The sequence below is a fragment of the Gymnogyps californianus genome, chromosome Z (genome assembly GCF_018139145.2).
Source record: "Gymnogyps californianus isolate 813 chromosome Z, ASM1813914v2, whole genome shotgun sequence".
In the NCBI taxonomy this organism is placed as follows: domain Eukaryota; kingdom Metazoa; phylum Chordata; class Aves; order Accipitriformes; family Cathartidae; genus Gymnogyps; species Gymnogyps californianus.
The window spans coordinates 15,935,964-16,002,673 of NC_059500.1; the positions used below are offsets into that span (position 1 = coordinate 15,935,964).

Genomic DNA, 66,710 nt, shown 5'->3' on the forward strand with positions numbered 1-66,710 from the left:
ACAAAACATGTCTAACAATGCTGCATTCCCTTTTTCTGGCTGGAAAGTTATCTTGGGTGGGGTCCCAAGAATTACACACTCCATCTCCACATCTGACAGGAGGATCAGCTGGGCTTCTGCAGATACATCCTACCTGTTTTGGCATTTATAATGAAACTGGAGTTCCAGTGAATTTCCAGGCTTTCCCCCTTCTCTTTAGAAAGATTGCCTAACACCTAACCTGAACCTACTTTTCTGCAGTTCAAGCCCTTATGTGTCCTATTTTCCCTACATATAAAAACAGATTCTTGATCAGTGAAAACTTTTCAAAGTGTTCCCCTCCTTAGCCTTCTCCTATCCAGACTAACTACAAATCCTTCTATTTAAGCCAGGTTTTCTAGACTTTCACTGTTCTCACTTTCATCTGGATTCTCTGTAATTAATCCACATCCTTCTTGTAGGACAGTGCCCAGAACTGCATGCAGGATTCCTGTGGAGGCCTTTCTAGTGGCCATCAGAATGGAAAGATCACATGAAACAGTAACTCCACCACCTGCTCGATTCAGACACATGCCGTGGAAGCACCCCTGATGAGGTGTCATGCATTCATGAAAGCAGGGAAACCGTTCACAACGACCCCCAAACACAGACTGCTGAAAAACTGAAGTTAAAAACCACACAGCATTCTGTGTGAATTAACAACTTACACACAGCAGGCAGGTCTAACGCCTCCTAGGGACAGCAAACTAACCACTAACTACTAATTATGCTAACTACTTCACGGATCAGGAACCTCAACAAACTCGAAGTGTTCAATATTGTGTACAGCCAACACCTTCTGCACGTTTTTCAAAGCCAGAGCACAAAATGTACTCAAATAGCACTAGCAGGTCAGTTAGCAAATGTATCAGAGAATCTTGCTGGCTGTTCACTGGGGTAAAAAAGTAACATTAAAAGCAGGTGTAAAATCATAGCTCTGCAACGGAAATCACAGACAGCGTAGGGAGCAGCAGGTAAGTAACTAAGTAACAGCAGAGTACATGTAGCATAATGGACTGGTAATGGAGCTACTTTAAGACGGGGCGGTACTGTATAGCGGGTATCAAGACAGGGAGACATCTCAGTTCAGCCTCTGGATACAGTGTATGAACTGAACACAGCATTGTGTTAATAACTTTGGGTTGGGTGTCTGCTCAATGCATGCAGAAAATGATTCACCACACGGAGAGTGGTGCTCTTGGGTTTGCTGAGCAGTTAGGCTGCACTCTGTTTCACCAACGTACAAAACAGCCTGTGTGAACTCCAGCACTGAGCTGTGCAAATGCGTGAGACTGTATGAATATTGTCCTTGCTTCTGATCTGGGCTTTTTAGACTCTGGAGCAGCCACCAAGGAGAGGGTGAGGCATACTCCAGAAGGAGCAGACAACAAGCTCAAAAAGCATCTTCAGTCTCTTGAACGTCTGCCAGGCTCTTTCTCCTAAAACTACAATTGTAGAGTCCCAAAGCCTGCTCCATCAATTCACAGGTGGAAACCAACTACTGGCCCACAGCAGATCCTCAGGCCTCAAAGGATGCAAACACAGCACGGGCATTTCTCACACAACCGAACTTCGAAACAGTTCCAGCAAAACGCCCTATACCATTACAATTATCAATTAACAAGCCATCAAATTTGGCAAGATTGCGGATGAAGGTGGCATAGGGCTTTTAGACACATAGGGAAACTCCCACTCTCTTCAGTAGCTCAGGAAAGTGCTTGTCTCATCCTAATGACCTGCACCATTCAGATTTTTAGGCTCAGCAGCAGTCCTATACAGAAGGAAACTTCTGCATGGAAGTTTATACTACAGCAGTTCATCATCACATTGATTCCTGCATTGTTCACCTTCTCTGCAGCGGCAGCTGAGGAAGGAGAAATTGATTAATATGGAAAAATATTAGTATCTCGGGCGTTAATTTCTCTCTCAATAAGTACACTTAAGAGTCTCACCTCAGCATACTTACATATGGACAGGACCATGTTAACGAGTAATTTGCATTAGATCAGCGGCTTGTTAGTTTATCACTGCCTGCTCTATTTGTGAGGACTCTGCTATACCCTGTGTACAGTCCAAGCAGAGAGACACTCACCAGACTTCCAAGAGGACTCCTTGCTGCTTAGCTCAGACCTTCGCCAGAACTACACCAGAATTAGACTAAGGGGGTGCAAATGTCTTACGTGCTTAAGCAGCTTGTTTACTCAGAATATTTGCATGCATTTTCTTTCTACCATCCTAATGTTACATACGCACGGCACCTTTCAAGTCATGGTTCCTTTTCTGTCCAGTCTCCTTTACCTGTGCAGACAGCATGCTGGCAGAATTTCTTAGCTCAGCTTGTGTATTACTAGAAAGATTATATAGTATGCACAGCAGAAAAATTCCTTCTGCTGGCATTCACTGTGTTAAACACAGTGTTAAAGCTTAACAATCTTAAGGGACTACGGCAAGCAAACTCAAATCTAGGCAGCAGACTATGAAATATAATCATGTCTACATCTCCTCTAAATATTTCTAAGGCCAAAAATAAAGTGGGCTCTAAAGTAGGCCAAAAATACTGTGTTCAGAGGACTTGAAGCACCGATCCACATGCTTATAGGACATTGCTTGCTCCTGTCTCCAGGGAGCAGCAGTCCTTGAAAGCTTCTCAGAAGCATACATGAAAATGAGCTATCAAAAAAGAGGGAAAGGAATGCCTTGAATTTAGCAACCGGTCGGGGGGGTGGGGTGAGGAGGGGACCAGAGAATTCAGAGAAGTGGTACCATTGCTAAAGAACAGCAAGCAGACTAGTAAGCACACAAAGTGCATACCCTTCTGTGAAAGTTAAGCCCCACAAACACAGTCTCCCAAACAAGGCACTTTCAACTATTCAACTCTTATGAAGTTAAGGAAGTGGGAAAAACACACCAATAATGCATGTCTCTGACACTAAATTCAGAACTATTGAGGACTGCTTCCATGTTTCCCAAGTAATAAAAATGCTAGTTAAAGAAAAAGGGAGTACCCAGTAATGGCTCTGAGTAATAGCTGTGAGATAAAAAGCCCCCCAAAATTAGGGAAAGATCACAAGAACAAAAGTCAACATTATTTTATTGATAAATAAACTTTTTAATATTTTCACCCAAACATTCTAGCATTACAATGGTAAACAAAGTGCAAATTTTCAGAAAGTCAAGTGAAGTCAACAGAACCCAAACTTGTTAAACAAACCCCTTTCACAGAACACAGATTTTTCAATTTTATCACCTTCATGTCTTCAAGGCCATGTAGTAGTTATATTTCTCTTCAAAGCCTGTTACTTATTTTATTGCTAAAGAATCTGAGCTGCTACATTTCAGAAGTGGTGATTAATCATCCTTTGAAAATTCCACAAGACTTTGAGACACAAAATCATGAATCCATATATCAGTATCTGGAAGAGATGTGTCCACGAGAAAAGTCACTATTTTTCGATCCCAAGAATTAGTGCTTTCATTAACTGCCTGTATCTGTGCCACCAAGGGTTTCTTCTCTACAAGGTTCCGAAACACTATTGATGCCTCTTCTGACCACTGCTGGCTTTTCACTCCTAGGACAAATGTAAAGCAAAACAGAAGGTCATTTATAGACTAGACCAATCTGAATGATTAAGTTTATAAAGAAGTGGAGGGAGTTTAAATACTTGAGAAAACAGATGTTGAAGTGCTACTGAATGCAGCTTAACTCTAGAAAAGAAACACAAGCTCACTCATCTCCCACACAAACAAGCTTAATTATTACAGAGACTAGGACATTTATTTTTTCTTGAAGTCCAAAGATATGGACAAATTTGCAGAAGTGAAAGGCAAATGCACTGACTCACCGAGTAATTCAAAGTATATCAGCTGCCATGCATGATCAAGGCATGTTAGGAAACATTACAAAAAGGAAACTAAAATCCTTTCAAAACAAACTATTTCTTTGTCTTCTGCCTGAGGTTGCTGAAATTATTTGTCCTGTTGGCATTGCTTTAGATTAAGTTTTCTTCATCTCAAAGCAGCATCAGCTACTAAAACATCTGCCAAACCTTCAAGTCCCAAACTAGATCTGCAGAGAGCAGAAACGAAGAGAAATGCTGCCTAAATGCCTCACAACTGCTGCTATTTTTTTGAGAGCAGCATCCCACAAAGTCAAGTCTGCTCAGGGATGTGATGCTAGAACCCAAACAGGTTTTTGAATATGGCTGCAATCCACTAAGAAAGAAGTGGCTCCTGCAGACTTGGAATGCAGTCTCCCCACACCACTGCTGGTGTACAGCACCTAGACACAAGGGGCTCAAATATCATGCATGAATACCCAAACAAAAACTTATGGATGAAAGAAGCAAAACAGCAAAGCAACAACACTTTGCTTTTACTATTAGCAGCAGCTTGCTGCTGATAGGACAGGACAACACAGGAACACAGCTCCTTGCAGGTTACAGAAAGAATGAGAAGTCAACAGTTCATCAACAGTTAAGAAAGGGTAATCGATGCTAGGAAAGGCTGGCAGGGAAGCAAATGGGGTTTTACAAGGAAATAGACCAGAGACTGAGAGGTAGCAGACATGAAAAAAGAGAGAAAAAAGTGGAAGAATAGCAAGACAATAGTTACCGGTCTTCCGGGCTCAGCTGGCCTGCTTTGACAATATGAAGCAGCTCAGAGGCCAACTTAACTAGCTACTTGGGATTCTGTGAAGCAGGAGAATTGGATGACTTGCAGGCTTGCTCAGCTGGATCCTGTACTACCTCAGTAGACAGGTACAGCTAGAAATCAGCTTCATTTCAGCACTGCACTCCTAGGACCCCAGCCTGTCGGTAACATATCCATCATCACTAGTTTAAAGCAACCCCCAAGGTCACACTGAGGCTATGCAGCAAAGCAGATCCACAGAACACAATCTAGGATCAGAGTACCAACTCTGTGGCCTGTCACTTCAGACAAGCATATTCTGTAACTGAAGTCTAGACTAGTGCTGACCAAACAGTGGCAGAAAGCAGGCACTGAATAAGACGAGACGCATACATCTGAAAGCAATGCAGAAATGAAAGAAAAATTTGGAAAAGGAAAGAAAAGACAGCAAGGACAGATCAAGTTTAATTTTTTTAATGCTATTCGATGTATACACGCTCTCTATGCCCCATATTCTCAAGGAAATTAATTTACTTAAGTCTGTTCAAAGCCCCCACCCCCCTTGTGGAGTTTTTTTGTTTGTTTGTTTGAGAACACCAATATATTTCAGGCAACTTTGGATTCCAAATATGCACTGGAAAACAGTAAATTACAATAGGGGCAAGATATATATGAAAAACTTCTCCAGAAACTCAGCATCTAGTTCCTAACTTTATGTAGATTAGGATAATCAGAACATAAGTTCTTATCAACAGATATATCATAACTTTCACATTTCATAATGGGTTATGTTTAAGGATCCAAAACCCATTTAGTTTTGATTTCCCTGTGTCCTTTGCATATTAGACATCACGCACATTAAATGATAAATATTTATGACAATGAAAAGTAGCCACTGGGAAAGTTTAAGCAATCTTCAGTTTTATACATGGTAACTAAAAATGCTGCATTAAAATAAACAAACAAATAATAAAACAAAACCGTCACCACCTACGTCAAGATGAAAAGCAGAGCTACTTTGATGACATAAACATGCATGCGTTAAGCATGTTTTTGCAAGCAGGTACATGCTCACTTTAGCAAAAAACAATTACATCACTAACCTTTGGCTTGTCCACTTTACATTTCTGTTCATTTTGTATCCCTACTGAAGTAAGACTTTAACAAAAAAAATTGTAAATGCTTACTACCTACCTGCAAGCTGAGCTGTTATAGCTTGGAAAGGTAGTTTTCTAAACGTATCCATGAGTGGCTGTACTTTCTCTATGCTGACAAACTCATGTTTACCATAGTCCAGCTCATATACCGACAAAAAACCATTTCTAAGAATTCCTTTTATTATGACCCTGTACCACCTAAAAAGGGGGAGAACAAGAACAGACAACTTGAACTCATATTCACACACTGTCAAGGCACCAGAAAAATAATACATGACCAAAAGATCTTAACCAACAAGTCTCAGGCTTCCCAGATCTGGTATTATCTGAATAGAACTCAACTCTTCCAACTACAATCTGGAAGCATGAAGAGACTGCAACCTCATTTACTCCCTTAATCTCTCAGATATCATTGGACATCTGCCACCTTGTTAACAATGCAGACAAAGCAGAGCTAGGCTTGCCTAGCTTAGCAGAGCTAAGCTTGCCTTCAAAGATTTTGTTTTTCGTTTAACTATCTACTTACTGATTTTCAATTTTAGCTGCATACAGCTTGTTTTTTTCAATGTTCACAGGTTTCTCTTCTGCCCTGCTGTAGTACAAGATCATTTCTTCCATTAGGGCTTCCAGATTATGTAGCTCTTTCCAAGGCTGGACAATAAAGTGACCTGGATGGCAGGCCACCGAGACATAGACATCCATGAGCTCACCAGTCTTTGACAAGGGCAGAGGTGGAGGCATGTCAATGGTAGACACTGCGCTGCTGGGTTCTCTGGCTGAATCAGAGAAACTCTTCTCTAGCCTTCCACTAGTTAACCGTAGAGCTGAAACAGCATCACTTGTCACTTTTGCGGAGCTAGTCCCACTGGGTGTAACACTCAAGAAAACATCTTTTTGATGCTTCCATAAGTCTGCATTTTTGATCTGTCGATTGACGCTATGATCCATGTCTGGGAAATTCTCTGGAGCAAACAAGTAAACGTGTGCAATTCCCTTTGAACCATCCTGTTTAACCACCTTGAAAAACAAAATACAGCTTAACTTTCAGTTAATAACTATAAAATGCACATCTGATTTTGTACAGAAGACTAAAGCCTTTAACGGAAAAGCAGCAACAGTTCATTGCATTCTATATGCACAGAAGTCTTTTCAAGGTTCTCTCAAGTGTGTTAACGAAGTTGTTGGATACTAAGCAACTCACAGCAGCTAAAAAGAGCATTTGCAGCTATTCCACTAATGTAAAGCAAATACAAAGCTTGAATTGAGTTTTGTTCTGCCCAGCAGGTTCAATCTCAGTACTGTGTGCACAATTCTAGTTTTCACGAGAACAGTAGCCAGTGTCCATACAGATCTAAACAACTAAGTAATGCTATTAAATATTAACACTTAATCCTTCAAAATCCTCTTCCTGTCATTATGGGAGATGAAGCCTAGTAAATTAAGGATGGGAAAAAAATAAAGATGAAAAAAGCTTCCAGGTTTGTACCATGCATAATTTTCAAGCACCGACATAAAAGTATTTCCTATTTAACATCAGATATGCTAGCATTATTGATAGTAAAGCACTGAAATTTTAATTTGACAAAGTATGTAACATTTCTTTACAGATTCTTCTGTTGATCTTCCTAGCCAGAAATAAAAATGTCACACATTTTTTCCACAACTAAAGCATACATCTGTCGTCTATTATTTAATCAAGCAAAAATTAGTACCAAACTCAAACTATCTTGGAAGAGGATGTTTAGAAAAGCCAGATGCAACAGTCCTAAGTCCCAGAGTAGAGGAGCTATGTTTTAACTATATGGTCTCCACTGTTAAAGCAAGCAAAAAGGTAAAGGAAAGCTACAAAACACTTTTTCAAAGTGCTGTGACAGTATCTGGAATCAGATTTTTAAGAGGAAATTAGTGTTGTTTAGTCTGTAGCTAGTAATAGATTTCCTTTAGAAGGGTGTTTTCAGTTAATTAAACTGGATAGGACACATGGCAAGTGGAAATAATTTTATCTCAAAGATAACAGAAATTCTAAGTATAGAATAGCATATACTAAATCACACTGGATTAGAAAAGGCAAACAAAAAATAAAGCTGCTTTCCAAGACCAGAAGGAGAAAAAGCTATGTTCACAAGAGGCATGAAAATAATTTAAGATTAACTCAACAGTTGTATCTTTTTATGTGGTGAAACATTAACAACTGTGTTTCTTTCTTATCAGCTGGTAAAATAACTCTAGTTGCATATTTGGACTGGGACAGCAAACTGTGAAAGGCTAATGTGACAGTTGCTAAATTCTTGAGGAGAAATGAGAAGATTCTAATAGGCTTAAGCAAGTAAGTTTTATGCCAAATGTCCTAAGAAAAGGACTTTTTATAGAACTTATGTCCAAAAGCTGACTACAAACTTTTAAACTTCTATAACAAAAATCAATTTGACGAGTGGTTAAGCTTCTGGAGTTGTTCTTTCAATGCTCTTTCCACATGCCTATGGATTTCAAGTCCCATAGATATTTTGACTATTTACCTTCATGCTAAATTCAGGACAATTCACTACAGTGTCTCTCAGCCACAGTACAGCATCTGGAGTCCACATGCCAGTGTTAGGAGGCAGATCTGCTAGGCAGCATTTTATAGCCTAAAAACAGAATTAAGTATACAAGGTATAATTTAGTAATACGGAAACTAGTCCACAAGTTCCTATTCACAGAAACTTCATTAATGCTGACATTCAATAATGTATCACAAACAGAAAGAGACAGAGGAACATGCAAAACCAGTACCATTACACATACACAACATCCTGTTGATACATAGGACTACGTTACGATTTATTTCAGGCAAAGATGGACAATGAAATACACTCCGATGTTGAATGCTATTAAACAAAACAAAATTTCATTACATAAACCTTGAAGTAGCAGCACTACAAACATTGTCAAGCTTTAACATGTCTTTATACCTGAGGAGGTATTGCAATTACTTCTCTCAGGAATTGCGGTGGGATTTCTCTAAGCTCTGATACTTTTACAGTTGCAACTGTTCCAGTATCTATGAACTGCACATCGAGTGCCCGTCTAGTGTGAATAATTCTTATCTGAAAGAAGAAAGCAAGAGCATCATTTTAAGGTTAAAAACACAACAGTGACACTACACTATAACAAGTCTCACAGAAACTAAGGATTCAGATTTAGCTAAACAAAAAGAGCCATTTGTATGTGGGAAAACTGTAGGTGTTCTTTGAATACTTACCTCTACACGTGCCCATTTTCCTTTCGAAGGAAACAAGCAGATTTTGCCACAGAAAGGTAGCAGTACATTAAACTCAGATGTCTGCTGCAAAGATAAAAACAGAAGTTAAAAAGCATGGAGCTATTACTATCTGGCACTCAACTAACCATTTCAAAAGCCACACGTGGAATAAACAGTTCTGAGAAGCAAAAACTCTCTTTCAAATATAAAGCCTCTTTCCAGCCTCAGAAGCATTTCTTATCACATTGTTTTAAGCTTCCCCAGTTGGTAAAGCTTTAATTCCAAGCTGTCTATCTTACAGGGAAACTGAGAGAATATAAAGTGCCAGGGGAAAAAAAGTCGTATTTGGAAACACAGAATATGAAATCACTGACCGTTACTTTAATGTTCTGAAAAGCAAGAGCAGTTCAGAGCTGTGACAGACAACTGAAGAAGCTCCTACCTTATATTCTAGAGCACGTCATTTGTTGAGATATTTAACAAACCAAATTTACTACTGTCTCAAATGAAAGTCTATGGGGTGACATTCACCATGATGATCCTAAATAACATAACAAGACAATAGCTACACTATCAAAAACATGAAGAAACTCCATTTGAAGACCCATCCAACACCTTTGTTTGTTTAAATTCTCAAGCAAAATAAAAACCCTCAAGATAAGCTGCAAAGTCAAGATTGCTTCTTTTACCCTCATATACAGATTGATATTAAAAGATTCTGAATGTCAAGGTCTCTCTTTGATAGCAACAAGAACCTAACATACACTATCCAGAAAATCTGAACTTTTGAAATGCCTGTCTGGCTGCCTGCCTTTGTGCTGCTAAACCTTTCAGGGTTCTATATGCTTTCCTTCAGTGTTTAGCTTGCTTAAAACTGTATCTTGACTGATTCTGCTTGAAACTGAACTCAGACATGTTCAATATAAAGTATTTCCAGATGGTGCGTGTTCCACAACAGGTCAAAAGCTCAACTTCTACACCTAAAAACACTTTGACAGAGCAGTTTCACAAGCAGCAGTTCTAACAGCATCTTCAACGATCTGCATTTCATGGTTTGATTCTCTAAGGCTCAGCTGAATACTGAACAAATTAGATTCTCTTAAGATGTCTTCTCTTTTGTATAAATTCTCTTGAGTCTAGTAAGGGTTGTTGCATGTGTCTGTAAATGGCTGATGAAATGTCAGACTTCTCCGCCACATCCTATTTTAAAGCAACTTAAGACTTTTGAAAACGCCTCCTATACATCAGTTCTAGTTGAAATTAGCCACAACATTCAACAGTTAAGGGTACAAGGACAAGATATGCAGCAGATCAGATCAAAGCCATTGAATACCCAAGGAAGCCAGGCTAAAAAGAACAGACCTTGGTTACACTGCTTTTATCATCTCTTTGTACCGTGTGCTGTGGGCCAGGCTATTTACACACCTCAACTACATCATGTAAGTAAAACTTCCAGAAAAAAAATATGGCAGTATCTCCACAGGCTTTATACCAATCTGATCCAGTTTCCATTGGAAGCTTCCCATTATGAGCCATATTGTTACTGTTCTAACCATTCAAGGAAAGTATAAGCAGTTACTGAAGGCTTAGAGACAGCTTGGGAACAAGAAAGCATCAAAAGACACTTTTCACGCTGAAGGATGCACCCCAAAAAAATAGGAAGAGAATTTATAGCCTTTTTGAATAGTCTATGGCTACCTCAGAAACTTGAACTTGTGTGCAAGGAAAATGATTGGTACACTCTGAAGAAAGGCTACATGACTTCACCACTTCTCTCACCATAGAACGTACCTTGTAATGGAAGTAGTCTTCTAGTTTCTGCAAGATTTCAGAAAGTCTAGACAAGCCTTTAGATGGCACTTGGCAATACAGACTCCCATCAGAGAAAACACTGGTTACTCTGACATTTGTATAGAGTGCATCTACCTGCAATGGTAAGATTTTGACATGAAAGGAGGGGAAAAAACACACACACAAACTTAGCAAATTTCTCAGTACTGTTTTTTGTCCATCCAAGACCTTAGCAGTCAATGATTTTTAATGAATTAAGAAGGAAACAGGAAAATGGTACCTGTAGGTGCAGTTCAAGGGACTTGTCATACAACGCCTTCAGACAAGTAGCATTGATGTTGATATCATCTTCTCCAGAAGTGTCATAGAGAACAACAAGAGGAATATCACTCTTTTCTAGTATTTCCACAGCAAATATCTTGGAGCATGTCTGCGATTCCACAGTCTTTATTAGCACAGGATCATCACAGAAGACTTCCAGTCCTGTAAGACACACATACTTTTTATGTAACACTGTATTTGAAGTGAAAAATAATAACCAGGTCTGTGTTTGCAACAGGAGTCTTTCCAAGAATCAGGATGTAGCAGGAAAGTTGTACTGCACCTCTACTTGCATTCTGCTTAATTTCCACCTTTTTAACACAGAAAGCCATCTTCGGGGTGGGGGGAGGGGAAGAAGAAGATCTTCTTCAGAAAGAGTCAAGGCAAACGTGTAGAGAAAAAAAGGAATGCATCCAAGTATTAAACAAACAAACAAACAAACAACCAAAAGCTAGTTCATGGCAATTTTATATATTTAAAATAAAATATTTTTTTAAAGTTACAAATGCCTACCAGTTTTAGGAAGATAAATAATTTCCAGCAGAGTTTAGGAAGTATGCAAGTATGCAAGTACTGAAAGGGGAAGGATCACTTTAAAATAGCAAAGTGGATCATATTTAGGAATATTGCTCGATCTGACCACAACAGATGTGCCTCATTTGTGGAAAAAGGAGTTGTGCTAGTACATTGCTTCACACAACAACAAACGTTTCCTTGTATTTCCTTCTTGTATTGCTCGCACATATTAAAGAGATAAAGACATCCACGCTAAGTGCAGAAACAACTAAGCTTCATTACAGAGATACTGGACATCAAGGTCTTTTAATATGAAGGTTTCTTTATAAAACTCTCCTTCACATCCTTCCTTCTCTCCTTCCTCTTCCTGCTTTCCATGCCTACCTGTGTCTGCTTAGACTAGCTGTCTTGGACAAAATCTAACATACACAGAGTTATTACAAACAATGATCAAAACTCCCAGACTGAGATGCTCCAATCCATAAATTGTGCAACAGCAAGCTGTATAGTCAACACTAGCTTTCTCTTACCTGCCAGTTTACATTTTGCAGCTTGAAATGGAAGCGAATTGAACTGTTTCTGTAGTTTGTACACACATTTGCTTTCAACAAACTCACTGAAGCCATGATCAACATAGCATACCTGATAATGGAAAAGGGAATAAAAGCATAAGATCATAAATATAATTGTAAATATGTTTTCTTGAGTCTAGGGAAAATGTATTCAGTTACCACATTCTCTGTGCAGCCACAGACAAATCACTTTTCACTAATTCAGTACTATATAACACCATTAATCTCACGTTTATTTCACTGTCTGAATGTTCAGAGTTTTCAGGGAAAGCCTTCTTCTCAAGATCTCTGTAAAACCATCCTCTCCAACTGTTCCACAGAATCTCAGCTTAACAGGCACAGTGCTGGAAGGACTCAGCACATGTTACCTCAAACCACATGAAGAAAGGTAATAAAGCAGCAATTTTTATTTGTAAAGTTCTGAAAGTGTTGAAAAGTCAAATACCACTTAAGTGCCATTCTATATTTTGCCTTTTGTTTTTACAGCATTAAGAGAAAAATTTTGATTTATGCTTATAGTAAATTTGATACAAATACCACAGTCAATGCAGGAAACCAGTAGGAAAACTGCTGATTGGCAGCAAATAATTGGAGCTAAAGTGAGAGGAAGAAGGCTTTGACATGGCTTTTTACAACTTTTTTCTAAACTCTATCATGCAAAATGTCTGCACACTAAACATTGAAAAGAGAGTCTGAACACTGTGTCAGAAGGTAATCAGCAAACACTGCAATAAAGTAGTAGCCTTCTTTTGGCTGACAGCTCTAGCTAGAGAAATTAGAGGCAAGCTTGCTATCAATGTCCTTGCCACCTGTCTAAACCCAACAGTCTTTCACAGAACCAAGTTCTGACACCCCCCTCCAAGTTCCAGCTGAAGGGTATCACACTAACTTTCAGAAAAACCTCAATTCTAATATATGTGCTATTTAAATATTTATGAAATGGATCAACTTTAGAAGTATGTTAAGCAGACCCAGGTAAAAACTCACCTAACTGGGTGAAGAAACAAAAAATAAAAAGGTTATGATTAATGTTTGACTAGGCAAGAAATAATTGAGTGAGCAGCTTGAAACTTTTTTTACAGTTCTATCATATGTTCTGGTTTCATTGCAGATGGCAAAAAGAGCCTGCTTGGCCCAGGAAAAGTTGAACAGAGGAGTTAAATAATCTCAAAGGGGTTTAACTGAAACGTACACTACATATAACTCCCAGAACACCAGATCTGCCTGGAAGAGAACACAAGTATATCCTTTTCATTGTCTTGCTATTTAGCGTATGTAGTAGATACTTCAGTACAAGACTTCAAACAAGATCTATCAGCAAGTGAATTTTGTTCTTCGTTTTCCCTTCCTCTGTCCCACTCCAAATAGTGCTACTACACCCGTTCCTCCTAAGACTATCAAAGGTACGTTTTCAGTACAATAGTGCTATAGGGCCCAGCCCCATATAAAACCCAAAACAAAACCCCAAAACTCAAACTATTTATGGAAAAAAACCTGAAAGACCATTTAATTTTGGCAATCACGTAACTTCAAAAAAGTCTTAATTTCTCATGTAGCTGAAAACAGAAGTACTTCAGGGCAAGAAAGGAGAAAATGCTAGTGCAGCATATTCAGGAATTGACTGTGTATCTAAAAATCAAGATTGTTTCAAGTCTCTCTCCAAGTGCCAGAAGAAGTAATTGCTTGCCTTTATTCTGTTGTCTTCTAGAGAAATTATCCGAGCACGCAACCAGGCATCTTCTTCAGCGTGTACTGCAACAAGTTGCCCAACGCTCAGAGATTGAGCTAGTGACGCTGTACTATTCTGACTATAGTACGCTTTCATATCATCTTCCATTTGTTCCTGGGCAGAAGAATAATCTTTGCCCACATACCTACAGTATTTTACAAAAAAAACACCACAAGAGTTAGGATGCAACTTCAAAAAGCTGAATAAAAACCTAAGAACATTTATATGCATCTACGAATATGAGTAAATTACTGATATATACATTTTCTAAGCACATCAGCATCCAACCTCTTTTCCCATTAACAGGTCTACAGAAAAGTAACTGACATAAAATTTAGTACTTTTGTTGACAGTTAAACGTGGTCCAGCAGTGTATAATCTAACATGCTCAACTAGATTTTTAGTAAGAGCTCTTACTTGATTATTACAATCATGTAAAGCAACTTGACTACAAGAGCAGAGTAGTATCTGGGACCAAGCATAAAAAAGAACTAATATGTCATCTCTGAAGTTACTCTGTCATTAACAAACACCAGCTTAATCAGGTTTTCACTAAGGTTGATCAAAACCAAGGCATCTAAAATAACTTTACAAATCAGCTGTCAAACCATGTGCTGTTTACTCTCAGCCTTCAGAACAATCCTGATATTAGGCTGCTGACCTAATGGTTCATACTAAAGCAGTTTGTGTTGCATAGATCTTCTTTAATAAAGTACACAAACATACTGAAAACTCCAAATGGGAAGTTCTGAATGCTTCAGAAACAAGTCAGATTAGAGCAGACAAAAGGAAAACTTATTCCCAAATTTGTATTAGTAGCTACTGTTTTAACTTGTTCGTAGAGTGATTAATACTGCTCATTTCTACCACACAGTTTAGATTATGATCCCATAAAAATCCATGTTTATTCTGAATGTCTGCTATATGCCCAGGATTAGTGCAGATACTGTACTATGACATACTATGCTAACTTTGTTATAAAGATTAAGTTAAATCTGATCACATTCCAGGGAACCCTCATTTTCTAAAGACAGCCTGCTACCTCACCATTCAATTATATATTGCTTTTCAGAATGACAGCCCTTTTGTTTCTATGTAAGCACTCACCTACTTCATAATGGACATGGAGTGGGGCGATAGTCACATATGTGCTACTTAAGTTTATTTCTTAACATTTGTTTCATAAAGATACTTAACAGACAGTAGGAGTATCTTAAGAGAAAGTAGAAGAATCTCAGAATTTCCTGCCTCACTCACTATTTTCTGGTAATAGGTGAGCATCATACTGAAGACGTTTTTGGCTGCTCAAAGCCAACTGAAAAATTATTTTTCAGATTCTTTAGAAAAGAATCTTGGAAAGCAACATCAAAAAAGTGTGTTAGAGACTAATCTATGTGCAGGTGGCTGGACACTGCATGTGTGCATTCAGCACCATTCTTAGTCTGAACTGGAACTAATTCACATGTCAACTAAACCTTGCTGCTTCATTGTGAAAGGAACAGAGTGGTACACTTCCATAGTGAAACATGTTATAAAATTTCGACTATCAAAAACATAAAAGAGGGAAAAAAGTATCCGAGCTGTAGCACAGAAACTCAAGGTAGATGAGAATAAAAGGTGATAGTTAATTATTTCTTGTGAGCATTCAAATGCAGCACCTAGTGTATCATCTCTGCCTTCAATCACACTGTTGTAGATGTACAGCGAATATCTAGGAGTGTTTCTATCACGTCACTTTCATTCTGACTACATCAGAGTTCTTACAGAATTGTACCACATCTCAAAATTGAAATAGCACCAAACCTTCCAGCTTTGTCTTAATTAGTACTGCAGCTGAAAGGTTTCAGCCAAACCACACTTAGCCACATACCAAGAAAGTAAAGAGATATTGCTCCATCCCCAAGGCAGAAAGAGGAATCTTGATTTTATTGATCCTGCAAAAATCAACATCAATCAATAGCTGCTACAGAGTTCTTGTGTAGATCAGGAGAAAGTGACTGCCAGTACATGCACGGGAAAGGTGCACTGTTTCCTTCCTACATGTCTACATGAACATTTTCTTGTCATGGCAAAAAACTATTCCCTTCAGGGCTAGTTTCATCTTGAAGATAAATGACCTTGCCCATGAAGTACATAGATAACCCTAAGTAGTCATTTCTGTATCTAGGGCCAAGAAACCACTAATCACCACCATGTACCTACACAGAGCTGACAAATTCAGAAGCTTTAATATTGTCCAAGAACCGTGGTCCAAAATTTGGGAACTGCTGCTTTAGAGAAATTTTAACATAATCACCCTCAGCTAATCAGTGTCATACGGTAGTTTAATCCATGGGACTTGAAGCATTCCCCCAAATTATTAGTGGAAACATCCTTAAAATAACAGCTTAGAAAGCTAAGATTTGTTACTCTACATATAGAGCAAGTTATCAATGTTGCCAGAATTAAAAGGTGTACAGTGAGAAGGAAAAAGTTTTGCAGAGTTAAGTCCCACCTGCATAGCAAACTGGAAGTAAGAGACAGATAATTTGTTCCTGCTCTTCCCAATACAAAACATGCAATATGCATCATGTCTAACTTTCAGTATCTCTGTGTACAGATGATTACACGTCTTAAATTGGCTGTCTTTCCTGGCACTATTCATCATCTTTCATGTCTTAGACTAAATTCAAACAGAGCTTTCACAGGAACAACCTAAAACATAAAGCCTCTCGTTTCGTTGATGTAGTTCTTCCTCCTGTGATTTCCTGTTTTAAGCTTAGGCTTACTCACAAATTCCAGCTGTGTCTTCTTTGCTAAAATGATTGACTCATCCAGCCAGAGACAGTACAAATATTAATGATGGATGAAGAATCTTGCCTTAAATTATGCTTTGTGGTAAGACCCGTATAGAAAATAAATGTATAAGCAATATACAAAAAAAGCTTATCTGAGAAAAAGCACAATATAGGAACGGTGCTAGCAGCTAAAACAAAGATAGCAACATTCTCAAACGAGAATTTCTCTCGTAACCCCCACGTATGGGGATTTTCACTACAGATTATCAGCCATTAAGATTTCATGACTTCAGGGAACTAAAACAGTAGACTGACACATAAAGAAAGTTCAGGGTTGAGTATTCCAATACATTAGTGATAGCTACAGAGAAAAAGGATATTTAAATTTCAGCCTTAAGGCTAGTGTGTTGAATATTGCCAACCAGCAATGAGGAACAGGGTATTAGTTTCATAGTGAAAGGATCTGTAAGTAAACTGCACACATACTTATTTCAATCCTAATCAGGACCTCTGAGAATGACTGAAACTATCTAATGAAAGCTGAAACTGCAGAAACTAGTGGGAAAAAAAAGAGAGCTCCCAATATAGTGTATTACCACACAGTTGCTCAATTCATCCTTTGAAGTGACATATAAAACTTTTTAAGATTAGGCTCGATTTGAAATAATTTTCAAAATGAAATATCCTCTATAAAAAGTGTTTGGGTTTTTTGTCTGTTTGTTTGGTTTTTATTAAGTTTAAAAGAACTGCTAGGATTTGTGTGTTTTATCCCAATAATGAAGTAAAGAAAGCTTATCATGGTATTTCCTGTAACAGTACTATAACACATACATAAGATAGCCCCTACAATCCACTTCTTACACTGTCCTCTAAGGCTGAGCTGATTAGGAACCAAACCAACAAGCACTAGTAGTTTATTGTTGGATGGAAGCTCATCTGTCCCCAAAGGTGAAAACTGCAGTGTAATCTGAACACACTCAAGTCACACCTAGTTAGTACTAAGTCAGTTATAGAAGTAAAAAATATTTTAATAAGTATTGCATACTACTATGTGTTATAGTAGGGTTATTTTAAAAAGTCTTCCAACGGCAAGTCAAATCTGCTTTGATTCTCAGACAAGCTAATGATAGAACTGATCAGCTGAGCACAGAAAAACTTTCAGGAAATTTCCATTTAAGCACAAAAACAAAAGGATTCTTAAGTTTCATTATCAAAGTAGAGTAAATGACAAAGTCCTGCAACCTCCTGTTCATCTGTTCTTTTATGGCAGACCTGCACAATATGAATGTGGATTTATAAATAAAGCAAAAAGGATAGATTCTGAAGTATAAACTTGCCTAATTAGGACCTCATTAGTATTTTTCAGTTCTAACACCATGACGGACACAGATCCTTCTGATGGAATGATTAGAGGAGGAACAGTTATGTTCTCTGGATACTGGTCCTTGGATTCTTCATACTGTTGTTCAGCTGTGGCCTTCACACCATCATGCCTCTGGACTTTCGCAGTGACATTCAGATTTTCATCGACACGTCTTTGGGGTTTAGCATAGAGGATGGCCTTTCTGGGGACTTCAGATACATAGTCAACTATACATACATCTGAGAGCAACTCTAGATTATTTAGAATGTCTTCTGGAAATTTCACTTGGTAAGTGTCTTGGTACAGTTTGGGAAGCGCATTAGCCCAAAGACCACTGGAATACTTCAGCAAGATGTTAACAACTTTCTGCTTGAAGTCACTACTAAGTGATGCAGGCGTGGTCTCCATACTTGGTTTTAACAAAGGGTCTACTTTTGAAGAAGTAACATTCTGAGATGCCTTTTCTTGCTCTGTATCACTTTTTGCTATCGGTGTTTTCTTAGCAGGATAAAGAAGCCCATCCATCTGATCACCCCTGCGTACCTTCTCCACCTTGGAAAACAAAAAGCAGAGTCAATAATCAGTTGCATCCCTAAGTCTAAATCATTTTGCTATTTACATTTTTATAACATGCATTTTATACCGACTTTGAAGTGGACAACCACAGGGAACTAAGCTTGAGGCAGTTATTACAAAGCAGTATTTCTTGTAATGCTTCCTCCTCCATTTTGAAGGATACCAAACACATATGACTACATCAGTACAGGGCAAATACCTAATCTATGCAACAACTCAGACTTGCTTCCAAAGAAGTATAGTCTCTCTTTTCTCCTAGAAGGACCAGAAGATGATGACACACTCCACAAACTTAGGTCTTTTGCACATTAACCCCCCCAATCTTCCACACAGGTAAGCATATCATAAACAAAAGTTTCTGTCTCAGTTTACTGAGGGAAAGGGCATTTGATTGTATACTTCAGAAACAAGAGGACACCTCTCAGGCAGTGTTGTAAAGGCCATCTGCTATCACGCTCAGGGAATTATTTTTTCTTTAAAAAAGTTCTGAAATTAAGGAAGAAATTTCTGGATAATAAATTTCATAATAAATTTGATTAGGCCATTTTAAACCATGCCCACAGGCTCCCTCCAGATCCAGATGTTTTGCCAGTCCATATGTCTCTACCCTTTGCTAAGTTCAATAATAAGCATCTCACATGGTCTGAAGTCACAACCTTGCAAGCACCATTTGAGAACTGTAGAAACAAAGTCACAATAAAATTCCACTTCCTAAAGCTATGCAGTTTCAACCTAGATCAACCTAACCATAGCTTAGCAGGAATATCTATATAGAATTGAGGTAACAAAAGCTCTCAGTATTTTCACATTGGTCCCAAAGCAAGAACAAGTCCTGCAATAAAGTTAGTTATTAAGGTTTATGTAGCTCCACCTTGATGTTCCTTCCTCAGAGCAAACAACTCTCATCAGTTTCCTGGGTCCACATCATACCAAAGTCCTTTTCAGATGCAGATCAATGAACAAAACATTGAGTAGTTGAATCACTCGCTACTACTCAGGGGTAGCATTTACCATTATGATACTGATGTTCATACCCGTCAGAACTTTATAAACCTTGTTAAAGTCCTTCTTTGCTGTTCTGTCTTAGCAACATACAACAGAAGCATAACAAAGAAGACTTTAAGTATTATCTTACATAACAAGAATAATATGTCACTCATTATCAAGATAACATTAAAAGACAAGAACATTCAGTAACAATACATTGAAAAAACTGAAAAAAATGGCCATTACTTTTTCAAGAACTATGTATTTTCTCCTGTGTGCACCTCTTCACACTCAGCCCAAATTGCCACATGATGATCTGAGTTGAGAGAGTCAGCAAAACCACCTAGGGGTTACTACACAAGTGCATTTCCATACACTTGCTGTGCATTACACTGTCTGGACTGGTGCAAAAGCAAGCTATAAAACAGTTCTTGGGAATAGGTCTTGGTCAACTTCCATGAACACTAGCATGTGTGCTATCTAAAATTGACATAAAGGAAATAGCTTTTATAGATATAAAAAAATATTAACCATGTTCGAGTATTCTTATGCATTCATGGTGGTATGTCTGAATCCTTCTTTATCAATGAAAACCAAAGTAGTAATATTTTCTGCAAGAATAAGGCAGATGAAATAATGAGAAGGCAAACAAACCTATCTAACAACCCTCAGCTCCCTGAATTCATGCAAATGAGTCCACAAGCTTTAAGACTTGAGTCTTCCAAGTAGGCTCACTAAACCAAGGAGACATTCCCTCTAAACTGGGGAGAGGGGAGAGGTAGTGTCCTATAGACATCCATTTACTAAAGAATACATATATACTATGGCATAAAATATAAACAAATCATATAAAGGACTTCAACATACCAGTGGTACATTTACCAAGTTCTTAAGCATCTCTGCTAGTCATCTTGACATAAGAGATGACAAAACATGTCTGGCCATGCAACCGAGAAGGACCAAAGATGTCTTCAATGATTCATGACAGGAAGAACCTACATTTGTACCCTCTGGTATCAGGAATCTTATTGTGCCTCTTGAACCACAGGCGAAGAAACGAGCTCGGTTAAAAAAACCCAAACAAATAAAAACTTACCAAAGCCTTGCAAGGGCTTTGATAGACAGTCAAGAGACCAAAGTATATCAAGTGGCCTAGAGGAAAAATCAGGGCACACCACCTTGGCAGGTAATGACATCCTAGATACAGAGGAATTGATAAGAATGTCCCAAGCGTCCATGCGCAATATTGAGGAATTTGTTTAAATGACCAGCCAAGGAAACTTTTAGCTCCAGAAAATACTTGGCATTATCAGGACAACAATCTGTTTGAGAAGGCTGTGTTGGAAAGTATGGCAGTTCATCCTGAAAGAAGCTGGATGTCTACCTTTATGCACCCTTTGTCTTAGCTAGCTCTTAACTAGTGCTGCAACAGAGATGAATAAATTTTAGCGGACAGGACTATTAAACCTTACACACTAAAGACTGGCAGCAGACTAAAGAGACCTTAGATCCTCAGAGACCTTTAAGCCTCTTAACTCCAATAATAGCTCTGAGGTTTTCTAGGCATTGAAGCTCTGTTTTGAAGAGACTGTAGATGCTGACTGAGCAAACCATTTATGGACAGAAAAATGCTATTTCAGTAAGTTGTTTCAGCTTACTTCAGTATAAATAAGCTGAGGTGGACATCATTAGGCTACTATTTCTTACATAGAAGTTAATGTTCAAGATGCAACAGACTCCTCCAGACAGTGCTATGGCCAAGACACCTTTAAGGATGTACAATACTACAGAAACTTTAAATTATAAGCAAACAGCTTCACTTGTGAGCAGCACTTCAAAACAGTCACCCTTTCTTTAGCACAAATATCTCAAATTTAGCACAAATATCTCAACTTGGTTTCCAGTTGAGTTTACAGATTTGCCTGCAACGTACTTCCCCTTAGTATGGCTAGCAGGCCTGCTTTGCAAGCACAACATGCCTGCTGTCACCTCCCCATGAGAAAGCACAAAGCAGAGTCAACAGCTGTCAGAATGTATTATCAGGGCAACAGAGACTGAAGTCATTCTACACAGAAGAAAAACACATTTGTCCTGGGTCTGAGTAACAGAGGGAGCTCTTAAAAATCAAAATCCGGAGCCTAAAATAATAAAGCTTCAAATAAAAAAATACTCTCAAGATAAATACTGACACTGCAACTGAGTAAGTCAAGTGGAATGCAAAAGAAGAACAAGTCCACTCCTTTTGACATACACATATAGAGGGGATGAAGGCAGACATGCTCCTGTATGTGTTACTAGGACAAAAGCTTTGTATACGTGTGCTTGACAACGTGCAAGTAAACCACTACACTAATATACATAATCAAAAGAAAGGATCCATTTTGTGATGCCAGAATGACCAAGATAACACCGAGTCTTGTTTAATTGTGTGTACAGTGATGATCGAAGAGCAGATACACTGGCAAACTCCTATAGCATCAATAGCTTTCAGGAAGGAAGTGGAGAAAACATCTCCTTGAAATGAGAGTTTCTACTCAGAGAAAGTGTCCTTCACTTTCAAGGTTACATTCACAACTAGCATATGCAGCTATTTTCTGCCATTCTTCTGCAAGGCAGAGAAAGGAAACGTGCAGTGGAAGCTGGCATTTAATGTCAGTGACAGAGTCTCATCATATGTGGCAAACAGGAAAAGTCTGGCTGCATGATTCTTGGTATCAAACAGGTCCTCAAAGACTACTCTAAAACACACTGATCAGAACTAGCACTCTAATTCAGTGAGAATAATTCATCAGAAGTGTGATGCACAAATTATTTCAGATCTGATTTAAATATGCAACACAGAAGCTAGCTACCGTGGCATACGTACCATAGACTACATACAGACACATTTCGCTGACAGGCACCTTAGACAAATGCTTCAATGTGAAGGCAGTTCTCATCTACCTGACTTTCCTCAACAGTACATGAAGTTCAACTCCCAGCAAGCTGGAGCTCAAAGCAGTGAGGAGGGTATTCCTGGCCTTGATCAGCAGTACCTTGCATTTGTACATTTGGCTGACAGCCTCTTTTCTCTGTCAGTGGCGGCCACTACAACTCCAGGTCCCACTGTTTTTGGCAATCATTCTACAGTACAGCTCTCCCCAGGCAATGGTGAGATGCTGCTTTAACATTAACGCTCCACTCCTCCCTGCTCTTCCAAGTAGCTGCCTCTGAAAGCAACAGAGTTTAAGCTACCAAGCTGTTGAATATGCATGCAAAGTAACCAATTCTGGGGAACAAAAACAGACTTTTGCAATGTTCTTGAAATGCTGAAGATCCCCAGTGCACAGGGTGGCATCAGACACAGTAAAGAGCCTTTCCTTACAAGGCTGTGGAAGCCCCTTATGTCATCCGGTTATAGCTTATCCTTGGGATCCACTCCAGCTTTTACAGCTTCTGGTCCGATATGCAATCAATTGTTTTGCATGGGAAACTATGATACCTACCTTCTTACCCTAAATGCCAACAGGACACATTAAAAGGCTTGTCTTCAGCCAAACCTCATGTCAAATGGGAAGCTAGAACAGGACAGGAACAGGACTGGAATATGTTTGCCCAGAAAGGTTGTAGAGTGTCGATTGTTAAAACATGACTGGATACAGCCCTGGGCAACTGCTCATGGTAACCTTGCCTGAGCAGAGCAGTTGCATTAGATAATCTCAAGAGGTCCCTTCCAACCTCAGTGATTCCATGATTCTGTGAAATGTTTATGCAATGTTAGGCTCAGTTCTTCTGAATTTCAATCGAATTTCAGTTATCAGGATGTAAGAACTACCTTCAAAAATTGCAGGCCTCTTACGCTACCAGGGAAGGCAAAATAATTTTGAAAGGCTTTTGATTTAACGGCCTTTTCAGTCACTAACCCTGACAGGTATGTCAGTTTCGTCAAAAGGACCCAGAAAAGATCAGTTATGATATTCAGACTGGCAATGACAACAATAAATTTTGGTGGATTCGTCATGGCAAATACAGAAGATACTTTCAGCCCTTCAACTGAAGTGAAAATTTTCAGATGCCACAATGACTCTGAAACCTTTCTATTTCTAGTAGTCACTACTTCTGTACTTAACTGAAATGTTAAAATACAAGTCATAATGGGCATATTTTTGTATTTTCTTTTGTTGTTAGACTAAAGGATCCTTATTGCCAAGATATCCCTTGTTCAGGTTCAGCTAGTGCTCAGGGCTGGGGTGGTAAGCTCTGCAAAGTTCAGTAGTGTCTTTAGGTTGCCCCCTTCTGCCCATCCTCCTTGCCCTTCCACTTCATTACCTTGTACATCACAGTGAAGATAATTATTCTCCACAGTTCCTCGTGCTTTTGAGACTCTGACTTCTGAAAACACACAGTTACAAGTGAAACTTTGTGATGCAATAAGCCAGCTGAGCCAATCTAACAACTCTGTACTGTTGAGGGTTGCCCTTATTCCTCACATCCTTATGCCAGCACTGAGGATCAGCAGACACCTTTGTCAGCAGTTCTTTTTGGCTGCACTAATTTTCACCTCATAATACAGTGAAGTCTTCCTAAGGGGTCAGAGAAGTGCAAGATTTAACACACAAGTTGTTGCAAGAGTATGTGAAGCAGGAACAAGGAAAGATGCTGTTAAACTGAGTCTGACTTCATTTGGTGGCTCATCATGTTGTCTAACCACTCATCAGTAACACTGAGCTTCAAGAACATGAGTTACAGCCTGTTCTAGCACTGTGGACAGCAACGTTATTCTGGATCTTGTGTCCTCAACTGGCTCATTTCCACATGTACTATGACACCATCTTCTCAGTGAGGCTGATACCAACTGTATTTTGCCCTGCGCTGTACTACATACAACACATCTAGTTAAATTTTAGGCAGAACATGTCTTCTGTTCACTGAACTCCATTCTAAACAGCTAGCGCTGTGTTTCTAGTACTGAGATACCCACTAAAGCAAACTGTCAGACCAAACACTGATCTATTCAATGAGCGTGGCAAAAGAAAGCTAACTCTCATAATGCTAGAGCTCATCTGCAGGAGACAGTTCACAGAGCTTGTGTAAAACTGTGCAAGCTTTCATTCATACATACTACCAGCCACTATAGCCCGCTCCATCATCTCCTCCATGTGCAGAAGTACATTCCAGCTAATAAGAACACATTATCTATTATGTATAATTAGAGCTGAATTTTTTATTCTCTCAAGTCCATTTCTCTGTTTGGAATGATGACTTCTGCTTCACACAGCTTAACTGTGGTATAGAAATTCCTTCCTTGAGAGTAGGAAACTCATCCAAGAGATGAAGTGAAGAACACTAAGCTTTCCTTTACTGTCTAAAACCTCCTCCTCCTCAGAATAAATAGTCAGGCAAATGTTCTCCAGTCTGAGGAGCATTTTCACACAGTATCAGCCAACACAATACCAAAGTGCTTAAGCGCACTAAAGAATATGCTCAGGTATTACGTATTCTTTAGTCATATGCTTATTAAAAAGCAGTAAGACAACTGACTGAGGAATGGTAGATTACTGGAGATGAAACTGGCCTCTGATGACAACAGATTAATGGTTAAACTGATAGGTAGCCAGAGCCAGCAGGATGTTTTATGAAAAAGAACACCTTTGTTCTAGAACTGTTGAAAAGCAACTATATCTCTTCCAGCATAACTGGAATTTCCAAATTCAGAATAGTAGTGTTATTCTTCTACCAGCTCCTTAAGAAATCAGATAGAAAGACTACAAGAAAATTCTAGAAGAAAGTCTAGAAGCACGTATCCCATCTTTCTGCCAATTAAAAGGTGGCTGCCTACTATTCGCTCTTCTCTTCTAACTGCAAGAATGAATTTGGGAAGACAAGTGGAAAAAAAGATGATAGAAGACAGCTTCACCTGACAAACAACACAGGGGACTGACATACTTTGTCATCTTCTCAGGTTGATGTATGAGCAGGAAAAAAGGCCACTACTAGAAAGAAGCCAGCACCAAGACTGGCTGGAAAGGATCAGCTGTGGAACAATTACATACAGGCAGGCTGAAACAGCATGTTAGAAGAGCTGTACTGGGTCAGAACAAAGATGTTCCTAGCCTGACATCCTCTTTGACAACAGCAAGTGCCTAGGAAAAAGCATAGGGTATAGGACAAATGTAGTGATACCTCTTCCTCCCATTTCGGATAGTCCATAGCTCAGGCACTATCAGTTACTGACAGTTTCTTTGGAATGAAGTAGTTCATGACAACTGAGGCCAGGGATCATCCATTCATCAGTGAATGTATTCAGTGCTTTTGAATTCAAGATTATGATCATTCCTCATTTACCTTCTCCAGGTCTCTTATTATTTTATAGCCCATATCTCCATCTTTCCCCACCTAAATCATATAACTTAACTGTTGCTCGTACAGAACACATTACTTATCTTTACCTGTCACCCTTCTGAATCACCCTTTCACTCTCAGTGAGTTATTGTTTGTGTATTTTCTGGGTGGAGATGGGAGGAGCACATCTGATTTTGACATGTGCTTACACAACATGTTTCCCCAGTGGTAGTGTTTGCTATTTTGTTCTCTATTCATGAGAACAGAGACCGGACCGACTTTTCAGGGAAGTTTGCTGCCTCCCTGGGGCCCAAATTAGAGATGTCACCAGATCACTGAATAGCTTAGTACAGCTTTTGGAGTATTATCCACTCCTGCTCTTTCATGTGGGCACTAATGATGTTACAACAAAAAGTCCAAGGTCCATCAAAAGAGACTTCAGGGCCCTGGGAAGAACACTAAAAAATTCAACAGCACAGGCAGTATTTTCCTCAATCCTGCCAGTAATGGGGACAGACTTTGGAAGAAACAGACGAGCCCAAGATACGGTGTCTCCACCAAACTTTGGGTTTTATAACCATGGAAGAACCTTTGAGGCACATGGTATGATGAGGCCTGATGGGATCTATCTGTCCAGAATCGCATCTTTGGTTGTAAGCTGGCGGGACTGATTGAGAGGGCTTTAAACTAGAATCACTGGGGGAAGGGGATGCCAACAGGAGAGCTGAAGGTAAGCCAAGGGTTGGCATGACATCACCTGAGGGTGGCAATGCTAGCAGCTCCTGGGAGCACAAGAGGGCTCAGGAGCACATCTGAAATGCTTGTACACCAACACACACAGCATGAAAAACAAACAGGACAAACTGGAAGCACTGGTCAGTTCCTAAAGCTATGATATCATTGGTATTAGCAAGACTTGCTGGAATGAGTCCCACACTGGAGTGCTGGGATGAAGGGCTACAGGCTGTTCAGGAGGGATAGGCAGGGCAGGTGAGGTGGAGGAGTTGCACTGTATGTAAAGGAGAGGTTTGACTGTACAGCCCTTACAGCTAGTGATGATGTGGTCGAGAGCCTCTGGGTGAGGATTAGGTGGATGGAAAACAAAGGAGATCTTGTAGTGGGTGTCTACTACTGATTGCCCAGCCAGGATGACAGCACAGGTGAGTTATTCTATAGGCAATTAGGAGAAATTTCAGGATCAGTAGCCCTTGTCCTTATGGGAGATTTCAACTTCCCAGACATCAATTGGGAATACCATATTGCTGTGACAAGCAAGTCTGGGAAATTCTTGAAGTTTGTGGAAGGTAACTTCTTGTCACAAGTACTCAGTGAGCAAACTAGGAAAGATGCTCTCCTAGACTTGCTATCTGTGAATAGAGAAGGACTGTGTCAGGGGAGGTTCAGACTTGACATTAGGAAGCATTTCTTTACCGAGAACATGGTCAAACACTGGAACATGCTTCCTGGAGAGCTGGTCGACGCCCCATGCCTGTCAGTGTTTAAAAGGCATTTGGACAATGCCCTTAATAACATGCTTTAACTTTTGGTCAGCCCTGAAGTGGTCAGGTAGTTGGACTAGATGATTGTGGATAGGTCCCTTCCAACTGAAAAATGCTTTTCTATTATGTTCATTTTCAAGTACTTCTTATCACTTGCATTTTTTTGTACTGAGCCAACATTTTCATGACGTTATTATAAATGCCAAGATGTCTTTTCCCAAGCTTAACAGTCCACACAGAAAACAACACTTCTTTAAAGTAATGAGAGTCCTTCCTGTCCGCTGCTGTAGTTAAGTCTCAGCTGCAATTTTATGGGGCAGCAACCTGGTATCAGGAAGTTCCATACTTCTTTGGAGCACCCTGGTCTTTATAACCCTGAACAACACTGTATTATTAGCCAGCTCAACTTGTATTTCCACCCTTTACCAACTCACTTATTACAATCCTGATCAGCATGTGTTCAAGTGTCCCCCCCTGTGGAATCCCACCATGACCTCCTGCCTTTCTGGAGGTCAACCATTTCAGCCTTGCTACATTTCCAATCTTTTAACCAATTATACATCCATGCAAGGACCTTCCCTAATGTCCTAGGACTGCCTAATTCTCTAAAAGCTTGTGGAAGAGAACTCTGGTTTTGAGAAAAGATGTAGGAATTTAGTCTTCTCTTGAATTGCCATATCTGAATTGCCACCTCCTGAATCACTCACAGAGTTCAAGTAAGTGAGGAGCTGCGGAGAGCTGAGCATGTGCAAGGAAAAAGTCTTTTAAACATACATACCACTCAGTAAGGGGGTTTGTAATTAGACTGCAAAGGGAACCACCAGACATGTTGCCAGTACCAAAAGTAAACGGATTATTACTTTTGGGTTATTTGTGACTTCCAAAAAAAAAAAAAAAGAAAAAAAAAACGAACTTGTTTGTTTACAAGTCTGCATCGCTCCCACTCTCATACCTCTGGTGTAACGTTCTCTCTCCCTCAGGGGTTCAGCAGCTTGCATCCCAAGGATTCAAGGCCAAGCCCAAACACAGCAAAGCTACATAACTTTGGCTCAGAATTCTAAAAAAATTGCTAAGTTGTGAGAAAGACTTGTGATAAAAATCTGTAGAAAGATAAGAGACAGGGCTAGGACGGCTAGAATGGGGATCATGAACTGCTCAAAGATGCATGACAAAGTAATTCATCCAACAGAAAGGTGTAAGATTCTGATAGAAAAAAATGTAGGTGGGAGGGTCACCACCAGTCATCACTTTTTTCAAAGTGATGCTTTGTCTTGCTGGAGATGGAAGCAGGCAATTCAGCAACACTGCGGATCTGACAGACAGAGCTGCTGAAGCAGACTCTTCTTCTCCTGACTGAAGCCTGTCTGGACAGCAAAGCCTTTTTGGGTATTATATAAGGGTGGTGAGCATATTTATTCTCAGCCCAATTGCTCATTAAGGCTTGGCTATAATCTGTAAGTGCTAGCCACTACATCATTACTTTGTACTTTTACATTTAGCTGTGCAAAATATGTTGCTACAAGCAAGATGCTGAAGCAAGCTAACCTAAAGAAGGGAGGTAACAGACCGATGCAGATCAAGGTCAGCCTCAATCCTTTGTAGTAGGGTCCTCTTGCCTGAAAGGTGAGGACTGAAAACAAGATTGTCAACCTGCAACTTACAGTGATTTTTGGAGACTTCAGCTCACTAGACAGGAAAACGTTACATTACTGGTGCTTGCAACCTAAACACAGAAATGATCATTTCCCAGAAGTCAAAAATGAAATTCCTTCCTTTCAGAGAGAAGTTTAGGGATGTGAGTTATTCAGAAGTGACACTGTCCACAGTAGAGTCCTCAAATTATGAGCTTGGAGATGCTGAAAGCGTATTACAAGGTTTATTGCCTACTGGTTTGTAACTAAGCTACTACTGATCAGTGTGCATTCAATAAGAGTATGTGCTGTCTCTTTAAGAAGGTACAGAGAGAAACACCAGGCATTTATTCTTTTCTTCTGAGGCTGGCAGACACTCCCAGTGTAAGTACCCAACAAGGCAGAAATAATTCAGAAATTAGTCATGGAAGCATGTTTACTGATACTGAAGAGTACAGTCTGCCCTCTGGCATTTCAAAGGATCTACAGGGCTGTACACCTGCAGACAACTTGTTTGAACCAGGAATAAACACTGATTATTTTTTAAGAGATGTATGGTAGCCTTCATATGACAAGGCCTGGGTCCCAGTTCAAACTTCTCCATGCCAGAGCCATGACTATGGTTTACATAAGTCAGTAAACTGAGACGGGCCTTACAGGCTCATTAACAGTTCTCTACAATAAGACTGACTGTGCCAAGACAACTTGATAGTTCTGATTGTTGTTGTACTGTGCCTGCTGTATTACAATGTTTCCACAGATTTAATGACTGCTTATTTATGCTAAAATGGCTTTATTTGCTGGCTAGAAAGAGACAGACCCAACAGATAACAAGTAAATGGACAATGAACACAGACCAAAGATCCTGGATGAACAGTAACATTTTGTCTGGAACACTAGCTACAAAAAAGACTAAAATTTGCTGCATGAATTAAGTAACTCAAAACGTAACAGCTTGCTCTATGGATAACACAAGAGCTGATCATCAACCACCAAAACCAATTGCTGCTGTCTGCATACGTTACTGATATCTGTAGTAAGATGTCATAAATGCATTTTATATGTGTGTCAGAATACCATACACACATGCAAATGGTGTTATTCCTGAAGAGCAATTATTTAATCTCAGTGAAACTTTTTTTTCGGCATTTAAAGTTATTACACGAGAAAATACTTAGCAGTATGTACATGAAAAGTCACTTCAAGCAGACAGATATTCTCATTACTTCAATACCCTTCTGGTGCCACAGTTTGACAGATGCTGATGAATTTGAAAGTGTTTATTGATATGACTGGCCTGTTAAAGTAAAGCTAAACAAAGCCTTGATGCAAAGTTGCATTATACCCTAAATGAACCATGAATGCAGAAGAAGAGATAAAAGCACAGCAATTGAAGACCCTTAGCCCAGTGGTGATGGCAACTCACATGGCAGACCTTAAGCAGAGGCTCAGCCTGATACCAGCTCCTAATATGAAGGACAAAGACGTCCCTGGTGATCAAGAGGTAACAGACATCAGTGGGGGGAGGCAAGAAGGGGCTGAGCTGTAATCTCTGCCCCCAACATTATCACACTTCACTTTCATCTATTATTGTATCATCAGCCTAACGTACACAGCGAAATTCCATAACCTTGATTTAAGATGCAAGAAAGACCTGTGGATAAGTCTATACAAAGATAGTAACTACAGATAGACCCAAGACTGTTCACACAGGATTTGCTGGTAGCTTATAGATTTAAGAAGAGATGAACTCATCAACACGGAAAAGCATAAAATGCAATGGGGAAAAAAACCAAACACAGCATGGAGCGTGTCATCAGCTGCTGCTTGGGTTGTCAGTGTTGGAGTCAGTTAAAGGTGGCAACTCAGCAACCCGGAGCTCTTGCTCCAGGAGGCCACAGAGGCAGACCTTTCTTCTCCAAAACAATGCTAGTCCAGCCAACAGTGATTTTTTGGGTGCTGTTTTGAAGGCATTGTTACAATTTAGGGGGAGGGGTTGTTGTTCTTTCTTCTTTTCTCTTTCTTTTTTTTTTTCCTTCACTGCTACAGATTGTGAAAGGAAACACAGCACTACATAAAATAACATTTGGCAAATGAACACTCAGAAATCTGCAGGGTACTGGCATCTTCCACAAAAATGGCATTCAATACTTACTGTGCACACATGAGGCCAGTTCTCAAGCTGACGGAGCACTGCTGTGCTAAGCTCCTCCCAGTACATTTCCCGGTAGATCTGTGGCATCTTTGACACCCAGACACCACTGCTGCACTTGCTCAGAATCTCCTTAATGCGACTTTGAACTTCATTGACATGAGCAGAAGAAGGGCCAGAGGCAACAGTATGTGTCTCCGCAATGGATATATTCAAGTTATCTGTTAAACAAAACTATAGCTTTGAAGTAAACATAGCCTTATCAGCAGAGAGAGAGACAAACGATTACCTAAAAATTAAAAATAGGAGCTGCCAGCATAACATCAACTCTAAAATGTGGCTCTCCTGCCCAGCATGGCTGTTTCAGTCACTTCCTATTGGAAAGAGCCATGGAAATCTCAGGCATTTAGTATTTGACCTGAAGCTGAATTTTCAATCACTGTAGTTATTTTCATAAGACGTTGCTAAAAGTTTCTTCCGAAGGGATCCTGGAAGAGATTACAGAACCCTCAGCCATGCTGTTGCTGAGAGGCTGCACTGAGGCAGTGTCCCAGGAGGGACACAAGGTAATTTCTTTATGAGTACAAACACAGTGACAAAGATACAGCAAAACACCCAAGGATGTTCTAAATTCAGACAGATGTACAAAACAGACCAACAATTTGCCTTGCATTCTAAGATACGTCCTGAGGAAAAGTCTGAACCCAGCACCCACCCTTTCTGTGCTACTACATCCAAGGAAGCCCTCCAGCAGAGCAGGGAAAGAGACAGCAACTGTTCAGCTACTTTGGACAGTTTCATACATTGTGTGTAGGAGCAAGGCAGTCATTATCCCAGCTGGAGGTTCACATCACTAGCTTGCCTGCTCCCTCATCTCTACTCCCCTCCTCCCTTTGGAGGAGTGTATTTGCTACCAGACCTGAAGCTTCACAAATCAGCCTGACAGGTCTCAAAGAAAGCAACCATCATTTGACAAGCCCATCAACTGCACAACTGCTGGGAGCCAGGCACGCAGAAGGGTATTTTCTGGACAGCTAGGTTAGTGTGCTGCTTACTCCTCAAAGCCAGGATTTCACTCTCCTGTACCAGATCCCTACCCTTGCAGTGAAGTTAAGCATACTCCTCCTGTTTCCAAGCTATTCACACTAGCTTTGTGATTGGCTTTGACACTTACTACACAAGGATTTTCCTAGAAGACAGAGAGGCAGACAAGTAAACACACACATTTCCCCAGCACCATGAAATCAGAGTGAGGAGGTTCACTCACAGAACTTGGTTTCTCACTCAAACCTATCTTCATTCAAAACAAGTATGAAGATGGATTTTTCCTAAGATGGACACCCAATCTAATGTGAGTAGTCAACAAAAATTTTCTTAATGGGCAAACATACCATTTGAATCTGTGGAAGAGCTTCTGGACAGGTGAACTTGCAACTCCTTTTGAAACCGGGGTGGGACAGTTAGTCTCTTCTCAGACCTAAAATTGAGCAGAAAATTGCTTTAAATCATTCTCCTGCCTCTAAATAGCATTCCATTTGCTTACAAGATCTATACATAAAATAAAATGTATTTCACATACTTCTAGCAGGCCCCCTGCACAAGATCAGGACTCACTATGTCCTGGCTTGGAACACAACCTGATCAGCAGTAACAAGACAGATCAACAGGTGGTTTCTAGTTTTTTCTTATTATCCCGATTATTGTGAGAAACAAAACACACAGTAAAAAGACATTAGCAAAAGGAAAGCATCTAGGCCTAGTAACACAGTTGATGGTCTTACATTTGACACGTTCAGCCTCACTATTTGGTCTTTTATCTGGATGGTGTCTCAGTCTTGCTGTTCAACATGATTATGCTCACCTTCCTGGTAGCCACATCAGAGTCTCCTGAAGGTACTTGGCTTCAGAAGTCAGGGGAACACCTAAAACTACACAGCAACTCAAGGTCTTTTTGTGGACGCTGTTGCTATACTGTTTAACAGATTCCTCTCTGAAGTGCTTTCCCACAGAAAGGACACAAATGTCATGCTTGCAGGTGTTCTTCTGAGGTCCCTCAGAGAGCAGCAGCTTATACTGGGAGCACAGGCAGCACAATGAGCTCCTGACAATGAAGAGGTCACAGCAGTGCGTAGCTCACTAAGACTGTTTGGAAACAATCAGCTGTGGAATAATCACATACACTGCAAGCAAAAGGGAACAAGAGTTGGAGAACTAGTTCAAAGACCAGGACCAAGCACCTCCCAAAGACACATACCCAAGGAAGAACTGCAGTAGAAAAGTCAGGGTGGCAAATGCACCAAAAGAGCTCTCCACAGAAGCATGGCAGGTTGCTGTGAACACTAGGCATGTCCAGACCACAGCAGCCACTGCACATGCACTGAGCAGGCTCTGCAGATGGTCTCTGCCCAAGGGGCCAATAAGGAGAATGGCCACCTCCGGAGTTCAGGGACAACTCTGGAAGAAACCACAAACTTCACCAGCCACAGAAACACCAAGGGGAATTTTCCCAGCTTCATGTGGGCTCTCAGAAGGTAGGACAGGGATCAAGTATGATGCTGAGGCTAGTAGCAACAGGAAGTCGAGACTAGCACAGTATTAAGGTGGTCCTATGTGCCTTTACACTGACCTTTAATCAGAGCAGGTCCATAAATCAGAAAGAGGCCTCCCACATTCACACCTCTTCTAAGCAGCATCTTACAAGATTTAACATGAACTTGTCTCTGTCACCTTTTTGCTGTCCCCATAAGATGAAACTACAGCTCCTCCAACAGCTATGGGGTGTCACTTGTACCAAAAATAATACTTCTGTTCTGGGTCATGTCCCACAACATTAGCAGTGAGGACAGCCACAGCATTTTCCAAAGCAGGAGAGGCATGCCCAGAAGTGCTGAGCAGCAGATTAACTACAAGCACATTTGTAAAACACAAGTGGGACAAGACTCAAAAAGCACAAAGGCAAAGTCACCCCCACAAAACCCAAACACATATTCACACCTTGCACTTGTTGGGTATCTGAAAAGACTCTTCCAACACGCCACCTGCATCACAGGAACACCCTCTACCTTCTGGGCACAGCTCAGATCCCCACACAAAGCAGCAGCACAGTCTCTTCTTAGAAGATGTGCAGTGACTGGCCATGCAGACCCTACAAGAAATCCAGGATCCCACCTCTCTATACATATATTTACCAGTATGGACAACTCCAAGCTGGACAGATACCCAAGGAAAAAAAAGTCTCCTTAAGGGAAGCAGACTCAAAAGAGACTACCACCATTGCTAGGCAGCAAGCAAAACAATCCCATGAGTTAGCCACATGGGCAATGGAGACTGTCCTGCTACTGCTGCCTCCCAGTAGGAATCCATAGCTGCGTTCTAGTCCTCTTTGCCACGCACCATTTCTACCACCTTAAGCCACACATCAGGTGACATGGATGACATAAGTGCAGGGTAAGCCAGCAGGAACTGCAGCAAGGTTTCAGTGAGGAAGAGGGCAGATGTTCCCCTCTTGAGCGATGCCATCTGGAACACCTTGGAAAGGAACCTGGAACAGAGGACTGATGATTCCCTTACGTTGCAAGTGAAAGCAAATTGGATTTGGGATCCTCTCAGTACTGAGAGACTTCATGTGGTATCTTCCTGTGCCTCCTGCTGTGGTTCAACAGCTTCCCATGGAACAAAGTGGTGCTAACATCAGCTTTGAGCCCAGTTATCATCAGTTTCAAGCCCTGCAATCCGACAAGGATCCTGTGATGTGCTGCTTGCTCACACAGACCATGGTAGTTTTATCTCTCCAAAGATGGGATGGAACACAGCCAGACAGTGGCAGGGCCAACACACTTTTCCCCAGCACACAGGTATGGACAACTCAGCTGCCTGCAAGGCCTCCTGTTCCTCATCTGCTAGAAACTGCTCCCAGCAAGAGGCCTCCTAGCCACACCAGCAATAAGAGAACACCTCAGCAGCCCAGCCCTTCACAAACGCCTGACCAGCCATGCAGCCCTGCCAAGCCCCCATGCGTAGCTGTAGCCGAGCAGCCAGTTATGTTTCACTCCCACAGACCACTGTCTCAGAGTGAAGGGAAGGCATGCCCTTCCCCACCTATAGCCTTACCTTGGTAAGGCCCCTGCCATCCACCTCTGCTCTTTGGCCCTTGGACAGCACTATCACAGCAGCGGGGCCAGGTAACGGCCAGCAGCAAATGCTGCCTGCTGGTCCAAGCAAGGGGGTCACCAAGCATCTCAACCTGTTCTCATCCATGCCTTTACTTTCCAGCTTCAAGGACCTCTGCAGTTAGCCTTACTAGCAAGGTCTCTCCCACCTTCTGCGGGTTTGCAGGTCCACAGCAACATGCTCATGACATGAACTTACCAAGTGATTGCTGCTATAAAGACAGCCTCTCAGACCCTGCAATAGTGTCTGCAAGAAGGCCCGGAAGGGCAGCAGGAAACGACCTGGCACAACTGCAGCTACCTTCAGCATCTCCCCCTTGTCATCTGATATGACAGAATGGGAAGGAGAAACAGCCAATTCCCCTTCTACCCAAGACTACGCAGCAGCAAGCCCCAGAAGCTGTGGTCATGAAAATCTCTCAGCAAAACACCACAGAATGCTAGAAGGGTGGGACACAGACTTTGGCAGTCACAGGGGAACTGCTATTTGCAGCCTCACTGTGGGGCTTCACTACACAATGCTGGGTGGAGCACCAAGACCAGCCAGCGCCCAGACAAAGCCTGTCACTGCGAGGACATCCTGCCAAGGCAAGTAACACAGATCTGCCATAGCAGGACAGATGCACAGCAGAGAAGGAGAAATCAAAGACTCTTAGGAGCAACCCTGAGAGCATGGATGTGCTTTGCTATGACTTCGATAAATGGAGGGGCAGGGTGGGTGTCAGAAAACACACCCAGAGAAACTGCACATGGACAGCGCCTCACCCCAGGCTGGGAAATGGGGTAGGGACAAGCTCTGTCACCTTCAGGGCTTCCCTCAGCCAACCTGTGCTGTGAATCAAATTGATCGTTTACCACAAGCAGCCACTTTCACAGGCAAGTGCTGGCACCGCTGCTGGAACAGGGCCCCCGAGTCTCTGCCAGTTACCTACAAGGCTGGTGTGAGCCCGGGATTTTTGGGGATGCTGCTCACATCTCCGCTCATTTGCACACTCTTTTGAGGTCAGGACCTTCTGGCTCGAAGCGGCTTTCCCTCCTGCAATTCCCAAAGCACAAGCAACTACAGTAGGTCTGGGGGCACAAAACATCTCCAGCAGCAAGGACATCAGCCATGGACGTTGCCAGTCCTGCTTCAAACTGGCCAAGTTGAAACAAATTAATCCAGTCACATGGGCCACTACACAACCTTGCATTAAAACAGAATATGATCCTCTTCTCCATGAACCCTCCCTTTAGTATGTCCCCAAGCTAACAGGGCAGCATTTGGACCCTTTGCAACAGCACAAGATGTCTTCTCCTCCAGAACTACCTGGGCCAAAGCACACTTCACCTGTAGCTTCTCCTCCCGAGTAGGGCAGGAACAGACAGCAGAAACAAAAGCAGAAGACTGGTACCTGAAATGAGCTCAGGGGAGCTTGCCAGAGAGGAACAAGATGACAACACAAGATGGAGCACAGTCCATTAGAAGAGCCAGAATAGGGCTGACATCTACTCAATTTTATTTCAAGCATTACAAAGCTTCTACTACTACAAAACACCTTCTGGCCTTCCAGCAACTAACCTGGAGAGAACTAAAAATGCTTTTTTTGCACTGCCTGTCCCAGCATGAAGGATCTCTGCCTTTTAGGGAAGTGCCACTTCAAAAAACCCAATTCATCTGCACACACAGGAAAGGGAAGGCCTGTGCACACCTGCTCCCACATCTGTCACAGCAGGACGGCTTGGCCTTTCTCTTCTCTTCTCTGTGCAGCAGCCTCCTGGACAAAACAGGGAGCAGAGCTGGTGACACGTTTCTCCACTGCAGTTCCACCCAGCTCGCTCAGGAGCAGAAGAACAGGGCTTAGCTCAGTCCACACACATGTCACTAGGAGCTGTGGCGCAGACAGAGAGGCCCATCTCGAGTTTCCCTGCTCCTGCTGGGACCCCGGCCTCACTCCCCTCACCTGCCACATGCACCACGTCTCTCTTCCCTGGCCTCTACCTCCAAACTCTCCACTCCTCACACAGCCACTGCCAGCTCCTCCGGCTTCCTCGCTGCTCCTGCCACTGCTCTCCTCTCGCCCACCTCACCTTCACAGCCTCTGGCTCCTGCCGCCATCACCACCCGCCTCTTAACTCCTCCAAATTTCTGCCTGGACATGCCCAAACAGCTGCTGCTACAGCCACAGCACGACTGCCCATGGACACAAGGAGCGTCTCCTGCCCTCGAGAGGAGCCCTGCCCCAGAGCAAAGCCCCAGCAGATCCACCCGGCAGCCCCAAGGCTGCCACCCCCTCCCCGGGGCACCTGCCCACTCCACCAGCACCAGCACATTGGGGAGCTTCCCAAAAAGCATGGCCAGCAGAGCACTGCCATAGCAAAGGGCCCTTTGCGGAGCAGCAGGAAGGTTACGAGGCAGTGCTATCAGCCGTCAGTAAAACGCTACGCTCTCAGGCACAGAAGCTGAAGCGGCTGCTGCTCTCAGGAGTGCTCTGAGCGCATCCTCATCTCCCCCTCTGGCACCCAGACCCCTGACGCACACGGGACTCAGGCAGGCGACTGGGGCAGGACGCGCCTGCTTTCTGTGGGTCTTCCAGAAAGAGCACGCACCACGGCAGGACTAAGCTGTCACTCTGCTCCGTGCCACTTCACAGCTACGCTGCCGTGGAAGCGGCACACCGCTGCCATTTCCGTTCAGTGCAAGGCTGACTTCTCTAACCCAGCCCGGTGACCTGCAGAGGATTACCACCACAATCACAGCTCCAGCGGACTTAGCGCAGCCACAATGAGGGAACAGCAAACACCTTCTCGCCACCATCAGCTGATGCCCAGGGCGGCTGAAAACAACACAGAAAGAGAAATGATGGGGCAGCAGTTGGGTAAGCCACCTGGATTAGAGAGGCTCAAAGGGGGCTGAAAACCAGCGTGTACCGCTAACCCAGCAAAACTGCAGCTCCAGCCCTCATCTCAGTTCACCCAAACACCGTCGGGCAGCTGCTGGGTCCGAGCACGCCCAGAACGGCCACAAACGCTAACGCTGCAACGGAGAAGTCAGGCAAGAGGTAAAGAGCAGCCACCTGCAGACAACCGTGACCCCGAACACACAGCCTCGCCTGTCACCGACACACAAACCTCCTGCTTTCCATCGCGCTGGCCACAACAGCTCCCTCCTGGGCCCGGGAAACAGCGACATCCCCACGCACCCTTGGTGTGACACCTCAGGCCAGATGTCTCCCCGGAAGACGTGGGAGCAGGTCAAGAGCACAGGGGAGCTACGGCAGCATCCAAAAAGGCAAAGGGTCACCCGTCTCCCTCCTGGGTACCGACCCACCTTCAAACTTCACCTTCTGCAAGGGCGGGAGCCTGGATTCCCACATCCCAAAACGCACTGCTGGCATGGCAGCATCCAAGGGTCCACCACACTTTGCTTCACCTCGCTCGCACACACACACCTGCACACACTGACCTGTTTACCACAGTGACGTGCCTCTGCATGGGAATTTCCTTAGATGGTCCACTCCCAGCGGCTGGAGGCAAGGCAGACCGGGCACTCTCCACAGTGGGTTTCACCACTCCACATGCCACTCCTCTGCCTCGTGGCGGGCGAGGAACAGGCCTCCTGCTGCCTTCTTCTGGCATGCTCAAAGACCTGGGCTGTCGCAAAGTTCCTTTGGGCTTTCCTAAAGAGTTTGCAGATGTAGCCGTGAGTAGCACTCTCCTCCACCCAACCCAAAGAGACTTCAAGCACAGCAGACAACTCCCTCCAGGGAGTCCATACTTTTCCAAAAGACAGTTAAGAAGGATGCTCTCAGCCACAGCCGTGGGCCTCTTTGCTACGGCATCGTGGCTCGCACCCAAGGACTCACAAACCACAATCTCCACTGCCACGCTGCAGCAGGGAAAGAAACACCAGGCCCCTCTCTCCTTACGCTCTCGGAAAAGCCATGTACCTGTGACGTGCCACAACAGGTCACGTCTCAGGTGGAACCCATGGTCACGCTGCCCTTTACCACCCAACGGCAGCAGCAGCTCCCAGAGGTGTAGCACACGCAGCCTAACTCCACCTCCTCGGCCACCTCCTGTGCCGCCACCCAAAGGGTTTCTTCTTCTCTACCCCAGCTTGCAAGCACCTTCCTCCCAAATTCCCACCACACAGCAGAGGTTACCCAATAGCACCTGCGGAGGAACACGCCACACTGGCCTTCAGGCCACACTGGGATAAACAAGCTCTTGGTCACTTGGCTGTTTACTTGCTGGCCGTACCACACCAATTTTGGCGGGCTCAAGCACTTCCGAGGGGTATCGCCGTGCAAGACAGTGAACCAATGTGCGTTTACAGGCAGTGTCGTTTAACTGGGACAGGAGTCACCAGTTCAGCTTCCCAACTAGAGGGTAGACTGCTGGCGTGGCCGCAGGGGAGCAAGAAGCGGCAAACCCTTCCTTACAGACAAGAACAGGGGAATACAAACAAACCGCAAGACCTACTGTTGCTCCAAGCTGCCAGCTCACAAGCAGATGGGCCTCGCCTGGGCCTGATCCTGGGGTACCCCACTGACAGCAACACAACAACAGCACAGCAGTCAGGGAAACCTGACCCACAGGCTCTGGGAAAACACTGCTGCAGCAGCTTACGCAAAAAGGCACACAGGTACACGGAGCAGCCCCTGGGCACCAGCAGTGTCGTGGCACCAGGGCACTTGCAGCAGCAACAGGAGCTGCTGAAATGGCCACACATGATGCTGCGGGGGCTCCTTCTCACCATGAGGGCATGGCTCATCCCTGCCACTCCACAACGGGCCAAGCTCAGCCTCAAACAACGAGCAGGCTCCTTGCCACACCTCTTGCCCGCATCTCAACCATGTTTCTCACAGAAGCACGGGCAGGTGGAAGGGAAGCCAAGCATCCTCCAACAACTTTTTTTTCCAAGATCATCCACATCTCACGTACGTGCTCGAGAAGGGCTTCCTCACTGACCATGGCTTGCAAGCACAAGCACCCTTGTCAACACCACTCCCCGCTCCCAGGAACTCTTCACCGGGACCACGCAACTCATGGTCATTAGGGACGCACCTTCACGGCCAAGACTTTTGCTCCAGCAGCTGCACAGTTCTTTCACAAAGGCAGGCGCTCCACAGCTGCCTGGGGCTTACCTGCTAACGTCACTGGAGACGTGTTCTTCAGCCTCATCTGGCAGTTCACTTGCCGTCCCATTTTCCTCTTGGAACTCCTCTGCCGGGCCACCAGTTGAGCAATTGGCACAGTCTCGCTGCAAGCAACAGCATGGCAAATGACCTTGTTGGAGTAGGAGGGGACAGGGGGGGAAACAGTCAGTGAGGCCCAAGCTCATCCACAGTCCTCAGAAGGACTTGCAACCATCTCCGTGCCTGTAACTGCTGGGCCATGTGGGCCTGGAGGCACTTCAGCAAAGGCTTCAGCAGCAGACACACAACTTGGAGACCTCCCTCTCCTTTCACAGTGCACCTCAGAAACCAGCAAAGCAGACAGCCAGGTCCACCAGAGCCTCTCCCTCACCTTCCCACATTACGTTGGGCCCCACTGCGGAACCCACGTTCTCACTCCCATCCTACAGGCTGGCCATCTTGCTTTACAACACTGGGAAGCCATGGGCTTCCAGCCTGCCCTCGGTCCTCCTGCCAAGGCTCGCCAGGGGCTCTGGCACCACTCTGACCCTGCGGAGCTGGGCTGCCTTGCTCCGCTTACCAAAGAAACAATGCCTCGCACGCACTTTGCCACCCAGAGGAAATGCAAGCCCAAACTGGTGGGCCATTCAGCTGCTAACAGCCTGCAAAGGCAGCTGGACGAGTACTCCTCCAGGGCTCCACAACGACACGGGCAGCCACCCAACAAGCCCCGACTGAAAAACGGGAGACAGGCGTCTCAGGGGCTCTCTCCATCGCTCTCAGCCATGTCCTGTGGTGGTGGCACAGGCTGAAAAAGGGGCCCTCACACACAGCACCACTACCTTCATAACCATGGCCCCAGCAAGCATGGGGCAAGACAGTTCGGCACAGGACAAACCCAGGCACTTGGCCGGCACCTCTCAAATTTAGCAAACAGCACCTCCAGAAAGGATCTTTTCTCACAAGCCAGGCAGGGCAACCAAAGCAGAACCACCGAGTGCCAAGACAAAAAAACAGGCAATTGCTAAGCAGCAACAGCTTGCTCGAGAGCTCTCCTCAGTCTCTCAGGCTGACCCAAACAGCCCAGGGAAATATGTTCCCTAGCCTAATCCTCCCCCACTGAGACTGAGTCTTCCTTGCCCTGCACTTTCCCACTGGGCTCAGAAGCCGATGGCCGGTCGTACCAGTAAAGACCAAGGCAAAGGCGGCAATCAGCGCCTCAGCCTTCTCCATGTCCTTTAAGACCAGGTCCCCATTCCCATTCATCAGCGGACCCGCATTTTCCCTCGTCATCCTTCTGCTGATGATGTACCTGTAGAAACCTTTCTTGCTGCCCTTCGTGTCCCTTGCCAGAATCAGCTCCATATGGGTTTTAGCTTTCCTAAGCCCATCCCTGCGTGTGTGGACAGTGTCTCTATATTCCTGCCACCTCACCCCATTCTGCTTCTGCCTCTTGTGTGCCTGCTTTTAACGGTTAGGTCAGGAGCTCCTTGTTCATCCATGTGTGCCTCCTGCAACCTTGCTTTTAAAAGAGTCACTTAAATAAGAGAGAAACTTTGTCATGCAGTGGACAGTACCAGACTGAGTCTTAACTCACCTTTGTGAAAGGTGAACCCAAAATCCTTAACTCTTCACCCTTTCACAGATGTCTCTGCAACAACCTGTGCTCCACGGTTTGAGCATGGGTTTCATAAGGCTTTAGTGAAATGAAACACAACAAAGCATTGTAGTTCTTCACTTGCTGTACCTTCTTTCTTCTAGTTTTTCTGTCGTTCCTGTATCTTCTCCTGTTGTCTGTACAGTTCACCACCTATTTTAAAGACTTTCTTTGGAAGGATGCTCTCAGAACTGGCAGTGCTTCGGGAGCTGTCCTGAAGGTGATGGCACTCTGTCTTGGTTTTCAAGTTGTTGAACTCACCAATAATAAATGCCGTCTTTCTTAAGCCCATGCACGCTTGTTTGGGCAGCGTCTCTGTAGTCCTCCCAGGTCGCTTCTCCCTGCTTCCACCTCATGCATGCTTCTTTTTTATGGTTGACTTTTGTCAGGAGCTCCTTGTTCCTCCATGCCTGCCTCCTGCCACCTTTGCTTTTTTCCCCCCGCTTGCTGGCGTGGACCATTCTTGAAATTGGAGGAGGCAATCCTTAAAAATCCACTACCTCTCCTGGACCGCTCTTCTCTCCAGGACTGCATCCCACGGGAGTCTTGCCAGCAGATTCCTCAGCAGGCCAAAGTCCGCTCTCCTGAAGTCCTCCCTTGTTGATACTGCTATTTGCTTTATTCCCCTCCTTTCAGGCTCCCAACCACCACCACCATCTCGTGGTCACTGCAGCCAGGGCTGTCCCCAGCCTTTACATCCCCAACCAGTTCTTCCTTGTTTGTAAGAAGCGGGTCCAGCAAAGCATCTCCTCCCATCAGCTCATCACTTGTGTCAGGAAGGCATCATCAGCACACCCCAGAAGCCTCCTGCATTGCTCACGCTTGGCTGTCTGTCCCTCCAGCAGGTGTGGCACTGGCTCAAGTCCTCCATGAGGACCAGGGCCTGCAAACGTGAGGCTTCTTGCACTTGCTGGAAGAAGGCATCGCCTGCTTCATCTACTACTTCTTCCCAATCAGGGCGTTTCTAACAGACGGCCACCGTAACGTCGCCCGTACACTGGTCTCTCCGCTACCCAGAACTCATAAGCTCTCCCTGTCTCATCATCCCTCCCAAGGCAGAGCTCCAAGCGTCCCCGCTGCTCTCACATGGGAGGGGCTCACAGAAACTCCCCCTCCTCGCCGTTCCAGCCCGTCATTCCTCAGCAGCCCGTGTCCATCCACCGCAGCACGCCAGTTGTGTGAGCTCTCGCAACTGCTCTCCATGACCCCAACGAGATTGCAGCCCTGAACGGCACGCAGATCTCCCCACTTTCTCCTGGAAGAGAAAGCCCATGGAAAGTCTCCTGGAAGACTGCCCATGCTGTGGGCAGTCATGTACAGGCACTTCAGAGAAGTGCCCAGCTGTGCCCATTTCCAGAGAAGGGTACCAGAGCTTTCCTCATACTCCTGGCTAACAGGCATTTCCCTGTTTACGTGGGTACACGCAGGATGGACCACCTTCAGCCCTGCTCTGTTCTCAAGCTCTCAACATAAAAGATATTTGTTCGTACACAGTTTATCATACTTTCATAAATGCACGATTTCACATCTTTGGTACCCTTCAGGTTTTTCCTGTCACTAATGTCCCAAGTTGTTTTCAGCATTTTCTTCCCTTGTTTTCACATCACAGGGACTTGAAGTTTGACATAAATGATTGTTTGAGTCAGAAAGAATTCAGATATCAAAAGAGATGGGGGGGGATGAATTCACTTGCAGCACAGCAAAGCAGTCTTCAAATTCCTCGTTTTGGAGGGGCCTAGTTATCCGAGCAGAAGTCAAAGCTTCCTTAGAGGAAGGTGCAACCATACGCTGCTTCTAACTGAACACGAAGCGAAGCGAAGCAAAGCAGGGTTCCTTGAAATGACACAACCACCTGTTGCAGGTGCACAGTATTTCCATTTGAGTCCCCTTGCAGTGTTGTCTGTATACTGAATTTAATCCTCGTCCTGTGTGGAAACTGGAGAACGCACCTATCGCGTGAAGGAACGATTGTCAGCGTTCATCTTGCCGATATTCAGGAACGCTAAATTAGCGTTCAGTAGTAAGAGCAACGGGGGACAATTTACGTCATTGCCTTTCCAACACAGACTGGTTAGTCTGTTCAGCATCAGTTACCCAGGCAATATTCATCTCACATAAACCCTTCGATTTAAGGAGCATGTAACATGTACCACTCTGAGATCAATTCGTATTATTTGCTCTTGCAGCAGGCTTGTGTGGACTCTGAGCTACGGCCTCAGCTTATAATGGAGCTCACATATTCTGGAGAGACGTGAACAAAGAGCAAAGCGTTATACCCAAGTCCTGATACAGCCCAGGTCCTGTATCAGGAAAAGCACGCGGGAGCCGTCCCAGGTAGTTACCAGCCCACGCCAGTGCATAACCACACTTGCCACCCTCCGCTCAGCGCCTGCCCAGGGGACACTCTGGACGGCGGCAACAGGAGGGTCATAAAACAGCAACGTGGGCTCACGCTTTGCATCTCTCCTGCCTCCCAGGTGTTCGCAGGGTGCTTCCTCTCAGCTGCTTCTGTCATGCAGAGCCTAGTCGGCACTCCTAAACCAGAGTCCTGCTCAACTACCTCAAGACTCCTGGTTAGTAGCTTTCTCCTTTTCCACCTCCTAAAGCCACATTTCACTCTCTCCTTACAGCTGCCACAGAGAAGGCACCACCTCTAGCGCTATCCAAGAGTCCACAAGGCTCTCGGCACACATCGTATTAGAGGATAAGCAAGGCTCTCAAGGGAATGGGAGGATACCAGATTACTCCCTGCAAGGCCCTAGCTAGAAACAGATGGCTATCTGCCAGAGCCACCATGAGGAAGCGTTAAATTGCAGCATCACAAATGTTCCCAGAGGTACCTGCACTCACATCACTCACGCACCTGCAGCTGATGCGGCCTTGGAGCAAGCGAAAAAGAACCCCAAACTTGGATGCCTGCTGCAAAAGGGCAAATTCGGACAGTCGTAAAAATGCAGCAAGCCAATCTCTTGCTTAAAACCAGCCACATTTCCAGACATCACCACAAAACTCAGGACACCTCTCGTCACACTCTCCACAGCTAACCACGAAGACCTAGTTCTGAGTTCCCAGATGCCAACCTGATCCACCTGAGCCAACAAGGGAGCTCAGCCTCAAGCGCTGTCTCTCCAGACCTGCTGTGACAGCCATACATCGTGCCAAACATCTGCTAGCCTTCTCCTCTCCCACAGTCTACATAGACTTCAGGAACCCAGACAGGGCTCCAGCGAGGGAGAGGCTTCACGCTCTCCACTCAAACACATCATCTACAAGTCACGCAGCTACACCAACCATCCAGAGAATGCCTTCTGGCTCAAAACCAGGAACTCCGCGCTATCGCACAAGGAGGCTTGTGGTCCTGGCAAGCTGCTTCCAAGCTGGCAGCCACCACGACACACAGCCCAGCGCAGCAAGGCCGAGGAATAAGGGAAAACTCTCCCACCACACTAATATTCTCTGCCGAGCTCTGCCCCACCTTCTCCTTGACCTCTGCGCTGACTCCTTGTCCCCTGCACACTTGCTAAGCTCAGGCACTGCAACTCTTGCAGCAAGGCACCTCACTTGCATGGGCTCTTCCTCACCTTGGCAAGTCTTCACAGTCCTGCGGCACTGCAACTCATGACAAACAAGAGTGCTAAGCCTAAAGCGAGCAAAGCCACAGCACTCACAACAGTTTCGCTGTAGGAAGACGACGACGCTAAACCCCACCCCGAAGAGATGACTGACACACACACACACACACGCACGACTTAACCTTCTTTACGGTCCCAGGACAACCCAACAATATCTTTTCCACCCTTCCACCCTGAGCGACAAATGCTGGGACAGGGACCAGAGGTCCACAGCCACACAAACTGTCTTGCCAGCCAGAACTCCCATTTCCAGGAAAATGCCTGCAACCTTCCACCTTCGGCAAACACAGCTTCCCGGTCTGCATGCAGAGGCAGGAAAACAAGGGGCACTTGGTCTATGCCACAGCTTCCACTTCTCCCGGCATTAGTGCACCACACGCATGCTACAGTACTTTTCTCAGAAGGCCATGGGACAGGCAGAGGTAAAGTTAGGAACCATGCACACTTTACAAACACAAAAGCCATTTCTGAACTGTGACTGATTCTTACCTCTCCCATTTTGTTCCCTTCCATTCTGACCACTCCTGGGATGCTCTCCAAGTAGTCTTCCAGTGTGCCATGTCCTAGGTGCCTGAAGGGAATCCACTCGCCCGTCAGGGATTTGTATTCACCCTGAAGCTCTGACAAAGGTATGCCATTTTTGAAGGGATGAAGAACAGCTCGCAGTGTTTTTGCAATAAGTTCAGGCTCCTGCATCTTCACCTGTACCCGCTCTGCCCCAAGAGAAAAAAAAAAAAAAAAAAAAAGGCATTTTTACAGACACAGGCTAAAAATACCAGCTTTTACTAGTCAACCTCCCTCCCCAAACAACCAAGGATTCAGCGGCTCAGTGGCTCATCTTTGGAGACTTTGATCCTTCTGGGCACACTTGTAGGGGCCTGGTCCTGCCAGCCAAGCACAGGGTGGTAGGAAACGCGCGGGGCATGATGTTGTCGAAAAAAGCAGCTGAAGCAGCACAGCAGCCCTGTGCACGGCCTGGCCCTGCCAGCCAAGCACCACAGACCACGTGGCCAGTAGAGGGGCACGGCTGCCAGGCAACTGGCCCACCTCACTGCCTGCAGGGCCAGGACTTCCACCAGGAGCGGGGCAGGGACCCGCCGCCCCCCACCTTGGCACCCACTGCTCCCTCCCCTCGTGCCCCACGGTGATGCCGGGTAGCTCACGGCCGCTCCTCCCTCACGCAACCCACATCCCCGCACCAATGCCCACGGGGCGCCGTGTCAGCTCCGCCACGGAAACCGCATGCACCCGGGTCATGCCACGTCTTACCCACAGGCGCACGACACCTCGACTCCACAGAAGCCTCTTCACAGAGAAAACCCAACAGAAGGGAAACGCGCTCCCTGCGAGCCAGGGGCTGCACACAGCAGGAGCGCCACAGAGCCAGCGCCAACACCGCCCCGTCTCACTGACGGGCGACCGCCCCGGCCGGAGAAACACGTGCCCGCCACTGCAGCGGCGCTGGTAAAGGTGCGAGCAGTCCGATGCTTCAGCACCGACAGCACCTGCCCCGGCGCCACAGGCTGCTAGAGCGCTGGTGGGACGCTTCAGCAGAAGACCTACCTGCCAGCAAGGGCTCCCGCCCGGGAAGGCTGGGCAGCACAGCAGGCAGTTTCAAAGCGGGCGCCAGAGCTACCTAAAGCCCTCCCGCCCCCCTCAGCTCACAGCCGTGAGCACACTCAGGGCTCCTCCAGGGCCACCACCTACACTCATGAAACGCCGGGGAGCTCCAGGCACAAGGGCCGGCGGGCAGGCTCTGCGCTCCTGGCCAGGCGTTCTTCTCACAGGCGCTCCCTCGCCGCAGGGGCAGTCTCGCCAGAGAAACCACCCTGCCACAATCGATCGTGGACCGAAGCCGGACGGAGCTCTCGCACAACCCACGACCAACTCTGCTCTCAAAGCGTCGGCTGCACGCAGGGTCGAGTCCTAACACTGAGCACGCTTGTGTGCGTGAAACACCTCATCTTCAGCCCCCAGCAACTAACGTGCAACACGAGCAGACTCAGTGGTTCAGGAGAAGGCGACCTCACTCTCCTCAAGCCTCTCTAGCTCAAGACACAGCAGGAGAGTCCCTCACCTCCAAGCACACGAAGGCGACCAACTGCCGCTCGCGTCCCTGCACGGTGCCCTCTCCAAGTGGCGGCAGCACCAGGCAGCTGCCTGCAACCGTAGTACCGCTATGCGGGATGCCACGTAAAGTTTGTCTGTGCGGCTCTCTGCAGAAGCAGCCCCTCTCCTCTCACTACTTCCCTTTTTTAGGGGAAGTCACGCTGGGCAACGCACCAAGTCCAAAAGGAAGAGAAATCCCAACCCTCAGCACATTTCAGATGCCGTGCCACACGTTTCAGTCTACGCACAGACACTAACACTGTCTCTACCTTCCTGCACCCAAGTTCACGACGGCCCAGGTGAACAAGGGCAAGCAGGCGCAGCATTAAGTCCTATTCTTCACTGTTCCTTGAACAGTTTTACTTTATGCACACACAGCACTTTACTAACCTGACTGTGTCTCTGTATGTACGCGTATATTTACACACAGGTACACCCACATACCTACACCTATACAGACAGCACTGCATATACATGTCTTTACACACTGATGGTTCAACACACTGCTAGACAGAAGTGCTTCGGCAGGAACAATCACAGAAATTTCAGCATAACTAGTTCTACAAAAAACTTCCATTCATGTCTTCGGGGGGGTGGGGGGGGCAGGCTATCATTGAAATCAGCTCAGCCACTGTCTCTCTGACAGGCTGGAAATCCTCACAGCATTCAACAAAGACCGTGCCTGTATGCAATCCAGCTCACAGGCACAAAGGTACTCCAGCTCCTTACCCCAGCAATTCCTGCCCTTGCTGGTCCAGTGCGTTTCACTCACTGATCCTGGAACAACCTCTACCACACCTACCTTCACAGCACCCCCTGCTCAACTACGGGCCACAGTATTACTGCGCCCAGGAGGAGCAGCACACTTTGAACACATGCTCTTGTGCACCTGCAGATAGCAATGGGCAGCAGCCACACGGGGCATTTGGATCCTTCCCTCATCTTTTTAGAGACTTAGCAGCTGGTGAACAGAGCCTCACAGGATACCCCCCCAAAGAGTGAGAGGAAGGGGTGGTCACCTGCCAGAAGGAAAATATCCAGGAAGTTCCTATCTCCTTTGGACCCACTCAGTGTCTTGGGGACGTCATGTGCCGGACAAATGCATAGGTAGTTTAAAGTTTCGATCGTATAAAATAACCGAACACCCAAACATTGACAAGTACACCAAAAAATGCAGTTTTGTCTGCAATTCTGTTCCAAGTCACATACGTACAAAAGACATAGAAAAGTCAATGAGAAGCATTTCTGGGGCCTTTTTCTCTACTCTTTCTTTTAAATAATATACCCAAATTCTTATTTTGTTACTATGGCTCTTGAAAGTCCTCTTACTTGAACTACCTGAATTTAACTTACTGCTCAGGAAAAATTAACGCAATATCCATTACAGCTGGGCAAAGAGTGACAATGAAGAAAACTTACAATAACCTAGGAAGGCAGTTTCAAAAGTTGATTCAAAAGAGGAAACTTCAATAAAAAGAGAAAGGGGGCAGGGACGTGGGGGGACGACATCAAGCCACCATCAGACAACTCTGCAGTACACCAATACTAAAGAACTGAGTTAGATCAGAAATAGCAAACAGGATACCATAAAATTTCCCCTCCTAAATTACATTATGAGGAGCAGTCACGAGCACAATTCATTTAGGGTACAAAGGTTAAACTCAGAGCAGTCTTCAACTTACACCTGAACAACGTTCCCATTCCTACTGCTAACAGTAATGCAGGAGACTTGCAATGCAGTAATGGTGACAATAAGTAACACACTGATACATTAGCAGAAAACCACATAGCTCAGAGCAGCTTCTGAAGCTTTTTTAAAATTCTTTTTGTGGTCAGCTGCTGTAAGGTTAGGTCAATCAACAGTTATGACATTCACCCAGCAGCTCACTGCCTGCAGAGGGGAGGACACGTCACTGGAAACACAGCCCGAGGAGCCTCTATCAGTAAGTCAGGGCACATCATTCAAACCAGTCTTCTCCAGCATCTGAACAGAAACTTTTTTCGGTATGCTTAAAACAGATGACCAGCCTCCAGTTGCCAAACAGTCCCCATGCTGCAGATTATTGCTCAGGCTAACAAAAAAAGGAAGTGATGATAGTTTTCCTGCTGAGAAGGATGAACTGCCTAATAGCCATACTTTTAAAAGACTACAAACACAACCCTGTAGAACACAAGTCTCCTCTGAAGGCACAAAGTAGTCACTAACCCGCTGAAGTCGGGATACTTTCTCCGTCACAACAGAGCCACTGAGGAGAAGCAGCCTCCCGCTGACAGCCAGAACCTGGCCCTCGGCACTGCCTCTCTGCCCAGCCCGGGAAGTCTTACGCCCGGCGGGGCTCCGCTGTTTCCTTACCACCACCTCAACCCAGGGGCTTTCAGACACCAGCCAAAGCCTCTTCCCCAGTCGCTGCCGCTGCCGCTGCCGCTGCCGCCGCCGCCGCCGCGGGCTGGGCCGGGCCGGGCCGGGCCGAACGCCACCGCCTCCCTATGAGAGGACGGCGCGGCAACGGTGCCCGCTCCGCTCGCGCCGAGCGAGCGGCCGCGCGGCCCCACCCAGCACCGCCCGCTCCCGCCCAACCGCCGCCAACTGCGCCGCACCTCCCCCCTCCGCCCTGGGGCGCCCCGGGCGCATGCGCCAGGCCTCCTTGCCACCGCCTTTGCCCCGCCCGAGCCAGCCCGAGGCGCATGCGCGCCAGCCGCCTCCTCCCGCCCTCCAGGAAGGGGCTACGTGGCCCGCCTGAGGGGGGCGCCCCGGTGAGGCGGCGGGAGCCATTTTGGGGCTGTTCCGGGGCTCCGTGTGCCCGCAGGGTGGGGACCCTGCCGCCCCGCTGGTGCCGCCTGGGTTCACCATGCCCTCTTCCCATGGGGCCAGTGAGACCTCAGTCTTTTTACAGGGCGGCAGCTAAAATCGCCTTCTTAAGGGAGAGACTGAGGAATGACAGTTAAGTGCGTCTCTTCTACAGAGAACACAGGTTTTAAATTAATTCACTTAATTGCCTCAATTTCTGAGTACTGAAAACTTAAGTAAATTTAATTCTATAGTTTAATCTCTCTATTGACTCCTGTACAAAACCATTGCACGGGTGCACTCTCCATCAAGGAGGGGCTGGGGGCTGGTGGGTGCCTGGGCGTCACCTGGGCGTTGTCTGCACTGCCCTGGGCCTGTGGCACCCTCTCAGCGGGGCTGTGCCTGCTCAGCCTGTACCCAGGCAGCTGCCGAGCTTCAGATGCCGCATGTCTGCAGGGGCACTTCGAGCAATGCTGCATACATGAAACCTTTAGATCCCACAGGCTGGGCTTTGGTTGTGTCTTCCAGCGTTCCAAACACACGGCTGAACTCCCAATGTATAAGCAGGCTTTCTGATTAGTGCCCCACACGGGGGCAGAAGATGGTCACCAGCCATATGCCATCAGGCCTCGTGAAGTTGGCTCCGTTGCCTGCTGCCAGCGATGGAGAGCCCCTCACCATCCTTACATCAGGGGGCCCTGCCACCCTGCAGCTCGCCTGCAGCAGCATTCCCTTCTCTGCAGATGTCGTCCACTTCTGAGAGCCAGACTGGAGGCAACATCAGGTCAAGCTGCGTGATGGCGGATCAATGGAGGGCTGCCAAAGCCAAGCCAGAGGCTGGCCCCACAGAGGGAGACTGCAGGGGCACATGCCGGGGCAGAGGTGGAGATGGTGAACCTCACCTGGGGTGTGCCTTCAAAGGGCTTCCAATGATGACTTGATGATAGCCGCCTTCTGCCACAACCATGACAGCCTCCAGAGACTGCTTCCTGTAAGAGTCCAGTATTCTCTGACCAGGCTTTTTTAGGTACTCCACACACATGGAGGGTCCAATGTTTAATACAAAGTTTACTCATTTGAACCTATTTGCATTTACAAGGGTTTTCCATTTAGTAGGGTGATACAGCAGTCACAGTATAAATACACATTACATTTCGCGGAATATTGCATTTCCAATACACTGTGGAATCACAGTATAGTTGTGAATCTCATTACTGGTCTCTAGAATATGCTATTGTCACAACACTGGCTGTCTCTGATTGCCAGGAAGGGATATGTGGGTTGCAGCCAGCTCAAGCCTGGAGCTCTCTCTTTAGAGGTCCTTTGTTCATTGTTTTTGACATTTTTGTACTTACTGTTGCGATGAGCCACATATACACTCCCTATGCTGGTCTGCTTGAGTTTATTGCCATGGAAGTCTGTGTCCCATCTCTTCCCATTTCATGCCTGTGCTCCTCTATGCTTCTTGCTGTAACTTCTCAAGGCCTTCAGTATCATGCCAGGCCTGTATTTCTCTCGCTACATCATTGTGCTAGTGCTGCAAATATCTCGTTCAACATAGAACAAGTGCTTCCAACTATTCTCTTTACAAAATTATGCTCACACTAGACAAAGATAAGGAAAAAAACAAATAGCCATATCAACCTTATAAATCTAGCTGTCACAGCTAAAACAAGTGAAACGAAGTTGCAGGCAGGCCAAGAAAAATTCACACAGAGCAAGCTTCACAGCCCCTGGCCTGAGGCCTTGTAAACTCAGGACAGAGTTGAGCCATTACTTGTTTTGTTAAGTACTTCACGTAACTCATATAAAACACAAAACTATTATACTTGCTAAATTACTATGATAAGGTGTAGAGCCAAGCTGAGAACTCGTGCAGCTAAAGAGACCTGTCCAACAGGCACCATGGTGGGGAGCATATTTCTTCCCTCCTCACCCTCTGGGTCTGGTGGAGCGAGCCATACGTACATGAAACTTGAAGGTACAACCACTGTGGAGTGAGATCCTTGTGGCAGGACACGTAGCTCAGCTCCTCGGGCTTGCCTCAGAGTTTGTGATGTTTGCGCTGCTGCAGCTCTTAGTCGTAGGTGGAGTCACAGCAGGCAAAGTCCCATGCTGAGAGAATGACAGGGCTCTACAGAAAAGTGTAAAACAATAAGCTAAATACCTGTTATAGTTACCTGCGTAAAACAAACAAACAAATATATATAGATTGGAGTCACAGGGTCATAGCATTAAACACACCTAATGCATACAAAACCTGTGTTATTTTAACAATAAATATACCCCTAAAACTAGTCAGGAGTATACTGTTCTGCTTAAAGACTGTGTTTCTTTAAGTCAGGGACAGACAGTTATACAACTGTTCTTTACACTTAGCCGATTCATCCAGTCTGTCTGAAACAAAGACATCCTCTGGTTCCCTCTGGTATTGAAATGAGTTTGGCTTCTTTTGCAAGAGTTGCGGTCAATCACTCCATTATTGTCCCCTAAGCCTCAAGGACATGGAGCCTCTTAACTCCTCAGAGCATGCCTCCCCTGCATGTGTGTGGTGGGTGGCAAAGAGGTCCTTGCACCGGTCACAGCCCCGTGACTGCAGTGGGAACTGACAGCCTTTTTGGAGCCCACCAGATACTAGCAACTCTCCTGAAGCTCACTGTCCTGATGAACATGAGGAGATGCAATCTGGACAGCCAGGCCACTGCTGGGGACGTACAGCTGCTTCTTTATGAGTCGCACCAAGCAGCTCCTCCATCAGCTTATGGGCTTTGCCCAGTCCTCATGCAGCATGGATGCCTACAACTGCATGCAGCTGCCGTGCTCTTGGCAAGCGTGAAGGAAGCCCCTTGGCCTCACTGAGCCTGGCAGCTGCCACAGTGGCAGCCAAACCTCCAGCACCAGCCCCAAGTCCATCCTGGACTGGTAGCCCTCAGGTCCCTGGGCACAAGGAGCTTCCCAGCACTTCATACACCATCGCCCATGAGGTCCCTGCAGTATTGTGGTCTCCCCAGCAGCTGTGGGGAAGCTCTGATGATGGAACGTGTCTAGCATGTCCATGTGTCCAGCTGGAGCCCTGGCAAAGCCAGTAGGGTCTCCTCCCCACACTCCTCCTGACGAAGAAGGCCAGCCAGAGCTGTTCTAGCTGCTCCCCCACTGCCTCTGGAAGGAGATGGAGCCATGGGGGAGGCCAAGGGAGGACGTGGCTGGTTGCTGTGCTGGGGGCTGCAGCCAAACCTGCGCTGCTCCCGGCAGGAGCAGGCAGTGCTCTTCTGCAGTCCCCAGCTGCCGAGGAGGAGGAACAAGCTCCATGGCTTGTTCCCACCATGGCAAGAGGTAGCCGTGACTCCAGCACTGGGAGGGAGTGTGGGATCAAATCCATAGTGCCAGCAAGATGGTCAGAAACCAGGGACAGGAGCAGGCAGAGGAGCCAAAGAAAAGGGCAGAGGAGGAGGTCAGGACACTGGCAAGTCACAAAAAGCCAAACAGGCTTTGAAAGTTGTGAGAGAGGCCAGCAAGTCCCAATCCTGCAGAAGGACTACAGCAAAAGCACCTGAAGGAACAAAGACAGAAACTACTAACCTGGAAGAAACAGTGCCCAAAGCAAGGCCAGAAGGTGGGAGTGAGGGAACACACTGATGGGTATCAGACATTCAGGGCATGGGGTCAGGGACAGAAGACATAGAGAGGCCCATGTGCAGGAGAGAGCGAAGGAGCACCCATTGCCTTGTTTCCCCAGTGAGACATCTGTCTTGCACCCCAAAAACTTCTTTCTCTTGTGCTCCTCAAAATGTCTGTGGATAGGAATTGGCCTGAACTAGCTGTTTGCAGGGTGCAGGTCAACTCTACCCTTATCTGTCCAGTCAGGACTTCCTCTCTCTCTCTCTTGATATTTAATGCAGCTTGGTCCTGAAGTCCAAACAAAATCTTAGGGAATGGTAGGAAAGGGATGTGTTTCTTTAAATGTGAAACAATTGTTTTCTGTTTGTTCTGGGCATGTCTACACAGTTATGTTAGTGAAGCCCTGGGCACGGAGCAGAAGCTTAACACTTTCACCACCTGTTCCCAGTGCTTTGCTGTAAGATGGCCACGAGATGGAGAGTAACCCAGGCACACGGCTGAGGATGCTTGCAGCATACAAACCTGAACAGGTGAGAGGCAGTTTAGGAAGCTGCTCCTGGACATTTCTCAGCTGTTGGTGAATGAGCCACAGAGCTGGGAAGGCTTGCCTTCAGCCTAGTCTGAACCATGGTCTGGCAGCTGGCATACTGAGGACTGGGCAGGGGCAGCTTTGTTAGCTGTCTCGCTCTGCTGATCTCTGGGAACACATCTGTTTGTGCAAGTCCCCAGGTTATGCAGCATGGTCTTGCTACAGACCGAGCCTAGCACAGGGAGCAAATACAGACAGTTACTTGCCTACAATCATTTGGTTACACTCAGTATGTTCCTTAGCCCTGTGCAGGCAGCTGAAGAGCAGTCGAAACTTGGGGGAGATCTTACCATGTTGGGTAATATCGAGCACTTATTACACAGGTGGCCCACAGTATTTGCCCACAACTTTAAAAGGCTTGCATATTCTCAATAACACACACAAAAATCAATAAATGCACAAAGGTTAAGGTAGGGTTTGGTTTGCAAAGGCTGCTGCTGGCCCTCTGCCAGTCTGAGCCGGTGAATGGACATTATCACCCAGGGCGCAGTCTCTTGCAAGCTTCCATTTCCGGGACTGTGAGACAAAAACCCAGACCAAACGAGTTTCACAACACTGACCTTATGTACCTTGGTAATCAGGTACACCGCCAATACCAGGTCTGATAGGAAGTTTCTGCTGTGGGAAAGGCACTCGACACAGCTGTGGGAGCAGCTTCATCTCCCAGCCCCCTAAGCACACTGTGGCTGTGGTTCATTGGAGTGCACAGGACTAAAACCAGCACCTACAGCAGGGCAGGTGTCCAAAACTGCTGTCAGTGACAGTGCAGTGCTAGTTGCCTCATTTCCCTTAATGCTGTAGTGTTCATGAGATCATGACTGTCTCAGCATGGGGCGATGGGCAGGCAGACGCAGGAGAAGAGTACTTTGAATGCTTTTTACGGTCGAAGTTTTAATACCAAGTTGAGACTTACGCATTTGCCCAACACATGACATCCCCATGAGTGGGTCCAAGAGATATGGACTCCCTGGGTCTTTTTCTTCTATCAGGTGACCGCCACCTCCTCTCACTCTTTGAAGCTCTGTTGACCAGCTGCTAAGTCTCTAAAATGATGAGAGAAGGATCCAAATGCCCAGTATAGCTTCTGCCCATTGCTGTCTGGAGGTGTGCAAGTGTATGTGTTCAATGTGTGCTCCTCCTTCTGGGCGCAGTAACACTGTGGCCCGTAGTTGAGCAGGGGGTGCTGTGAAGATAGCTGTGGTAGAGGTTGTTCAAGGATCAGTGAGTGAAATGCACTGGACGAGCAAGGGCAGGAATTGCTGGGGTAAGGAACCATGCATGTGTAAAGACATGCATATACAGTGCTGTTTGTATAGATGTAGGTATGTGGGTGTACCTGTGTGTAAATATACGCGTACATACAGAGACACAGTCAGGTTAGTAAAGTGCTGTGTGTGCATAAAGTAAAACTGTTCAAGGAACAGTGAAGAATAGGACTTAATGCTGCGCCTGCTTGCCCTTGTTCACCTGGGCCGTCGTGAACTTGGGTGCAGGAAGGTAGAGACAGTGTTAGTGTCTGTGCGTAGACTGAAACGTGTGGCACGGCATCTGAAATGTGCTGAGGGTTGGGATTTCTCTTCCTTTTGGACTTGGTGCGTTGCCCAGCGTGACTTCCCCTAAAAAAGGGAAGTAGTGAGAGGAGAGGGGCTGCTTCTGCAGAGAGCCGCACAGACAAACTTTACGTGGCATCCCGCATAGCGGTACTACGGTTGCAGGCAGCTGCCTGGTGCTGCCGCCACTTGGAGAGGGCACCGTGCAGGGACGCGAGCGGCAGTTGGTCGCCTTCGTGTGCTTGGAGGTGAGGGACTCTCCTGCTGTGTCTTGAGCTAGAGAGGCTTGAGGAGAGTGAGGTCGCCTTCTCCTGAACCACTGAGTCTGCTCGTGTTGCACGTTAGTTGCTGGGGGCTGAAGATGAGGTGTTTCACGCACACAAGCGTGCTCAGTGTTAGGACTCGACCCTGCGTGCAGCCGACGCTTTGAGAGCAGAGTTGGTCGTGGGTTGTGCGAGAGCTCCGTCCGGCTTCGGTCCACGATCGATTGTGGCAGGGTGGTTTCTCTGGCGAGACTGCCCCTGCGGCGAGGGAGCGCCTGTGAGAAGAACGCCTGGCCAGGAGCGCAGAGCCTGCCCGCCGGCCCTTGTGCCTGGAGCTCCCCGGCGTTTCATGAGTGTAGGTGGTGGCCCTGGAGGAGCCCTGAGTGTGCTCACGGCTGTGAGCTGAGGGGGGCGGGAGGGCTTTAGGTAGCTCTGGCGCCCGCTTTGAAACTGCCTGCTGCGCTGCCCAGCCTTCCCGGGCGGGAGCCCTTGCTGGCAGGTAGGTCTTCTGCTGAAGCGTCCCACCAGCGCTCTAGCAGCCTGTGGCGCCGGGGCAGGTGCTGTCGGTGCTGAAGCATCGGACTGCTCGCACCTTTACCAGCGCCGCTGCAGTGGCGGGCACGTGTTTCTCCGGCCAGGGCGGTCGCCCGTCAGTGAGACGGGGCGGTGTTGGCGCTGGCTCTGTGGCGCTCCTGCTGTGTGCAGCCCCTGGCTCGCAGGGAGCGCGTTTCCCTTCTGTTGGGTTTTCTCTGTGAAGAGGCTTCTGTGGAGTCGAGGTGTCGTGCGCCTGTGGGTAAGACGTGGCATGACCCGGGTGCATGCGGTTTCCGTGACGGAGCTGACACGGCGCCCCGTGGGCATTGGTGTGGGGATGCGGGTTGCGTGAGGGAGGAGCGGCCGTGAGCTACCCGGCATCACCGTGGGGCACGAGGGGAGGGAGCAGTGGGTGCCAAGGTGGGGGGCGGCGGGTCCCTGCCCCGCTCCTGGTGGAAGTCCTGGCCCTGCAGGCAGTGAGGTGGGCCAGTTGCCTGGCAGCCGTGCCCCTCTACTGGCCACGTGGTCTGTGGTGCTTGGCTGGCAGGGCCAGGCCGTGCACAGGGGCTGCTGTGCTGCTTCAGCTGCTTTTTTCGACAACATCATGCCCCGCGCGTTTCCTACCACCCTGTGCTTGGCTGGCAGGACCAGGCCCCTACAAGTGTGCCCAGAAGGATCAAAGTCTCCAAAGATGAGCCACTGAGCCGCTGAATCCTTGGTTGTTTGGGGAGGGAGGTTGACTAGTAAAAGCTGGTATTTTTAGCCTGTGTCTGTAAAAATGCCTTTTTTTTTTTTTTTTTTTCTCTTGGGGCAGAGCGGGTACAGGTGAAGATGCAGGAGCCTGAACTTATTGCAAAAACACTGCGAGCTGTTCTTCATCCCTTCAAAAATGGCATACCTTTGTCAGAGCTTCAGGGTGAATACAAATCCCTGACGGGCGAGTGGATTCCCTTCAGGCACCTAGGACATGGCACACTGGAAGACTACTTGGAGAGCATCCCAGGAGTGGTCAGAATGGAAGGGAACAAAATGGGAGAGGTAAGAATCAGTCACAGTTCAGAAATGGCTTTTGTGTTTGTAAAGTGTGCATGGTTCCTAACTTTACCTCTGCCTGTCCCATGGCCTTCTGAGAAAAGTACTGTAGCATGCGTGTGGTGCACTAATGCCGGGAGAAGTGGAAGCTGTGGCATAGACCAAGTGCCCCTTGTTTTCCTGCCTCTGCATGCAGACCGGGAAGCTGTGTTTGCCGAAGGTGGAAGGTTGCAGGGCATTTTCCTGGAAATGGGAGTTCTGGCTGGCAAGACAGTTTGTGTGGCTGTGGACCTCTGGTCCCTGTCCCAGCATTTGTCGCTCAGGGTGGAAGGGTGGAAAAGATATTGTTGGGTTGTCCTGGGACCGTAAAGAAGGTTAAGTCGTGCGTGTGTGTGTGTGTGTGTCAGTCATCTCTTCGGGGTGGGGTTTAGCGTCGTCGTCTTCCTACAGCGAAACTGTTGTGAGTGCTGTGGCTTTGCTCGCTTTAGGCTTAGCACTCTTGTTTGTCATGAGTTGCAGTGCCGCAGGACTGTGAAGACTTGCCAAGGTGAGGAAGAGCCCATGCAAGTGAGGTGCCTTGCTGCAAGAGTTGCAGTGCCTGAGCTTAGCAAGTGTGCAGGGGACAAGGAGTCAGCGCAGAGGTCAAGGAGAAGGTGGGGCAGAGCTCGGCAGAGAATATTAGTGTGGTGGGAGAGTTTTCCCTTATTCCTCGGCCTTGCTGCGCTAGGCTGTGTGTCGTGGTGGCTGCCAGCTTGGAAGCAGCTTGCCAGGACCACAAGCCTCCTTGTGCGATAGCGCGGAGTTCCTGGTTTTGAGCCAGAAGGCATTCTCTGGATGGTTGGTGTAGCTGCGTGACTTGTAGATGATGTGTTTGAGTGGAGAGCGTGAAGCCTCTCCCTCGCTGGAGCCCTGTCTGGGTTCCTGAAGTCTATGTAGACTGTGGGAGAGGAGAAGGCTAGCAGATGTTTGGCACGATGTATGGCTGTCACAGCAGGTCTGGAGAGACAGCGCTTGAGGCTGAGCTCCCTTGTTGGCTCAGGTGGATCAGGTTGGCATCTGGGAACTCAGAACTAGGTCTTCGTGGTTAGCTGTGGAGAGTGTGACGAGAGGTGTCCTGAGTTTTGTGGTGATGTCTGGAAATGTGGCTGGTTTTAAGCAAGAGATTGGCTTGCTGCATTTTTACGACTGTCCGAATTTGCCCTTTTGCAGCAGGCATCCAAGTTTGGGGTTCTTTTTCGCTTGCTCCAAGGCCGCATCAGCTGCAGGTGCGTGAGTGATGTGAGTGCAGGTACCTCTGGGAACATTTGTGATGCTGCAATTTAACGCTTCCTCATGGTGGCTCTGGCAGATAGCCATCTGTTTCTAGCTAGGGCCTTGCAGGGAGTAATCTGGTATCCTCCCATTCCCTTGAGAGCCTTGCTTATCCTCTAATACGATGTGTGCCGAGAGCCTTGTGGACTCTTGGATAGCGCTAGAGGTGGTGCCTTCTCTGTGGCAGCTGTAAGGAGAGAGTGAAATGTGGCTTTAGGAGGTGGAAAAGGAGAAAGCTACTAACCAGGAGTCTTGAGGTAGTTGAGCAGGACTCTGGTTTAGGAGTGCCGACTAGGCTCTGCATGACAGAAGCAGCTGAGAGGAAGCACCCTGCGAACACCTGGGAGGCAGGAGAGATGCAAAGCGTGAGCCCACGTTGCTGTTTTATGACCCTCCTGTTGCCGCCGTCCAGAGTGTCCCCTGGGCAGGCGCTGAGCGGAGGGTGGCAAGTGTGGTTATGCACTGGCGTGGGCTGGTAACTACCTGGGACGGCTCCCGCGTGCTTTTCCTGATACAGGACCTGGGCTGTATCAGGACTTGGGTATAACGCTTTGCTCTTTGTTCACGTCTCTCCAGAATATGTGAGCTCCATTATAAGCTGAGGCCGTAGCTCAGAGTCCACACAAGCCTGCTGCAAGAGCAAATAATACGAATTGATCTCAGAGTGGTACATGTTACATGCTCCTTAAATCGAAGGGTTTATGTGAGATGAATATTGCCTGGGTAACTGATGCTGAACAGACTAACCAGTCTGTGTTGGAAAGGCAATGACGTAAATTGTCCCCGTTGCTCTTACTACTGAACGCTAATTTAGCGTTCCTGAATATCGGCAAGATGAACGCTGACAATCGTTCCTTCACGCGATAGGTGCGTTCTCCAGTTTCCACACAGGACGAGGATTAAATTCAGTATACAGACAACACTGCAAGGGGACTCAAATGGAAATACTGTGCACCTGCAACAGGTGGTTGTGTCATTTCAAGGAACCCTGCTTTGCTTCGCTTCGCTTCGTGTTCAGTTAGAAGCAGCGTATGGTTGCACCTTCCTCTAAGGAAGCTTTGACTTCTGCTCGGATAACTAGGCCCCTCCAAAACGAGGAATTTGAAGACTGCTTTGCTGTGCTGCAAGTGAATTCATCCCCCCCCATCTCTTTTGATATCTGAATTCTTTCTGACTCAAACAATCATTTATGTCAAACTTCAAGTCCCTGTGATGTGAAAACAAGGGAAGAAAATGCTGAAAACAACTTGGGACATTAGTGACAGGAAAAACCTGAAGGGTACCAAAGATGTGAAATCGTGCATTTATGAAAGTATGATAAACTGTGTACGAACAAATATCTTTTATGTTGAGAGCTTGAGAACAGAGCAGGGCTGAAGGTGGTCCATCCTGCGTGTACCCACGTAAACAGGGAAATGCCTGTTAGCCAGGAGTATGAGGAAAGCTCTGGTACCCTTCTCTGGAAATGGGCACAGCTGGGCACTTCTCTGAAGTGCCTGTACATGACTGCCCACAGCATGGGCAGTCTTCCAGGAGACTTTCCATGGGCTTTCTCTTCCAGGAGAAAGTGGGGAGATCTGCGTGCCGTTCAGGGCTGCAATCTCGTTGGGGTCATGGAGAGCAGTTGCGAGAGCTCACACAACTGGCGTGCTGCGGTGGATGGACACGGGCTGCTGAGGAATGACGGGCTGGAACGGCGAGGAGGGGGAGTTTCTGTGAGCCCCTCCCATGTGAGAGCAGCGGGGACGCTTGGAGCTCTGCCTTGGGAGGGATGATGAGACAGGGAGAGCTTATGAGTTCTGGGTAGCGGAGAGACCAGTGTACGGGCGACGTTACGGTGGCCGTCTGTTAGAAACGCCCTGATTGGGAAGAAGTAGTAGATGAAGCAGGCGATGCCTTCTTCCAGCAAGTGCAAGAAGCCTCACGTTTGCAGGCCCTGGTCCTCATGGAGGACTTGAGCCAGTGCCACACCTGCTGGAGGGACAGACAGCCAAGCGTGAGCAATGCAGGAGGCTTCTGGGGTGTGCTGATGATGCCTTCCTGACACAAGTGATGAGCTGATGGGAGGAGATGCTTTGCTGGACCCGCTTCTTACAAACAAGGAAGAACTGGTTGGGGATGTAAAGGCTGGGGACAGCCCTGGCTGCAGTGACCACGAGATGGTGGTGGTGGTTGGGAGCCTGAAAGGAGGGGAATAAAGCAAATAGCAGTATCAACAAGGGAGGACTTCAGGAGAGCGGACTTTGGCCTGCTGAGGAATCTGCTGGCAAGACTCCCGTGGGATGCAGTCCTGGAGAGAAGAGCGGTCCAGGAGAGGTAGTGGATTTTTAAGGATTGCCTCCTCCAATTTCAAGAATGGTCCACGCCAGCAAGCGGGGGAAAAAAGCAAAGGTGGCAGGAGGCAGGCATGGAGGAACAAGGAGCTCCTGACAAAAGTCAACCATAAAAAAGAAGCATGCATGAGGTGGAAGCAGGGAGAAGCGACCTGGGAGGACTACAGAGACGCTGCCCAAACAAGCGTGCATGGGCTTAAGAAAGACGGCATTTATTATTGGTGAGTTCAACAACTTGAAAACCAAGACAGAGTGCCATCACCTTCAGGACAGCTCCCGAAGCACTGCCAGTTCTGAGAGCATCCTTCCAAAGAAAGTCCTTAAAATAGGTGGTGAACTGTACAGACAACAGGAGAAAATACAGGAACGACAGAAAAACTAGAAGAAAGAAGGTACAGCAAGTGAAGAACTACAACGCTTTGTTGTGTTTCATTTCACTAAAGCCTTATGAAACCCATGCTCAAACCGTGGAGCACAGGTTGTTGCAGAGACATCTGTGAAAGGGTGAAGAGTTAAGGATTTTGGGTTCACCTTTCACAAAGGTGAGTTAAGACTCAGTCTGGTACTGTCCACTGCATGACAAAGTTTCTCTCTTATTTAAGTGACTCTTTTAAAAGCAAGGTTGCAGGAGGCACACATGGATGAACAAGGAGCTCCTGACCTAACCGTTAAAAGCAGGCACACAAGAGGCAGAAGCAGAATGGGGTGAGGTGGCAGGAATATAGAGACACTGTCCACACACGCAGGGATGGGCTTAGGAAAGCTAAAACCCATATGGAGCTGATTCTGGCAAGGGACACGAAGGGCAGCAAGAAAGGTTTCTACAGGTACATCATCAGCAAAAGGATGACGAGGGAAAATGCGGGTCCGCTGATGAATGGGAATGGGGACCTGGTCTTAAAGGACATGGAGAAGGCTGAGGCGCTGATTGCCGCCTTTGCCTTGGTCTTTACTGGTACGACCGGCCATCGGCTTCTGAGCCCAGTGGGAAAGTGCAGGGCAAGGAAGACTCAGTCTCAGTGGGGGAGGATTAGGCTAGGGAACATATTTCCCTGGGCTGTTTGGGTCAGCCTGAGAGACTGAGGAGAGCTCTCGAGCAAGCTGTTGCTGCTTAGCAATTGCCTGTTTTTTTGTCTTGGCACTCAGTGGTTCTGCTTTGGTTGCCCTGCCTGGCTTGTGAGAAAAGATCCTTTCTGGAGGTGCTGTTTGCTAAATTTGAGAGGTGCCGGCCAAGTGCCTGGGTTTGTCCTGTGCCGAACTGTCTTGCCCCATGCTTGCTGGGGGCCATGGTTATGAAGGTAGTGGTGCTGTGTGTGAGGGCCCCTTTTTCAGCCTGTGCCACCACCACAGGACATGGCTGAGACCGATGGAGAGAGCCCCTGAGACGCCTGTCTCCCGTTTTTCAGTCGGGGCTTGTTGGGTGGCTGCCCGTGTCGTTGTGGAGCCCTGGAGGAGTACTCGTCCAGCTGCCTTTGCAGGCTGTTAGCAGCTGAATGGCCCACCAGTTTGGGCTTGCATTTCCTCTGGGTGGCAAAGTGTGTGCGAGGCATGTGGTTTGGGGGCTTGCAGAAGCAGGGTTCCTGCATCCATTCAAGGGATGGCCTGTGGCAGCATTGGTGAGACATGGCAAGGAGAGGGCAAGGCAAGAGGCCGTTAAGGAGGCCAGGGAGGTGGCCGTGGGCTCGTCCAAGGCCGGGCTGTTGGGGGCCAGCCCGGTGCCTGCAGGGCAATCTGTGCAGCCCGGATGGCCGTGTTGTTTCTTTGGTAAGCGGGGCAAGGCAGCCCGGCTCCACAGGGTTAGGGTGGTGCCAGAGCCCCTGGTGAGCCTTGGCAGGAGGAAAGCCCAAAGGAACTTTGCGACAGCCCAGGTCTTTGAGCATGCCAGAAGAAGGCAGCAGGAGGCCTGTTCCTCGCCCGCCACGAGGCAGAGGAGTGGCGTGTGGAGTGGTGAAACCCACTGTGGAGAGTGCCCGGTCTGCCTTGCCTCCAGCCGCTGGGAGTGGACCATCTAAGGAAATTCCCATGCAGAGGCACGTCACTGTGGTAAACAGGTCAGTGTGTGCAGGTGTGTGTGTGCGAGCGAGGTGAAGCAAAGTGTGGTGGACCCTTGGATGCTGCCATGCCAGCAGTGCGTTTTGGGATGTGGGAATCCAGGCTCCCGCCCTTGCAGAAGGTGAAGTTTGAAGGTGGGTCGGTACCCAGGAGGGAGACGGGTGACCCTTTGCCTTTTTGGATGCTGCCGTAGCTCCCCTGTGCTCTTGACCTGCTCCCACGTCTTCCGGGGAGACATCTGGCCTGAGGTGTCACACCAAGGGTGCGTGGGGATGTCGCTGTTTCCCGGGCCCAGGAGGGAGCTGTTGTGGCCAGCGCGATGGAAAGCAGGAGGTTTGTGTGTCGGTGACAGGCGAGGCTGCGTGTTCGGGGTCACGGTTGTCTGCAGGTGGCTGCTCTTTACCTCTTGCCTGACTTCTCCGTTGCAGCGTTAGCGTTTGTGGCCGTTCTGGGCGTGCTCGGACCCAGCAGCTGCCCGACGGTGTTTGGGTGAACTGAGATGAGGGCTGGAGCTGCAGTTTTGCTGGGTTAGCGGTACACGCTGGTTTTCAGCCCCCTTTGAGCCTCTCTAATCCAGGTGGCTTACCCAACTGCTGCCCATCATTTCTCTTTCTGTGTTGTTTTCAGCCGCCCTGGGCATCAGCTGATGGTGGCGAGAAGGTGTTTGCTGTTCCCTCATTGTGGCTGCGCTAAGTCCGCTGGAGCTGTGATTGTGGTGGTAATCCTCTGCAGGTCACCGGGCTGGGTTAGAGAAGTCAGCCTTGCACTGAACGGAAATGGCAGCGGTGTGCCGCTTCCACGGCAGCGTAGCTGTGAAGTGGCACGGAGCAGAGTGACAGCTTAATCCTGCCGTGGTGCGTGCTCTTTCTGGAAGACCCACAGAAAGCAGGCGCGTCCTGCCCCAGTTGCCTGCCTGAGTCCCGTGTGCGTCAGGGGTCTGGGTGCCAGAGGGGGAGATGAGGATGCGCTCAGAGCACTCCTGAGAGCAGCAGCCGCTTCAGCTTCTGTGCCTGAGAGCGTAGCGTTTTACTGACGGCTGATAGCACTGCCTCGTAACCTTCCTGCTGCTCCGCAAAGGGCCCTTTGCTATGGCAGTGCTCTGCTGGCCATGCTTTTTGGGAAGCTCCCCAATGTGCTGGTGCTGGTGGAGTGGGCAGGTGCCCCGGGGAGGGGGTGGCAGCCTTGGGGCTGCCGGGTGGATCTGCTGGGGCTTTGCTCTGGGGCAGGGCTCCTCTCGAGGGCAGGAGACGCTCCTTGTGTCCATGGGCAGTCGTGCTGTGGCTGTAGCAGCAGCTGTTTGGGCATGTCCAGGCAGAAATTTGGAGGAGTTAAGAGGCGGGTGGTGATGGCGGCAGGAGCCAGAGGCTGTGAAGGTGAGGTGGGCGAGAGGAGAGCAGTGGCAGGAGCAGCGAGGAAGCCGGAGGAGCTGGCAGTGGCTGTGTGAGGAGTGGAGAGTTTGGAGGTAGAGGCCAGGGAAGAGAGACGTGGTGCGTGTGGCAGGTGAGGGGAGTGAGGCCGGGGTCCCAGCAGGAGCAGGGAAACTCGAGATGGGCCTCTCTGTCTGCACCACAGCTCCTAGTGACATGCGTGTGGACTGAGCTAAGCCCTGTTCTTCTGCTCCTGAGCGAGCTGGGTGGAACTACAGTGGAGAAACGTGTCACCAGCTCTGCTCCCTGTTTTGTCCAGGAGGCTGCTGCACAGAGAAGAGAAGGGCCAAGCCGTCCTGCTGTGCAGGAGAGATTTGTTCTGCAGGACCTTCCACCTCAGGTCCCCCTTGAGCCCAGCACTGTGGGACCAAGTCCTTAGACCATGCACACCCTGCCCAACAACTTCCCCGTGCCTGTGCACCCAGGGGCCTTGTCCTCAGGCTGTTGAGGGCTTTGCTCCCCACCTCTCTCCATGCCAAGGCCCATGTATCTCACTTGGGGTCGTGCCATCACTGTCCACCATCGTGCCCCTGTGCAGAGTGCCATGGGGCCTGGCCTTTAGCCATGCTGGGCTGTGAATTTCAGGCTCCTACTTGAATAGGAGAGCTATGAGTCCTGCTCCTGAAGGCGGGCAGACCTTTGCCACCAAGGCTGCCCCCACTCTCGGCACCCTGGGACCCGGCCCTGGAGCAGTGTCGGGCTTTGTTCCCCACTGCTGAGTGCTAAGGCTTGGCCCTCATGCTGTGAAACGCCATGACCTCCCTGTGCTGGGCACCGCGAGGCATGGCCTGCGCTGGCTGTGCGAGACATTGTTCCGCCAGCTCACCCTAAACCCAGCACCACGGGGCCTGGCTGCTGGGCCATGCCTTTGGCTGCCCTGTGTCCCTTTGCAGGCAGGTTTCAGAGACCCAAACTCCCTGTGCCAAATTTTCCCCCACAGGGGACGAGGTCCCTTGTGCCCTTCCTCTGTGGGGCCACTGGGGGCAGGTGGGGCACCCCCAGGGCACAGCTTGCCAATGCTTCCCCAGCATGCATGCCCCCTCCAGAGGGGAATGGCACCTGAAGAGCAGCACCCCACACCTTCCTGCCGCTCCTCCCAGCAGTGCTGTATGCTGCTCTGGAGGTTGGACCACCTTGCTGCCCAATGAGACCCAGCAAGACCCGCCAGTGACACACTCCTCAGCAGCAACAGTCCTTGGCAGGGGCAGGACAAAGCAGGAGCCTCTGGGGACACTACTGTGGGAAA

General features: G+C 46.9%; 1 protein-coding gene across 1 annotated transcript; it reads right to left on the minus strand.

Annotated features, from left to right (window-relative positions):
* Window positions 1-3,109: 3,109 nt before the first annotated feature.
* On the minus strand, window positions 3,110-50,323 carry TDRD7 (tudor domain containing 7). The gene is made up of 17 exons (XM_050913515.1): window positions 50,174-50,323; window positions 46,348-46,571; window positions 40,579-40,720; window positions 38,891-39,108; window positions 32,672-32,747; window positions 31,284-31,501; window positions 18,089-18,666; window positions 13,933-14,119; window positions 12,204-12,315; window positions 11,117-11,319; window positions 10,825-10,971; window positions 9,046-9,126; window positions 8,756-8,890; window positions 8,321-8,431; window positions 6,331-6,821; window positions 5,842-6,002; window positions 3,110-3,587 (listed from the first exon to the last, which is right to left on the minus strand). The coding sequence occupies exons 2-17, from the start codon at window positions 46,552-46,554 to the stop codon at window positions 3,367-3,369; spliced, it is 3,288 nt and encodes a 1,095-aa protein (XP_050769472.1). The 5' UTR covers window positions 46,555-46,571; window positions 50,174-50,323; the 3' UTR covers window positions 3,110-3,366.
* Between the last annotated feature and the right edge of the window lie 16,387 nt (window positions 50,324-66,710).

What these genes read in the sequence shown, in the direction of transcription:
- TDRD7 (XM_050913515.1), bottom strand. Translation starts at nt 46,554, where the DNA reads ATGCAGGAGCCTGAACTTATTGCAAAAACACTGCGAGCTGTTCTTCAT. An exon ending in AAGGGAACAAAATGGGAGAG is followed by an intron (nt 40,721 to 46,347) that starts GTAAGAATCAGT and finishes TACTCCAACAAG; the next exon opens with GTCATTTGCCATGCTGTTGC. An exon ending in GTCCTGAATTTAGCATGAAG is followed by an intron (nt 6,822 to 8,320) that starts GTAAATAGTCAA and finishes TTGTTTTTCAAG; the next exon opens with GTGGTTAAACAGGATGGTTC.